Source organism: Hevea brasiliensis, chromosome 16, assembly GCF_030052815.1.
Source record: "Hevea brasiliensis isolate MT/VB/25A 57/8 chromosome 16, ASM3005281v1, whole genome shotgun sequence".
Lineage (NCBI taxonomy): Eukaryota > Viridiplantae > Streptophyta > Magnoliopsida > Malpighiales > Euphorbiaceae > Hevea > Hevea brasiliensis.
In genome coordinates this window covers 37,081,648-37,153,736 of record NC_079508.1, presented here as the reverse complement: position 1 = coordinate 37,153,736, position 72,089 = coordinate 37,081,648, and the positions used below count along the sequence as shown (strand labels likewise).

Below are 72,089 nucleotides of genomic sequence, written 5' to 3'. Positions count from 1 at the left end.
TCTTTTGAAGATGGTAGATTTAGGCAAAAATTTGTTAGGCACTCTAATTTTTTTTACTAATAAATATATTTAATCCACTTAACTTCTATAAAAACTGAAACTCATCGAAAAAAAAATTCTAAATAGAGTGCAATAATTTGTGATCTGTTTGAATTTTCTATAATTCATTGTAGGTAAATTGAAAGTTGAATAATGAAATAGATAAATAATTTTTTTTTTTAGATATCAAAACGTTACTTTTCATACTCCCAATCATTTTTTTTTAATAAATCTAATGGTGATATCTAGTCTTTCATCTATTAGTTTTTTTTTTTTTTTGGGCCTGATAGTTACCCTTTTGAATTTTTTTACTACCATCTTTCTTACCAACATTGAGATGTTGATCTATGTTTTTTTTTTCTTTTTTGGAATCATGTTGACATAGATTACTTGAACAGCTTGTTGGGTTTGGTTTGAAAATTAATGTGGAGTTTGTTTAAGAGCATAAGTCATGTATTTAGTTAATATAGAATGAGTATGTAATTAGATTGCTTTGTTCTGCTTTAAGAAATGATTTTATTTTCAGTGTTTTTTGTCTCCAATTTCAAAAATTTTTATTTAAATCATGTCAATATATGATTGCTTGAATAACTTTTTTATTTACTAGAAAGAAAAAAAATAATATTTTAATTATTTTATTTACAGGAAAAGTAGAAAATAAAAATGAGCTTTATTAGTAGCAACACTTCTTTCCTTCTAACTACATTTTTTCATTTTGAATTTCATTATTTTGAATTAATTTGCTATCAAATAATATTTTTTAGAATTAATTTAATTTAAATTAAGATTTGAAAGGTCCAATTAAAGAAAAAAAAGAATGAATAAATTAGAGGTCAAAAAAAGTAATTAATTAAAGAGAAAAAAGAATAATTAATTAGAAGAAAGAAAAAAAATTAATAATTTTTTTGTTATCTTGATAATAGGTAACAGGTTACCTAAAAATCTAATAAATGCTCTTTCATCAATAAGGAAAAAATTGTTAGACAATCACATTTTCAAGTGACCGTGGCTAGCATTTCTCTCATCAAATTTTACTCTAGCAAGAATGTCATGACCCAACCTATGGGCCGGACCGGCACTAGGACCTGGGCCAGCCTAAAGCCCCCGAGGCCCGTAGTAAGCCTAACTATTGTTCAACCCAACTCTAAGGCCCATTTGGGCCCAATTTCAAGAATTCAACCGGACAGAGTCCGGCCATAAAATGGACCTTTTAACGGGGAGTTTTTGACTCACCGGACCTGTAAACACAATATATAATCAATTGGGGAGCTCAGCTCACCCTCCACATACTCATAATAACATAAAGTCAAATGGGAGCTCAGCTCCCTCATCCAGTCCAACATACATGCATATAATAAGTTTACAGGTCCAACATGGCAAATTATATTACAGACTCAAATCAAATAAATATTTCTAACACATGCGGAAATTCTAGGAGTTAACAGAATTATACAAATATTACAGACATTAATAGACGACCTGCGAAGAAGAAAAGCAGGTTAGCCACAATAATAATCCTCCTGTAGCCTAGGAAAATAATGAACAGGAGTGAGCATTCGATTCAGAGAGTAAAATATCAATTTTAATCATAATCTCTATAGCTATCTAAAGCTAATGCACCCTGTAGAGTGAAATGCAACATCGTCATAAATTTCATACAAATCACATCAAAAAAGCAATTTGGAGCACTCACACACCCAACACTGTCAAACAATACATATATGGGAGCTGATCCCCTAAACAGCCCTCTAAATCCAACCTCTGCCAGCGAAGATCTCAAGCCGGACTTTCACTTAATAAACCAAATACGGGGTCCCAGCGAAGAACTCAAGCCGTGTCTACCCCGAAAGACCGGGTCCCAGCGAAGATCTCAAGCCATGTCTACCCGTCCTATCCATATCCAATACTATACCACACGCACGCCAACGCACGCACACTGCTCTAAATTATCACAACAATATCTATGGCACTTCAACATTTATGAATGCAATGTAAAACGTGCCTATTGTTTAACTACATAGATACATACATATAAGTGATGCATGGGCATGTTTGAACATATAATAATATCGAAATTACAATTAAAATTAATATTTTACTCACAGACTTAACCGTAGTCACTGTGGCGGCTAGGCGGAGGAGGAAGGCTGTCCTAGCTCACCTAACAATTTTTATTACAATTATTTAGTATATTTGACTCAATACAAGCTAAGATAAAGATCAAAGATGTCCTAAGTCGTGCCGAAAATCTGGCAGAGTCTCCCCTATACCTAGGACCTACCCAACCTGCAAAAGGGCTTAAAACGCACTTCTATATCCACAAACCATACACCTATAACTCAATCACATCACACAGCCCCTCCTAGGCCCATCCAAATAGTCATCAATCACAATACGTAAAATTACAGTTTAGTCCTCATAATTTAACTATTATGCAAAAAACTACCCAAATGAGTTCTAAAAATTCTAAAACTTTGCCCCGCGGTCCTTAGCATCATTACTAAGCTAATGCAAAAGGAATTATAATTTTCTGAGCTACCATGAATATTTTATGAATTTTTTATCCAATTCAAGCACTAGAAAATTACGAAAAAGTAAGGTTCGGGTTTACTTATGCAGATTTTGACTTCGGGGACGCGCTCGGGACGTCTAACAATGGTGGGGTAGCTAAAATCTCGATCCAATTCCAAGACTTTTTCGGTAGCCTGTCTGTCTGTTCGTTGAATATTTACAAACTCGGGCGACCGTTGAATTTTCGCGAATTAAAGGTACCTACACGAAGCCCATAACACGAGGGTTAGTACAAAATTTTTACGAAATTTTCTAAGCTCATTTAGTGCTCAGAAAAATACTATGAAGTTTCATGGGACCATTAAAAAACGGTATCATAAAATTTTGAAATTTATATTGCCGCGAAGCTCTCGACGAGTGGAGCGCTCTGGTACTCTCGATTTTCTCGTAGGGTTCACGGTTTGCGAGAAATCTAGCCCAAAAGTCGAAATGGGCTAAAACTTCCCGGACAAAAATTGGGCAAACCGCTCGATGGATTTTGGTGTTCTTAGTGTCTATGGGAAGCTTTCGAGGTGTAGATGAAGTTTGACATAAGACCCGATCCGATTGGTAGCCGGATCGGCCGAATTTTGGCCGGGAAGGTGAGGCATCGCGCGCGCACAGGCGAGGAGTTCGCGCGCATTTTGGAGCGCCGGTCGGCCGTGGGGAGGCACTGGGGTGGCGTGCCGGCGAGGTGGGTAAGGCTGGGTGGCAGCTGCGTGGCGTGGGGACGAGGGAGGAGAGAGAAAACAAGAGAGAGAGGGAGAGAGACGGGAACACACCGGGAAGGAAGGAAAAAGAAAAGAAAAGGCCGGTCCGATTCGATCGGTCTGATCTGGTCTGGTTTGATTCGGCCAGTCCGATTCAGGATAAAAAATTTTTATATTTTTACTCTGCCTTGGGGTCGAAAACGAGGCTCAAAATTTTAGAAAAAAATTCTAGAAAACTCAGAAAAATTCGTAGAGTCCAAATATATTTTTAGTTTTACTACGTGGTCTTTAAATTAATTTTTAAAAATCATTAAAGTTTTATATTTTCGAAAAATCGAACCCGATTTCTAAAATCCGAAAAATTTCAAATAATTTCCTAAAATTTAAATAAAATGAAATATTAATATTTACTCACAAAATAATAAATTTAAAAATTTGGGGTGTTATAAAGAAATACAAGGTGCAAGTTGTAATAAGACAATTTTCGTAACCTCATATTCCAACATTTATGCATATAATTTTATCGAAGATAGGATTGCCTTGAAATTCGAGGCAGATGGAGTAACTGTGGGATGGTTCTCTAGAAGGTTCTTATGAATGGTTATGCTGCATTGACTAATAACAATTTTCATTTGGTCCTCTTGTTCTTTTATATTATATGTGCATTTAAAAAAAATATAATTTATTTAGTTTAATTTAATTATTGGTCCCTTCAAATATTTTTTAAAATTTTTTAATAGGTATATTAATTTTAATTTTTTATTGATTGTTCCCTAAAATTTTTTAATAATCTTTCAAAAATATTTATAAAAAAATAAATAAGTGCAGTAAAGTTTTATTTTTTGTTAATTGACCTTTCAAATCTTTTATTGACCCAAATAATTTATAATTTATATATTATGATTTAAATTAAAATATTAAAATTATTTGGTTTTCATTAAATAAATACAAAAATTCAATAAAAAATTAATTACTCAAACTTTTAAATCTACAAATTAAAATTTGATTGGCAATTATTATTTGAAAATTAAATTTAGGCTAGCCTAATAATTTCCTACTACATAACCTAGGATTAGATGAGATTTTTTTTTAAAATATATATATATTTTTTTTTTTTATCTTCCTACTCATTTAGCTTTTTTTCCTTTTATTTTATTTAAATTAAAATTTTATTCTACTTACATATATAAAAGTAGATAAAATTAGTGGTCTTAACAATTAATATATTTACTTAATTTTTTTACAAATCTCTAATTTTTTGTCCCTTTAATTTTAATGATTATTTTTTTTTAAATCTTATGCAATTATAACATATAATCTATCTATTTGGTGTTTATATTTATTTTTTTTTACTTTTGAATTTATGAATTTTATGTAAGAATTTGTATAATATTTTAATATCAATTTTTTTTTATTTTTTGAATTATATAATTTATATAATAAATTTATACAATAATTAAAACTATAATATTGTAATATTCACATTAATTATAGAAATTTTTATAATAAATTTTTAATTGATAAAAAAAATTTATAGTTTAATTTTTGATGATATTTTTATTTTCTATAAATATGTATATATATAATAATTAGCATCTGCTTAGTTGTATTATACAACTTATTCTCATATAAATATTGGGCTTCTAACAATGGACATTTTAGTAATTCTGGCCAATATTTTACCATCTGAAAAATTCTTATGCATTTCCCGTCCAGTTTTAGGCAACTAAAAAATGAAATCCAACAGATCAATGGATGTTTCAAAAAAATAAATTATGAAGATGAATGATTATACTTGGGGAAGGCAATGGGTAGCTATCCGCGAAAATTATCCTATTTAAATCTGAAGCTGATTAATATATTCTAAACATATCCCAAAAATTCAATTAAAATTTATTTTCAAATACCTCAATTTGACCCAAATTCAATTATTATTACTTTTAAATCTATTTAATTTTATATATTTTAATTAATAATTTACATTAATTTAATATTTTTATAAAATATTTAAATTTTATTTATTTAAAATATAATATATAAAAATATATTTTTTATATTCAATTAATTTTTTTGATTCAACTAACAAAAAACTCCAACTGACACAAATTTTAAACTCGATCATATACTACCAAAATTCATCTTGTTAGGATTTAATGAATGAATACATGTAAATACCTTATCCATTGTCGTCCTTAAATTATATTTACAGAGAAGATAGAAGGAGAGAAGGAATTAGTGATTATGATTCTTTCACCGGAGGGAGTTATGGGTCCATTCTCTGTTTAGATGCCCAATGAGCATTGTAAATGTATTTAGTATGCAGTTTAAAAAAAAAAAGAGTTTTTAGGGATAATCAAGTAATTTTAATATAAACAGCCTTGATTAAATCATTTCTTGTATAATCTGGTCAATTTTAACTTAGATTTGTTTTAAGTTTAAAACCAATTCTCATAAAAAAATCAATATAAATAAATTCTTATTATTGATCAGACTCTTTGAATTGTCCACTTGAATGACCACAAAATTATAATTTTCCATCGAGTTCTTCAAATAAAATATCACCTCAATATTCATCACTAGAATTAGTCTGGATGATCCTTTTTCCTGTGTTTAAAAACTAATTAATCTTAAAATAAATAAATAAAGAGAATAAAATTTAAGACTTATTCATTCTCTATATTTTAAAAATAAACAAAAATTATGTTATTTTCAATATTTTAATTTTTTTTTTTTTTGTATAATAAAAAGTTTAGATGAGGAGAGACTCTTTATTTTAGTGTTAAGATATATCATCAATAGATCCCTTAGTAAAAAAAATAATTAATAAAGCTTAAAATTTTAACTTAATGGGAGCATTGATTATGTCTTATTAATTAATAAATTTTCATTGGCTTTAATAATTATTTATCAACTATTAATATTTAATTATTAAATATGTAACCGCGCGTCCATATATAGGGGCTGAGAGAAGGAGGGGCTAGTGGGCCATGATCCCAACTCTCTTGAAAAATTCTTATGTATATATCTACGTAATTTTAATTTTCTTTTAAATTTTAGTTATTGACCTAAATAAATTTTTTTTTTGCTTTATTATAATATAGCCGATGTGAATTATATGATTATTTTTAATTTTTCATCATATGTTCAATAAATTTTTATAAAATTGACATCTACAATTTTTTTTTTAATTTATTTATACTCCATTGTATTATTTTTTATTAAATAATTATTTTTTTTATTAAATAACATTGATTCCTTCAAAATATATAAACAATAAGTACAATTAGTTTTTAAAATTTTTATTTAATGGAGTCATATATTTCATCCTCTCTCTCCCTATAAAATTTTTAATATTTAAAATTTTAAAGAATTGTAAATAAAAAAATAATTTTAAAAAATAAATTTTAATAATCAAGACATTTTACGATTATTTTAAAATATTAAAATGATGATTACACATTAAGAGTTTTTTTTTTTTTTTTTGCTATCTAATAGAGTTTAAAGATAAAATATTTTCATGTATATCATAAATTTTTATATATCCGATACTACCCTCCTAGAATAAAGTCAAAAAGTCAAAGATATTTCCAGTGTGGATAGTCAAAGCAAGAAATATTTCCAATGTGGCAAACCTAAACAGAGACTCAACGAGCCAAACAAGAAATGACCGGATACACACACTCAAATTCAATATACATACTCACCAAATTTTCACATGCACTTTAATAACCAATACACACATACTGCCCCCAATTCCACTATCATATTTCATCAATAATTTTCATCAATTCACATACAAATTCAAGAGTTTACAAGCTGCCAACCATGGCAGTTTACTAAGGTATTCAATTCCCCTTTAAAACAGCTAAATTCAACACTAACATTAATATACACATACAATTAACTTGTTAATATTTCTAATCACTTCATTCAACGTCAATTCCCACTAATTTCATGTGAGAATAATTCAAACCTCTTTCATCACCATGACTGCCGAATTTATGGTGTACCAAAACTCAAGCATTTCCTCAAAATTTCTTAACCATTTAACTTGTCTCAAGCTTAACACAACTTTTACTTAAGGAAACTTAAAGAAACTAGCACTAACCTTTTTATGGAGCTTGATCAAACCTCAACTAATTCCCTTCAAATTACCATCAATCTCTTCCTTGTGATGTTGTGAACAACTTTAATGAAAGAATTTAGTGGAGAAGATGGCTTAAAGTGGATTGCATGGAGCTTGTAGGAGATTCGGCCATGGAGGATTTGGAAGCTCTAATTTCGGCCGGTTGATCCAAAGGTTGAAGATGAATATGCTGAAGTGTGTGGCTGTCCACTTAAGTGGAAATATCTCCCATTAATCCTCCACTAACGTTTAGTTAATTCATTTTATAGGTTAAAGTTTAATTATTTAATTTATATCCCATTTCTTTCATCATTTAAATTATGTACAACCATTTTAATTTTCATGACATTTTCAAAGTATACTATCACTCATTTTTAATGGACATTGAGGTCGAAATGCAACTCTAGGTGTCAAATGACCAAAATGCCCCTCTTCGGGTTGTATTCCCGATTTTGCGGTAACACCGATTTTTGTCGATTTCTTGATTTTTCATTTTTTTATACTAATTTATTAATTTTCTTTGACATTTTTAGTGTCAATTACGCTTCAATAAACTTTTAATTATTTCCCGAATTGACATTTCTAGTGTCAATTACGGTTTCTTGATTATCACTTGTGCAGAGTTTTCCCAACAACATTGACTGGCTTGGCACAAAACCGAACCGAACCGCTTCAATTCAGTAATTCGGTTCGGTTTTGCATTATAAAAATTTTAGTTATTTCAGTTCGATTCAGTTTCGAAGAGAAAAAAATCGGTTAAACCGAATCGAATACTTTTATTAATTTTTTATTTGATTTATTTTTATGGGGAATTTAAGAATTATATGTAATTTTATATATATAAATTATTTAATTTCATTGATTAATAATTATTAGATTTAAATCAAGGTCAAAATCAGATCAAATAACGTAAAAATCAAATCTAAATTAAAAAATAATAAAAAATCAAAACTAATAAGTTTGAATCAAATCAAACCGAAATAGAGTGATTCGATTCGATTTTTCATTTATTTCGGTTTGATTCAGTTTTTGAAATTTTTTATTTGATTTTTATAATTTAATTCAATTCGGTTCGATTTAAATAGAATGCTCACCCCCTAGCTAGAATAGGTTCAGATTGATATTGGCTATATTAATTAGAAACAGTGTCAAATCATTGGATTACAATATGTTGTGGTGACAATAAAAATACGTTCACAAGATAAATATCAACTTCTTTTTTTTGTTCTAGATTGCTGATACATTTCATTAGGAGTCCTGCACTAACAATTTTGAAATTGAAGTGTTCTCAAAATTGAAGTCGCGATCAGCTTTAGCCACATAAAACTCTAGGAACTTCACGATATTGGTAGCTCCAAAAACTCAGCTTAACACAAGAGGCAATGGCGGCGAAGCACACTAGCACTAGCAGCAGTTTTGGGAGCTATAAAAGCTGAAAAAAAAAACAAAGAAATTTAATCTCCTCAGGTAGGAGAGCTGGAGAAGACGATTCAGACGAGAATGAAGAGGCAAGATTTAAAAATCGACAATGAGGGGAAAAAAGCCTTAGCCTCACCTTGAATCGAGGAGAAGAAGAGAAGAGCAGGAAACAACGTCGATCAGACACAATAGAGGAGGAGCAGGCAAGACCAGTCGACTTCGAGCTAGGAGCTAGATGGAATAGGGCATGAGGCGCTGGATGCATGAGAAAGATAAGAAAAAAACATATAGCAGATGCAGATGGTGGGCTGGGCTTAGGCAGCAGATCGTTTAATATGGGCTATCCGGACGAATAAAGACAAGCGCATATAATTAATAACATAAATAGTATAATTAATTTTAAATACTTACCAACGCAGTCTTTTATTATCACCGATTGCTCCAAGCTCAAGATCCTCTGCTTTTCAATTCTTGCTTTACGCCTGTCGTGATCGCCAATACATCAACACAAGACTAAAAACTTCTTCTCCCTTCTTTCTTTGCATACAGTGTTTGATTCTTAATCGCACGCAAGATATGATCTCCAAGAAATCATCGATGATGCAAAATTGCATTTTATTTGTTTGTCCTTTGTGGATTTCTAGGTTTTCTTTTAGATTTCCTTTTATTTTGGTTGCCTTTCTTTGGAGGATAGGCTAATGGAAATCAAGATTCTTGCTTTTATCTAGTTATGGTTTTGTTCTTTGATTGCGGCAACTGATGGATTTTCATATAATGGATTCGACTGATATGTTGTCTTGATATGCTTTATCTGGCTCCGGTTAAGGTTTTAGCATTCATCGTTTCCGTGGTGTTAAAGAAAACAGATTGGGCAGAGAATGTGGATATCGTTTGATATATCAGTTATATGGTATCGTCTGTTCATCCTACTATTGTGTTTTGTCTTTCTAGCATGGATGCGAAGATTGCGACCATTCATTCACGACTTGGAGGAGGACCTACGCGCAACAATGTTGTTTGTCGGAAAGTGTAATAGGAACCCCTGTAGGTTCATGCACAGAGAATTGCCACCTCCTAATGTTTATCGAAGAACATCTGAGCAACCCAATCTTTTACCAAAGGAACAATCGATTAGGAGCCCTAGCCATGGCCTCAAAAATTCATTGGCATTGAGTGATGGATCTGAAGTAAAAACTGCTCAGAATAGCACCAATCATGTTATTAAGGATCCACCTAGGAAACGCCCCAATCCTGGGAATTCTTTGGCTTCAAATAGTGGAGGTGGTGGGTCTGAATATGAATGCACTCTTGAGAGCTCCAGTTCTGGCACTAAGGCAATGAATTTTGAGAAGATAAAACCATCCTCTAATTCATCAGTTCTGGTTGTTGAAGGCAATGCTTCTGAAGATAAAACTGTTAGAGTCCTCAAAAGAGGCATGTGAGAACTGGATGTCAGACAAATGTGATAAAGGAGATGGGTGTCAGTTCTTGCATTCATGGTTTTATGGGGATTGGTTTTCGACATTGGCAAAGCTCAAGGGGCACATACAGTGATCATCTTGTTGAATTTTCCTTTGACTTTCTAGTAATCCATTCATGTTTTATATAATCTGTGTTTTCTTTTGCATGCAAACAATATTATGCGCAGGAGTTATTCTGTAAACTTATGGATAAATGTTTGATTTTCATTGGTGACTTTTTGTATGATAGGCTGTCTCTGGGATTGCTCTTCCATCAAGATCTGACAAGCTTTTCTCGGGTAGTAGTGATGGAACAGTACATGTTTGCTATCAACAAGAGTGATAAATCTTAGTGTCAAAATTGGGGCTTTAATCAGTAAAGGCCCCTGGATATTTGTAGGCTTGCTAAATATTGTTAACGTTAGTTTACATTTGACTTGTAGAGCTTCATCTAACTTGGTTAGTTTCTGCTCATGTGGTTATGGCCATTTTGTGTGTGGGCATGGAACATTGAGACAGCTGCTGAATTTAATCTCGATGGGCCAGTTGGGCAAGTTAATGCTATAGCTGTAGTTGATGTTGTTGATATGCTTTTTGCGGGGGCACAGGTAATTGCATCTATAATTTTTTAAGTTGTTGACATGTTTACTGGTGGATACAATAAGCTTCTAATTATTGATGCTCGATTTTGTAGAAATTTTGAGATGATGCATTAGGTTTTTGCCACATTATTACTGTTTATTGTTCTTAAATGTGAGGGTGAGGTACTGATGTAGCACAAGCTTCTTGTGTGCCCATTCCTATTTTTGGAAGCTGCTCTCCCATTGATGGCATCATGTTCAATTCTTATGCCGTGAATCTTTCTTTTTTTTTTTTTTTCCATATCATATTTATGGTGATGATAAAAAAAAAATTCACGTAGAAGAAAGATTCACAGCATAACAATTGAACACAATGCCATCAATGGGAGAGCAGCTTCCCAAATCATAGGTATGAGCACACAAAAAACTTACGCTACATCAGTACCTCACCCTTAAATTTAAGAACAATAAACAATAATAATGTGGCAAAAGCCTAATGCATCATCTCAAAATTTCCACAAAATCGGGCATCAATAATTAGAAGCTTATTATATCCACTGGTAAACAAGTCAACAACTTAAAAAATTATAGATGCAATTACCTGTGCCCTCGCAAAAAGCATATCAATAACATCAGCTATAGGTATAACATTAACTTGCCCAACTGGCCCATCGAGATTAAATTCAGCAGCTGTCTCAATGTTCTATTCCTGAAAGATCACACACAAAATGGCCATAAGCTCATAAGCAGAAACTAACCAAGCTAGATGAAGCACTACAAGTCAGATGTAAACTAACCTTAACAATATTTGGCAAGCCTACAAATATCCAGGGGCCTTCACTGATTAAAGTCCTCATTTTGACATCAAGATTTATCACGCTTGTTGATTGACCAGTATTGTAGTCCCAAACATGTACTGCTCCATCACTACTACCCGAGAAAAGCTTGTCGGATTTTGATGGAAGAGCAATCCCAGAGACAGCCTATCATACAAAAAGTCATCAATGAAAATCAAACATTTATCCATAAGTTTACACAATAACTCCTCGTGCGCATAAAATTGTTTGCATGCAAAAGAAAACACAGATTATATAAAACATGAATGGATTACTAGAAAAATTCAACAAAATGATCACCTGTATGTGCCCCTTGAGCTTTGCAAATGTCGAAAACCAATCCCCATAAAACCATGAATGCAAGAACTGGCATCCATCTCCTTTATCACATTTGTCTGACATTCAGTTATTACAAAAGAGGTGGCAATTCTCTGTGCATGAACCTACAGGGGTTCCTATTACACTTTCCCACCATCCAGTATCCACAAACAACATTGTTGTGCGCAGGTCCTCCTCCAATGTACTTATTATTTATATATTTTGAAGGAATCAATGTTATTTAATAAAAAAATAATTATTTAATAAAAAAATAATATAATGGATTATAAATAAATTTAAAAAAATTGTAGATGTCTATTTTATAAAAATTTATTAAACATATGAAGAAAAATTAAAAATAATCATATAATTCACATTGGCTATATTATAATAAAGAAAAAAAAATTATTTAGGTCAATAATTATAATTTAAAAGAAAATTAAAATTATGTAGATATATACATAAGAATTTTTCAAGAGAGTTGGGGTCATGTCTCACTAGCCCCTCCTTCTCTCTGCCCCTGTATATGAACGCGCAGTTGCATAGTTAATAATTAAATATTAATAGTTGATAAATAATTATTTAAGCCAATGAAAATTTATTAATTAATAAGACATAATCAATGCTCCCATTAAGTTGAAAGTTTAAGCTTAATTAATTATATTTTTTACTAAGTGAGCTATTGATGATATATCTTAACCCTAAAATAAAGAGTCTCTCTTCATCAAAACTTTTTATTATGCAAAAAATAAAAATAAAAATGTTGAAAATAACTTAATTTTTGTTTATTTTTAAAATGTAGAGAATGAATAAATCTTAAATTTTATTCTCTTCATTTATTTATTTTAAGATTAATTATTTTTATAATTAGTTTTTAAACACAGGACAAAAGATCCTCTAGACTAATGCTAGTGATGAATATTGAGGTGCTATTTTACTTGAAGAACTCAATGGAAAATGATAAGAATTTATTTGTATTAGTTTTTTTATGGGATTAATTTTAAACTTAAAACAAATCTAAGTTAAAATTGGTCAGATTTACAAGAAATGATTTAATCAAGGCTGTTTATATTAAAATTACTTGATTATCCCTAAAAACTTTTTTTTTTTTTAAATTGCATACTAAATGCATTTACAATTTAGGCATATGAATAAAGAATGGACCCATAGCTCCCTCCAATAAAAGAATCATAATTTCTAATTCCTTCTCTTCTTCTATCTTCTCTTCTCTGTAAATATAATTTAAGGATGATAATAGGTAAGGTATTTACATATATTCATTCATTAAATTCTAACAAAATGAGTTTTAATAGTATATGATTGAGTTTAAAATTCGTGTCAGTCGGAGTTTTCTATTAGTTGAATCTAAAAAATTAATTAAATATAAAAAATATATTTTTATATATTATATTTTAAATAAATAGAATTTAAATATTTTATAAAAATATTAAATTAATATAAATTATTAATTAAAATATATAAAATTAAATAGATTCAAAAGTAATACTAATTGAGTTTGGGGTAAATTGGGGTATTTAAAAATAAATTTTAATCAGATTTTTGGGACATGTTCAGAATATATTAATCATGCTCAGATTTAAATAGGATAATTTTCGCGGATAGCTACCCGTTGCCTTCCCCAAGTATAATCTTTCTTCTTCATAATTTATTTTTTTGAAACATCCATTGATCTGTTGGATTTCATTTTTTAGTTGCCTAAAATTTGACGGGAAATGCATAGGAATTTATTAGGTTAGCCTAAATTTAATTTTCAAATAATAATTGCAAAACAAATTTTAATTTGTAGATTTAAAAGTTTGAGTAATTAATTTTTTCTTGATTTTTTGTATTTATTTAATGAAAACCAAATAACTTTAATATTTTAATTTATATCATAATATATAAATTATAAATTATTTGGGTCAATAAAAGATTTGAAAGGTCAATTAACAAAAAATAAAAATTTACTGCACTTATTTATTTTTTTATAAATATTTTTGAAAGACTATTAAAAATTTTAGAGATCAATTAATTAAAAATTAAAATTAATATACCTATTAAAAAAATTTTAAAAATATTTGAAGGGACAAATAATTAAATTAAACTAATTAAATTGTTTTTTTTAATACACATACAATATAAAAGAACAAAAGGACCAAATGAAAATTGTTATTAGTCAATGCAGCATAACCATTCATAAGAACCTTCTAGAGAACCATCCAATAGTTACTCCATCTGCCTCAAATTTCAAGGCAATCCTATTTTTGATAAAATTATATGTACAAAATACATTCAACAATTAAAAAAAGTTAAAAATAAATGTTGGAATATGAGGTTACGAAAATTGCCTTATTACAGCTTACACCTTGTTTTTCTTGCTAGAGCAAAATTTGATAAGAGGAATGCTAGCCACAGTCACTTGAAAATGTGATTGTCTAATCTGTGTTAATAAATAACAAGTTACTTAAAATTTATTAAATACTCTTTCAACTAATAAGAAAGAAGTTGTTGGACAGTCACTGCCAACTCAGGGTGGTGGCGAATCTTCTAATGATAGGCATTAGGGCCTGAAAAAGGCTGTTCATTCGTAAAACCTGATGATTAACTCTTTACCCAACCACCCACTGCTGCAAGAAACAAAAATAAAAGGCTAACAGTAACAAATGTCTTCAATTTTCATTGTTTTTTACATGTCTAAAGTCCTATTCAGCTACTTTTCTCGTCAATTTCTTATGGGATTTATTACTCTGTCAAAGGCTTTCTTGAAAAACAGTATTTACGCAACATATCTGTCAAAGGCTTTCTTGAAAAACAAGTTCCGCAAAGAATCCAATCATCAAAATAGCAAATAGAAACAGCAAAATGGCTGCACTGGGATCACAATAATGTGATTGCCACAATATATTCTATGTACGTTATACAATTGGTTATAGATATTGTTAGAGGCAATATCAATCATTTCTGTTATGCAGTGTGGTACAATTACGGCTACCATTTCCTACTCTAAAAATAGGTCAAAGTCAATTGATCCCAGTAAGACTTTACAGCATCACCTTCAAAATCCCTTCTAATAATTCACTTTCCTGAAGACTTTAATTACCATTTTGGGGCTACTTTAAGGCACCTTATCACTGCGAACTCCATTTTGCGTGAGGGAGTTTGAGCGTTAGATGCAGGATCCTCGTCCTCCTCGGAATGTTTCTCTGATTCCTCTTTCTTCTCAGCATCATCTGTCTTTAAATCCTCAACAGAAGCCTGTTGGGTATTAACAGCGTCATGACCATCTGCAGTGGGTTCTTCTTTACCTGTTGTTTCAGGAACCCCCTCAGATGGAGGAAGAGCAGCATACTCTGCTTTCTCATTCTCAACACCTGGCTCTTCAACGCTCGCCTTTGCGTGTTCCTCTGACTTCGCTCCTTCAAAACCGTTTTCGCTAGCTAATTACCAACAAAAACTTATTATTAGACCAATTTTCAAGCACTAAAGTACAAACCCTTAATTTTCTCTTTGGTCTCTGCTTGTATATTCAGACATCAAATATTCCTTCTTGGATTGTACAATATCATCTGAACTAATCCAAGAAGGAATATTTGATGTCTGAATATACAAGCAGAGACCAAAGAGAAAATTAAGGGATTAAGTAGGGAATCTATAAATAGTAATAAAAGAAGCAAGAATATTTAAATATTATGTTATCAATAGGACTCGGTGATTTACGGCAATAAAGTAGTTGTCCACAGCAAGGCCATAACCAGCAAATAGAATAGAGAGTCAAGGAGAGTGACAGCATGTATTCTACACTTCTTGTTTTAATAACAAGCCTTTGAATGAAAGAAATATGGTAAGCATATATAAATTTCTAGTTAGCATACTTAATTAGTTTGGTGAGTGTTATTAGTACAAATGCATGCACACCATGATGCTAAGAGGAGCAGCAAAAACAGACAGAGAAGATGACGCAGATCCGTCCAACATCTTCCATCTTCTCGTACCCATGTGAGAATATGATCAATGCATATGTTAAAAAGTTGAATGGGATAACTCACGTACAAGGTGGTAGAGAGAGAGAGAGAGAGAGAGAGAGAGAGAGAGAGAGAGAGTCAACTTACAATGGAGCCAAATATACGAGGAAGGACAACATATTTCCTGAAAACGTGAAACACAAATGAAATAACTATTGGAGACATTAATTAGAGAAAATTTTGGTTAAGGCATTGACTAGAAGGTACCCAGAAGGCCAAAGAAAAGAACAAGGCGAGGATCATGTAGTGCCATTATGAAAATGTAAGCGTGAAGCTCTTTGGTATATATCTTATTACCATAAATGAAGATTTGAAAATTAAGTTTTTCTCTTTGAATGCCACTACATTTTTTGATCTCATTTTTCTAACCAAAACCTATTAAACCCAGTCTTCACTTCTCAATTCACGACTTCGATTTCAAAGAATATGGAACTGAAGTCATTGGTTTGGTTGTGTATGTATCTTTAAACCTGACCAACTTGATCCATGTACAGCCTCCCTTCATGCATTTTGTCACTATTTTTTCTGTTTTCTTTTTTTTGTGCACTTTTTTGCAAAATTTCAGTGGCTTTACTTTTTTATTGAGAAAAATAACAACAAAAGAACTCTGTGGTTATATTCCTTTTTCAAGTAGGTTTGAAATTTAAGTTTGTGACAAACAAGTACCTCGTGGTTACTTCTTGTTAGCAAGACGAGGATTTTACAATAATGCCGTTAAGAAACGCTGATGCGAAAAAATAAAAGAATATTAAATATGCATTTTAATATTAAAAAAAGGAGCATTTATTAACTTATCATATTTACTAACTTATCCTAAATTTGGTAAGCATAGTCTTGCTTTCACAATCTTAACTCCAAAGGATCAAAAGGCTCTTCATAGTCAGTATCTTGGCCTTCACTTACCTAAAGGCTCTTTGTAATAAGGTTTTAGGAAAGGATTTAAAGGCTCTCAATGCAAGTGATTTATATAACTTCACAAATCACATTCTAGCTGTTGAATTAATCAGGCACTGTTCAAGATTTTAAGTTCGAAGACATCCACAACAACCATGCTGCTATCGACAGCGATAGCTTGAAGTCTAATGCATATGCTCCTGCAGAATATTACAGCCATGATTCTTCAAGGCAGGATCTAAATCTCAAGGATAGATATGCAATCCAGGTTTTTATTGACTATGATGATGTACAGAATCTTCTCAATGTGAATATTTTGCTCAATTCCAAGTTATCCAGATTGCCAATCATGTCATTTCATATTGATATCTCACCAGCACCTTGGACTGGAGCTTTAAGATAAACGCTACGGATGTAATTTTTTATTATTAAAATATTTCATTTTTTAAATAAAACAATTTGGTAGTAACAATTTGGTAGCCATTGCCTTGCTTTCACAATCTCTACTTCAAAGTATCTAAAGGCTCTCTATGTGTAGTATCTTGGCCTTCATTACCTAAGAGCTCCTTGCAATCTATGTTTAGGAAAGAATCCAAAGGCTTTCAATGGAAATGATTCTTCATAAAACACCTTTTAGCTGTTGAATTCGACATTGTTCAAGATTTTAAGTTCAAAGACATCAATAACAAACATGTTGGTATTGAGCTTGAAGTTTAATGCATACGCTCCTACGTAAGGGTGGCCATAGTTCGGTTCGGAATTGAAATTTAATAGGAATCAAACTGGTCAAACTCGAACCAAAAGCAGTCAAAATCATAACTATCATTAAACCGAACCGAAATAATCTCCACATAGTTTGGTTTGGTTCAAGAAATTATGGAATCGTGAACTGACAATTTTGAATTGAATCAAACCAACAATTCCATTTGAAGAAACCAAGCTGGCAGCAGCCAGGCCTAGTGCCTAGGCAAAGAGGCAGGCCCCAGACCCAACATGCCAAGCAAGCCTTAGCTCTCTTGCTGCAAATGACCATTGTTGGTTTTTCTTTCACCATCCATTGGTTGCTTCAAAATGGCATTATTAGAATTCCCATTTTTTTTCATTTGAGGCTCACTTCTTGCTGGTTCTTTTGAGTTGGTTTCAGGCACGATGTCATTTTTTTTGTTCTTGTAGATGAAGTACAATATCATCTGAACTAATCCAAGAAGGAATATTTGATGTCTGAATATACAAGCAGACACCAAAGAGAAAATTAAGGGTTTGTATTTTAGTGCTTGAAAATTGGTCTAATAATAAGTTTTTGTTGGTAATTAGCTAGCGAAAACGGTTTTGAAGGAGCGAAGTCAGAGGAACACGCAAAGGAGAGCGTTGAAGAACCAGTTGTTGAGGATGAGAAAGCAGAGTCCGCTGCTCTTCGTCCATCTGAGGGGGTTCCTGAAACAACAGGTAAAGAAGAACCCGCTGCAGATGGTCATGACGCTGTTAATACCCAACGGGCTTCTGTTGAGGATTTGAATACAGATGATGCTGAGAAGAAAGAGGAATCGGAGAAACATTCTGAGGAGGACGAGGATCCTGCGTCTGACACTCAAACTACCTCACGCAAAATGGAGGTTCCCAATGATAAGGTGCGCTAAAATAGCCCCAAAATGGTAACTAAAGTCCTCAGGAAAGTGAATTATTAGAAGGGATTTTGAAGGTGATGCTGTAAAGTCTTACTGGGATTAATTGACTTTGAACTATTTTTAGAGTAGGAAATGGTAGCCGTAATTGTACCACAGTGCATAACAGAAATGATTGATATTGCCGCTAACAAAATATATAACCAATTGTATAACGTATACAGAATATATTGTGGCAATCACATTATGGTGATCCCAGTGCATCCATTTTGCTGTTTCTATTTGCTATTTTGATGATTGGATTCTTTACGGAACTTGTTTTTCAAGAAAGCTTTTGACAAATATGTTGCGTAAATACTGTTTTGCGGGTTGGGGTTCTTATTGGAAAGGGTGGAGAAACTATTCGTTACCTGCAGTATAATTCTGGGGCAAAAATTCAAATCACAAGGGATGCTGATGCTAATCCTCAATCCACAACAAGGCCAGTAGAAATAATAGGGACTTTAAGTAATATAAAGAAGGCTGAGAAGCTCATTAATGCTGTCATAGCAGAGGTAGCTGAATTAATTTTATTTCCTAAGTACAACTTCCTTGTGTTTTTTCCCAGTTTTCTTTTTCTTTTCTTTAACATGCTATGAGTTGATTTGGAGATTGTGGTACTGATTTTCTATCATTCCCTAACATAAGCATGATTATTGCAGGCTGATGCTGGTGGTTCCCCCTCCCCTGTAGCTAGGGGCCTACCTAGTGCACAGACCAGTGGAGTGGGAGAACAACTTGAGATGCAAGTTCCAAATGAGAAGGTTGTTGGTTACATTTATAGCTGACGATGCATGGTTATTACAGTAAATACTTATTTGATATTTTTTAAACATACTTACGTAATCAGTCCTTGTACCAGGTTGGTCTGATCATAAGCAGAGGTGGGGACGCCATTAAAGCTCTCCGAGCCAAATCGGGAGCGCGCATTCAGGTAGTTGATGTCATTGGCCTTGCATTGAAATTTGTTTTCGTATAGACTAGGCCTTGATTGTAGTCATTAACATTGTTTAGAAAGTGTTCATCTTAGGATATAACTAACAAGCCTATTTTCATTTAGTTGATACCTCAACATCTTCCAGAAGGGGATGGTGCCAAAGAAAGGACAGTGAGAGTGACTGGTGATAGAAAGCAAATTGAGATGGCTAGAGAAATGATAAAGGATGTTACGAATCAGGTTTGTTATTTACGTTTCTTAGTTTCCGCACAATTCAGGCCTAGTTCCTCTCAGTTGTAATTGCATCTATTTGATAGCTATATTGGTTAATATTTGAGTAGTTTCTAATTGTATTCTTCAATTAATTTTTATGTTGACAAATTTTGTTGAATGGTTATCGCTATCAGTTTTAATCCATTGTGAGACACTCTGGTCATGTGAAATTAAGAATTGAAGAATACAAAATGTGATATTATATATTTGCTAGTGATTGAGTGGTGAATTTTGATGTTCCATATATGATTTTCTTTAATTCCTTGGTCAATGCATGTGTAGGATCTCATGAGCTGTACTCATGCGCCATTAGTGTTTCAAGTTGGCAACATGTTATGAATGTGTGCTTTGCTTTCAGCACCTTGTTATTCATGGTTTTACTTTGATTAGTGGCATCTCATTGAATATACTTTTGTTAAAAAGGGTGGATTTGGCATAAAAATGATCAGCTTAGTGGTGCTTGCTTAACAATGATGTTAGGTATATAATTTATGCGGTGAATGCAGAAAGCAACTCTTTTTTTAAATATTTAATATGATTGGCATCATCTTTAAGAGCAAATTGAAGGGGAAATGCAAATATGTAGAAATTCCTTTAGGATGTAAGACATTTTACATACTTCTGTTTCTGAAGTAGGATTCTAGCAACTGCCTATTGTGATTCCAATTAATGTTTTCTGTGCAAATCTTGTTTGACTGGATCAATGAGATGATGGTCTATATCTCTGGCTTTGCCAAGCTACATGCAGTTGTAGATCATGATTTGTTTTTTTTGCATGTGTAGCACCTTTTTCTCTATTTGAAGGAAGGTTGTGTCATAGTTTTTTGTGGGAATGAGAGCTATTTACTTGATACGTGGGAAGTTGTGGTATTGATGAATGATTCATTCCAAGGTCACTTGAATGCTCTTAGGAAGATCATATATGCAATCCAAGAGGTCGGTTGCCACGATTTATTTATGATGAAGGTGCCGATTTCGAATTGGTTGACTTTAAAAATGCAGATTTGGCTTTTGCCTTTCCCATGGGGCCAGCATTGCTTTCTCGGTGTAGGAATAGACAACCACCATTCACTTTCATCCACTGAAGAGGGATATCAGGCATTAAATCTCGCAATTGCTGGATGTTAATAGTTGGTAAGATTGCTTTGAGACTTGAAAGTTAAAAATCATTCAGTGAGACTGTATTGTATTAACCTTAGTGCTCTTTAGTGCCCCTTCTATGAATGAGACATTTGTTGGAAGAAGTATAATTCGCGGTGAAGTCATTGTGTATGAAGTCATTTTCAGATTGATACATATATTAGTTCATATCTATTGCTGTGCTGAACATATGAAGAATGTGGTACATCTTCTATGACATGTATTGGGCTGCTGCAAAGTTGCAATAAAGGCTCAATTACCGAGTTAAGATTTTGTTGCCCTTGTAACGTGCTAGTTTTCCTAGATGGAGTAACATGATGTGTTGATGAGTTAGCATGAACGAATGATTTAGGACGGTCATTTGATTATTATGAAGATCTTGACTCTTGAAGCATTGGTGTCCTATTAACTCTGATAAATTTTCAACTTCAAAGGCTCCTCCTGAAATTCTAAATGTTTCTCTTTTATGGATTTTCAGTTTTGAGTTTACCTTTTATGCAATTATGTGTTGGTCATTGTGGCAGTGCAGAATTGAACTTGAGATTATAATGTTTGCAACAGTTTTGCAGTTCAACATGATTGTTTCTGCAGTTCATTTTGCCCCATTCTTTTGGTTTGTAAGTTTCTGCAAATTTCATGTATTAAATTGCAGTCTGAATGTAGACATGTGGATTGACTTCCTGATGAACTCTGGGTATGGTAACATATGTAGGCTTCTCTTTAAAGTTCCATTATCTCTGTATGTTTTTTCCAGTCCCATTTTGCTTGACCTGCATCCTTCTTTTTTTGGCCCTTTAGTTCTTTAAAGTTTAATTTTTTATGATATATATATATATATATATATATATATATATATATATATATATATATATATATATATATATATATATATATATATATATATAATGTATTATAATTAGCATCTGCTTAGTTGTATTATACAAATTATTCTCATATATTTCTTTAAATTTTCGTTCTTCTAACAATGGACATTTTGGTAGTTCTGGCCAATATCTTACCATCTGAAAAATTCTTATGCATTTCCTGTCCAATTTTAGGGAACTAAAAAATGAAATCCAACAGATCAATGGATGTTTCAAAAAAATAAATTATGAAGATGAAGGATTATACTTGGGGAAGGTAACGGGTAGCTATTCACGAAAATTATCCTATTTAAATATGAATCTGAACCCGATTAATATATTCTGAAGATGTCCCAAAAATCTGATTAAAATTTATTTTTAAATATCTCAATTTACCCCAAACTCAATTATTATTACTTTTGAATCTATTTAATTTTATATATTTTAATTAATAATTTACATTAATTTAATATTTTTATAAAATATTTAAATTCTATTTATTTAAAATATAATATATAAAAATATATTTTTTATACTTAATTAATTTTTTAGATTCAACTAATAGAAAACTCCAACTGACAGGAATTTTAAACTCGATCGTATACTACCCCAACTCATCTTGTTAGAATTTAATGAATGAATATATGTAAATACCTTACCCGTTATCATCATTAAATTATATTTACAGAGAAGATAGAAGAAGAGAAGGAATTAGGAATTATGATTCTTTCACCGAAGGGAGTTATGGGTCCATTCTTTGTTCATATGCCTAAATTGTAAATGAATTTAGTATGCAATTAAAAAAAAAAGAGTTTTTAGGGATAATCATGTAATTTTAATATAAACAGCCTTGATTAAATCATTTCTTGTAAAATCTGGTCAATTTTAACTTAGATTTGTTTTAAGTTTAAAATTAATCCCATAAAAAAACTAATACAAATAAATTCTTATTATTGATCAGACTCTTTGAATTGTTCACTTGCATGACCACAAATTTATCATTTTCCATCGAGTTCTTTAAGTAAAATAGCACCTCAATATTAATCACTAGCATTAGTTTGGAGATCCTTTTTCCTGTGTTTAAAAATTAATTATAAAAATAATTAATCTTAAAATAAATAAATAAAGAGAATAAAATTTAAGATTTATTCATTCTCTACATTTTAAAAATAAACAAAAATTAAGTTATTTTCAATATTTTAATTTTTATTTTTTGTATAATAAAAAGTTTAGAGGAGGAGACACTCATTATTTTAGGGTTAAGATATATCATCAATAGATCGCTTAGTAAAAAAAATAATTAATAAAGCTTAAACTTTCAACTTAATGGGAGCATTGATTATGTCTTATTAATTAACAAATTTTCATTGGCTTTAATAATTATTTATCAACTATTAATAATTAATTATTAACTATGCAACTGGGCGTCCATATATAGGGGCAGAGAGGAGGAGCTAGTGGGCCATGGCCCCAACTCTCTTGAAAAATTCTTATGTATATATCTTCATAATTTTAATTTTCTTTTAAATTTTAATTATTGACCTAAATAATTTTTTTTGCTTTATTATAATATAGCCAATGTGAATTATATGATTATTTTTAATTTTTCATCATATGTTTAATAAATTTTTATAAAATTGACATCTACAATTTTTTTTTAATTTATTTATACTCCATTATATTATTTTTTTATTAAATAATTATTTTTTTATTAAATAACATTGCTTCCTTCAAAATATATAAATAATAAGTAAATTGGAGGAGGACCTGCGCACAATAATGTTGTTTGTCATTACTGGATGATGGGAAAGTGTAATAGGAACCCCTGTAGGTTCATGCACAAAGAATTGCCACCTCTTTTGTAATAACTGGATGTCAGACAAATGTGATAAAGGAGATGGGTGCCAGTTCTTGCATTCATGGTTTTATGGGGATTGGTTTTCGACATTAGCAAAGCTCAAGGGGCACATACAGTTGATCATTTTTTTGAATTTTTCTTTGACTTTCTAGTAATCCATTCATGTTTTATATAATCTTTGTTTTCTTTTGCATGCAAACAATTTTATGCGCACGAGGAGTTATTGTGTAAACTTATGGATAAATGTTTGATTTTCATTGGTGACTTTTTGTATGATAGGCTGTCTCTGGGATTGCTCTTCCATCAGGATCTGACAAGCTTTTCTCGAGTAGTAGTGATGGAACAGTACATGTTTGGGACTACAATACTGGTCAATCAATAAGAGCGATAAATCTTAGTGTCAAAATTGGGACTTTAATCAGTGAAGGCCCCTGGATATTTGTAGGCTTGCCAAATATTGTTAAGGCTAGTTTACATCTGACTTGTAGTGCTTCATCTAACTTGGTTAGTTTCTGCTTAAGAGCTTATGGCCATTTTGTGTGTGATCTTTCAGGCATAGAACATTGAGACAGCTGTTGAATTTAATCTCGATGGGCCAGTTGGGCAAGTTTATGCTATAGCTATAGCTGATGTTGTTGATATGCTTTTTGCGAGGGCACAGGCAATTGCATCTATAATTTTTTAAGTTGTTGACTTGTTTACCAGTGGATACAATAAGCTTCTAATTATTGATGCCCGATTTTGTGAAAATTTTGAGATGATGCATTAGGTTTTTGTCACATTATTATTGTTTATTGTTCTTAAATTTAAGGGTGAGGTACTGATGTAGCCAAGTTTTTTGTGTGCTCATACCTATGATTTTGGGAAGCTGCTCTCCCATTGATGGCATTGTGTTCAATTGTTATGCTGTAATCTTTCTTTTACGTGATTTTTTTTTTATCATCACCATAAATATGATCTGGAGAAAAAAAAAAAAAGAAGAATTCAAATCCTTTTCCTTTTTGTGTTTGCATGATGGTGCCATTTTGGCTTGGAAAGGGAGTACTAAGAACCCAAATCCTTTTGAACTGGCCTCATCTATGAAAGGTCACACCAGTGCTGTTATATGCTTAACTGTTGGAAGAAATAGGCTATACTCTAGTTCTGTGGACAATACTATAAGGTTAATGCTTATAACCTTAATGTTTTATCCTTTGTATGTGATTTTGTATAGAAGATAGCTCTGATACAGCCCTACACTTTGCAAAACATGTGACTCAATACTCTCAGTCAATTGGATTAAGCAATACATTGTAATTATGTGAATTTTTGAAGCCAACAAGCATATCATTTGTAACGTATCTGATAAGAGTGTATTGTTTTCGCCCTATTAACTCACTGAAGTTGTTCTGAGGCACTATACCCTTATATAATTGGCTTATTTTAAATTAAATTTTTATATCATTAATGCATCTGAGTGATATTTGGAAGAAATTTTATTTCTTTTTGGATTAATTCTTCATGTTTTCTTCCATATCCGATTTCTAAATACATAAGAGTTGAATTTTTTTCTTCATCAGTTTTCCTTTTGTCCCTTCATGTGCATAGGAAGGATATATTTGGTTGTTTGATTCTACTCTCACCCTCCAAATTTTGTTTTTGTTATTTTTCTTTTAGGAGTGGGACCCTGACACTTTATAGTGTGTTCATACATTGAGTGGTCATAATGATGCTGTAACGTCTCTTATTTGTTGGGATCAGTGTCTACTATCTTGTTCATTAGACAAGACAATAAAAGCATGGGCTTTTACTGAAGAGGGTAGCTTGGATGTGATTTATACACATAATGAGGAACATGTAAGTTATTTGTCTCCAACTTCCAAGTTTATACTCTTATGCATTTTAAGTAGACTTTTATTTTTTCTTAGATCTTAGGGTTAGATTTCTTTGAACATTAGTTATTGTGGTATGATTGACCAAGTTTATTTCGGCCTATGGAATGTAGTTCCTAATTTTTATTTAAGCTCTCTTGGTGGATGTAATTTCCGTATACTATCTTTTATTTTTTAAAAAATTGTACTCAGTTTTAAAAATTTGAGTAAAATCAATCCTATTCTCTTTGAGCTACAAAGATTTTGTTTGTTAATTGTCTTAGGCTGTAATATATGAAGTGGCAGCATTTGTTAAAAATGGAATTGTTATTTGTTTATCGATCTTTGTTATTTGATTTCTTATACTCCATTTCACAGTTATTTTATTTTATTCTTTGATTTAAATTGTCAAAGTGATGGTGGAATGAAATAATTTCCGTTGTAAAATTAATATTTCATTGTAATAGGGCATTAATGTTTCTTTGTGGGATGCATGATGCAGAAGCAAAACCAATTTTGTTTTGCTCTTGCAGTAACAATACTGTTTACCTGCATGAACTGCCAACGTAAGTACACACTAAAAGACTTATAGCAATCAACTTGCGGCGAATTGATTTTTTTTTTTATTTTTGGCACTGCCCTACAAAAATAATCCTATTTCATTGTTTAGATTCATTGAGAGGGGTAGGATTTTTTCGAAAAGCGAAGTGAGAACAATTCAGACGGGTCCTGGAGGTCTCTTTTTCACTAGTGATGGAACTGGAACGCTGGACGTTTGGAAGTTGACAGAATCACATGGAAGAGTTATGGAAATAGCATGATATCTCTGTAACTACATGTCTTGCAAAATTTGGTCATCCTATTTGAGTTCTGTTGACTTTTTTTTTTTGTACAAATTATAGAACTACGTGGACCTGATCCTTCATTTTGTAATGGAGGTATGTCCGCAGCCTTCAGGTGCGGTCCAAATTATGTAATAACTCTATTTTATTTGTTTTAAATGTTTGTGGGCTGTCTTTCAATTCACATTTGCATTTCATTTAACTTTTGGATTTTTGTCTTTTGGGCAATGTTGTGTATTAACGAATTGATGTTATTATACTTAAGAATTCATCTTAAGACCCCATATTCTTTATTTATAGTTCAAAAGAAAATATTTATAGTTCAAAGCTTCTACCTGTCTATACGTATGTACAGTAAACTAAAACAAAATAATTATCCAGAAGAAGCTGGTAAAGTGAAAGAGAGGATAATACTGAAGAAGGGCGGTTACTGCTGAAATTAGCAAAAAGGATCTAAAGTATTTAAAAAAATTAAGAGGTGAGCACAACTACTCAGTCAGTAGATAAATAAATAACAAAGGGGAACAAATAAGGTTTTGGTACTTAATAGTACCAATTTCTATATATTTGAATAGGTCAGCAGAATAAATATCATTTAATCTAAATCATGTAGCTGAACTAAAATAAAATTCATGCTGTAATAATATTGCTAAAATAAACATATCGAAATCGTAGTATCTGCAATATCCTCATACACTCGCAAAATGCTTTATGTATATAACACTGGCATCTTAAGCACAATAATAAACTCTGGCAGCTTGTGAGCAATGTTGGTACCTTGGGCTTTATAATGACATAAAAATAACCCAAGAGCAAAAAAAATAGTGATCATACACATGTACAGAGCTACATCCAAAGGGCGACCACCTAATATGTGCTCCAAAGGCTATGTGTATATCAAGCGCTATTCTACAGACAATATAAATATAAGCTGACCTAAAAATAAATCACTCGTCATCAAGGTGCTATCTATTCAGTGCGTATATTGAGTATATTCAGCCATTTATTCAGCTGTAAATTGTAAATTTCATTTTATTTAATAATAAATATAAAATTATCATTCTCTGTTTTCATTTTCATAATTAGAAATAACATAAATAATTTACAGCTCCTATTGTAGAGCTGATAGAAAATACAACTAATAGGTACTGTTTCAGCTATCAACTATCTTTTTAATGGGTTTACCAAACACATTGATTCAGTTATTTGGATGTTTATAAGCTGTCAGCTACATTCAACAGATGAACTAAATACCTCTTTAAAATAAATTGAATTTAAAAATATTTGAAAAAAAGCATTACTATTTTTAAAATAAAAGAATGAAAGATTTTTGAAAAAAATTGTAAAAAACAACAGAAAAGCTTGTAAAAAAAAAGAAAAAGCCAGGAAAATGTCAGGGTTACCTATTATTGAAACGATAATCCTAGTTTTTTTGTTGGAAAAAAAATAAGAGAAACAAGTAAAGAAATAAAAAAGCAAAAAAAAAAAACCTATGAAAAAGGCCAATGAACTCTAATGTAAATAAGCAGGCAATGAACTCTAATGTAAATAAGCACATATGGTAAAAGAGATCTTTTACTTTTCTTAAGAACAATAAAAAGTCACATTCTTTTAGTATATAGTAATAATTTGTTAGTCATGCCCTTGCTTTCACAATCTCAACTTCAAAGGTACTAAAGGCTCTCCATTTTAGCATGTTAGGCCTTCACTTACCTAAGGGCTGTTTGCAATCGGTGTTTAGGAAAGGATCTAAAGGCTCTCGATGGAAGTGATTAATTACGTAACTTCATAAATCACCTTTTAGCTATTGAATTCAACACTGTTCAAGATTTCAAGTTGAAAGACATCAACAACAACCATGTTGGTATTGAGCTTGAAGTCTAATGCATATGCTCCTGCATTAGGATTAGTACGGAACTAGAATCAAATCGGAATCAGACTTGTCAAAACTCGAACCAAAAGCAGTCAAAATCAGAACCATCATCAAACCGAACGGAAATCATCCTCCATAGTTTAGTTCAACTTCAAGAAATCATGAAATCGTGAACCATCGATTCTAAACTTAATCAAACCAGCAATTCAATTTGAAGAAACTAGGCTTGCTAGTAGCTAGACCCAACACCCCGCCAAAGAGCCAGGCACTAGGCCCAGAACGCTAGCAATCCCTTGCTCTCTAAAAGCAAATTATAGTTAGGTCAATTAAAGTTAAAAAAAAAATATTCTATCTTTTTTTACTTTACTATAATACATTTAAAAAATAATAATAGTAAAATTACATTTTGTCCTTGGTAACAAAAAAAAAAGTTTTTAGGGATAATTTTGAAATTAAAAAATTTACAATAACTCTATAAATACCCCCACCCAGCCTTATTTTGTGCACAAAAATGTAAAATTCTCTTAAATCCTCTATGCAATTATTCTCAAAACTTTCTTTAGTTCCCAGTTACAATTACAATAGCTCTACAAAATACTCCAATCCACTAATTTTTTTTAGCTAAAATTAATTTTATCTCTTTTTAGTTCTATAACTTTCTTTTAATTATGTCCTACACATTTCTTATTAGTTTTTCGTGAAAACAAAAATAATTTCATTTTTCTATTGACACCGTCCGAAATTGCCTTCCAAATCACCCTAAACTGCACTCCAAATCACCTTAAACCATCAAACCGTTTCAAACTAAGGCTCAAACTGGAACCAACAGTTAATTTCTAATTTGTTTTTAACAAAATTTTGGTTCATAAATTTAAATTTTATTTAATTAATTGATATTTTTTTATTATTAAAATTAGACTCAAGATTTATTAATTGATGTAAAATAATAATAATGTCTTCTCTGATAATATACACATTAATTTGTTTTTCTTTTCATTTTTTTTCTTCTAGATAAGATAGAAACCCATCTGGTCGAGATAGCATTGCCGAGTTTTTGAGGTTTGTTCAAACCCATTTCAATATAACAAGATTCAACTTCCAAGAAACTCTCTCCTTTCTTAAAGTTATGTGGCTATGAGGCCATATAGAGCAACAAATTCATAGACTACAGCTTCTCAACTTTTGAGGTTAATAAAATGCCTTGAATCACAGAGCCTAGCAGTAGAACCAACATAAACCAAGAACCCAAATAATTGTAACAAAGTCTCACTATTACTAGCCGAAACAATCCCAATAGCTTGGTGCCATATGCTGCAAAAGAAGTATTGCCACAAACCACAAAAACAAAATAATTACACTTAAAGCTAAGATCTTTAAGGACTGCCTCCTGCATAAAATATGCTGCAATGACTCTATTTCAAGAAACTTTATTGCCACAAAGAAACTGCCCCCGTCACTTAGTAAGTCAGCATCTTTCTGCACTCCTCAATTTTAGTTTCGAAAGTGTTATTTTTCTTTTTTTGGGTTTAATGTCATACACTTTGTATGCCGTTTTATATGTTTGATACCGACCCTTTTTTTTTCTTGGAGTTAACTCCAAATTCCAGTGGCAATGATAACCCTCCCTACATAGTTGCCACTATAGCATTTTTAAAATGTTTGATAAAAATGTGAAGCCTGACTGGTAAAAATAACGGTCAGTTTGCAACTAGATTCTCAAGATGGCATAGTTGTGGGTGTGTTTAGGTGTGACAATCCGTTATTATCTAAGCTTAGCTTCAGATTTGGAAAATAGGGACACCATTCCCACCTTTGTAATTATGCAATAAAATAAAATTATGTGAGTTGGCTTCTAGAGTCTAAGGTTGATTGACAGAAAATTGAGTCTGATTTCAATTGAAACACTAATTTATTAACGGAGTTTAAATTTAAGGACTAAATTATTGTCAAAAACAAATTAAGGATTGATATGTGGATTTTTCTATACCTTATGGGCTTAATTGTAATTCATCCTATATTTTAATTAAAGTTCTAATCATAATAAACAGCAAAATTTTTTTACTTTTGCAATTTATTCATAGCGTTTCAATTTTGGCACAAAAATACAAATCTTCAAATATTGAAAAAAATTTATCTAAATGAAAAAAAAAATCTCTCTTCCTCTCTCTCCCTTAGTATATAGAAAATCTTGCTATAATTTCTGAGATGTTTTCTCTACATATCAAGGATGAAGTTGCTATATAAAAAAAAAAAAAAAAAAGAACCCTCCCAATTTTTATTATAAGTATAGTGTTAACTTTTTGTTTATTTTGTCCTTTAGAGATAATCAATAGTGAATGATATGAATGTAATCATTTAACAGTTAAAAATAATTAAAATGAGATAAAATTTTGAATTAAATATTGCAATAAAAAACTCAAAAGTTTTGATATATATAAGTGAGATTGATTGTGTAATACTCTATATATTTTTTCTTACGTGTAAAATTAGTTATGTAATACTATAATTAGCATTATTTTTTAATTATAATAGCATAGACTATTTCCAATTTATCATCAATTAAGAAATTGTATTTTATAAAATCACATTATTAAAGTGTTTATCTATAAAAAAGATAAAAATGTATTTTAAATTTAGTTTATAATTTACTTAGATTTTATTTGAATTACATACAACTCAACTCAACTCAACTAAGCCTTTATCCCAAAAATTTGGGGTCGGCTATATAGATTCGCTTTTTCCACTCTGAACGATTTTGGGTTAAATCCTCAGAAATGTTTAATGCTTCTAAGTCATGTTGTACTACTCTCCTCCAAGTTAATTTAGGTCTACCCCTTTTTTTCTTTCTATCCTCTAACCTAATGTGCTCTACTTGTCTAACTGGAGCCTCCGTATGTCTACGCTTCACTTGACCAAACCACCTCAATCTCCCTTCTCTCAACTTATCTTCAATTGGCACCACTCCTACCTTTTCTCTAATACTCTCATTACGGACTTTATCTAGTCTAGTATGGCCACTCATCCACCTTAACATTCTCATCTCTGCAACTCTTATCTTAGATGCATATGACTCTTTCAGTGCCCAACACTCACTACCATATAACATAGTCGGTCGTATGGCTGTACAGTAAAATTTTCCTTTCAACTTATTGGGAATCTTACGATCACATAAAACTCTCGTGGCACGTCTCCACTTCAACCATCGGACTTTAATCCTATGACTAACATCCTCCTCACATCCCCCATCTACTTGAAGGACTGAACCTAGATATTTAAAGTGATTACTTTGGGATAGTACCACTCCATTCAAACTAACTCCTTCCCTATCACCCGTTTGGCCTTCACTGACCTTGCAATGCATGTATTCTGTCTTCGTTCTACTTAATTTAAAATCGTTTGACTCTAGAGTGCTTCTCCAAAGTTCTAGCTTCCTATTGACTCCTTCTCGTGTCTCATCTATCAGAACAATATCATCCGCAAACATCATGCACCAAGGAATACTCTCTTGTATATGTTTCAGTTCATCTAAAACTAATGTAAAAAGGTAAGGGCTTATGGTGATCCTTGGTGTAATCCAATTGAGATCGGAAAATCACTTGTGTCCCCTCCCACTGTGCGCACAATAGTAGTTGCTCCTTCATACATATCTTTCAATACTTGTATGTACCTAATAGATACCCTCTTTTGTTCTAACACATTCCATAAGACCTCTCTTGGAACACTATCATAAGCCTTCTCCAAATCAATAAAAACCATGTGTAGATCTTTCTTCACATCTCTATATTTCTCCATCAAGCTTCTAATGAGAAAGATCGCTTCCATAGTTGAGCAATGGGCATGAAACCAAATTGATTGAGAGAGATAGAAGTATCATGACGTAGTCGATGCTCCACAACTCTCTCCCACAACTTCATAGTATGGCTCATGAGTTTAATTCCCCTATAGTTTGAGCAACTCTGTATGTCTCCCTTATTTTTAAAAATAGGTACTAAAATACTCTTCCTCCATTCATCAGGCATTTTCTTTGAGTTTAGAATCTTATTAAATAATTTAGTTAACCATGCCACTCCCATATCTCCCAAATACTTCCACACTTCAATTGGTATTTCATCGGGTCCACAGGCTTTTGATGCATGCATTTTAGATCATCATTTAGGAGTAATTTTTGCACATAATTTACCCTTATTCATAGCTATTATTTTAGATATTAGTATATATTTAGTCAATTTTGCAATTTTCACATTTCTTAGTTTAATTTTTGGAATTTATTTGCTTTGTAGGTTAAATCTGGAGAAATTTGATGAATTTTGATCAGAGTAGCCATTTGGAGGAGATTAAAGTCGAATTGCAAAAAATTTTGAAGTTGAGTTAAAAATGGCCGAGAGCGACACAACCTGCAGCACAACCGAATTAGCTTATGTCGCAGGTTGTGTCGATCGTCAGATATTCACGCCGAGAGCGACACAACCCGCGACACAACTGACTCGGCTTATGTCGTTTTTACTGGAAAATTTTTGACGTGGCATTTCCGTTACTCGACCTTTTACCTCACTTTCTCTGGATCCTTCCCCCTTTTACCCATTCTAGAACAGTCCCCTTGCCTATATAAAGTGCCCTTTATCACTTTCTTTCCATAGAGAGCAAGGAAGGCATTTTTAGAAAGATAGAAAGAGGGAAAGGGAGGAGCATCTTCTGCATCTTCTTCCAGCAGCAGCAAGGATCACGTTTCTGCACTTTTCTGCAGAGATCCTGCTGCAAATCTGCTGGGTTTTTCTACCCCTTTAAGCTTACATTTCCATTATTTCTTCATTTCTTCATTTGGGTTTATTTTTAAACAATAATTTGTGAGTAGTTGATTGAGATTCTAGAGATGGGTTTGTAAATATTGATTTGTTTTGTGGTTTTGAACTGATTTAGCCATTTAAATGAAGATTGTTATATTTTGATTTATTGCTTGTGTGCTTATTTCCTTGCTTGATGAATGGGCCCTCACTAAGTTAAGTTTTAATCCTTAATAGATGGACTGAAAAGTGAATATTGGGGATGGATAATCTTGCAATAAACTTTATTTTCTTGGTGTTAGAAATAAGCTAAGAAGATTAAGGGGAACTTTCCAAAAATCAATTAGAGCATTAATTGGGTTTTTGTTAGGTTTGAAATACCGTGAAAACTGGGTTTGATTTAATGAAAACCAATTTTGAGATGCTTGAAAAAGGTTTCAAAAATTTAAGAATTGATTTCCCTCAAAATTGCAATTCTCATGTGTTTGGCTAAATTAGAGAAAAATCACATGCAAACAATATTGAAAATCCAATCTCTAGAATCAATTTATTTTTCATTGAAGTTAGATATAAATTCTCCAAACCTCATAAATAGCAATTTCAATTTAAATCCAATATCTAGAATTACTTTATTTTTTTAGATTTAATTCTTCTTAATTTCATAAATAGAAATTTCAAATTAATTTTTGGTAATCTAGTCTAATTAATTTTAGTTAATTGTTTGATTTAGCATTAATTCCCTAAATACCAATTTTAATTCCAAATTTCATTTTACATCTTTAATTTTTGTCTTAATTTTAATTTTTAGATTTTATTTTTAATATCTTTTAATTTTTGTCATTCTAATTTGCTTATACTTTTATTTCCAATTTAAGCACAATTCCCTGTGGGATCGATATCATTTTAAAACTATACTACTGTGACCCGTGCACTTGCGGACACACCGTATCAAGTTTTTAGCGCCGTTGCCGGGGAATTGTTTGTTTTTAAGTTGGATTTTAATTGTTTTAAGCTAATTAGAATTTTTATTTTATTTTATTTTCACTATTGTTCCTTGTGTTTTTCAGGTACTTTTCTTGTTTATGAGACGATCGAAAAGCACAAGTGATACTGAATTGTTGTTCAACCCAGAAATTGAAAAATTCTGTCGAGCCAACAAAAAGGAGTACAAGAGAAGAAAAGAAGCAGAAAAAGAAGAACAACAAATATTTGAGCAAGAGGAGACAATAGAAAATATGGAGAATCAAAATAGAGCTATTGGTGGAGACAATGGAGGAAACGAGCAAAACGGGCAAAATGCTGTGGTTAATCAAAATGATCCTCAAAGAAGATACATGTTAGACTATGCTTTTCCTAGATGTACTGATGTGAGAGATAACAGACCTATTATTGGAGCTAATCAATTTGAATTAAAAACTGGTCTTATTCAAATGGTTCAGAATTCACAATTTGGAGGTAGCCCACTTGAAAATCCTCATTCTCATTTGAAGAAATTTTTGATGATATGTGGTACACAAAGACAACCTGGAGTTTCTGATGAAGTTATTCGGCTCACCTTATTTCCATTTTCTCTTCGGGATTCAGCATTGGAGTGGTATGACTCACTCCCACAAGCTATTATAGCTACTTGGGAGCAGCTATCTCAAGCTTTTCTATCTCAATTTTTCCCACCTGGGAAAACTACTCATTTGAGGAATTTGATGGTAGCTTTTAAACCAAGAGATGATGAAACTTTGTATGAATCCTGGATGAGATTTAAGGAGCTTGAAAGGCAATGTCCTCATCATGAAATACCCAAATGGATGATTGTTCAGAATTTCTACACTGCAGTTACTCCACCATAAGAAACACAATTGATTCACAAGGTGAGGAGATTTCATGAGAATGACAAGTGAAGAATGCTATGATCTATTAGAGAAGATTGCTCATAATACCCATTTGTGGGGAAATCCTAGAGCACTTGAGCCAAAGAAAGCTGGGATCTATGAACTTGACTCAGTTAACTACATGAATGCAAGATTTGATCAGTTGACTCAGCTTCTTAGTGATTTTTGCACAAAGGCAACAACCTCAACTCCTACAACTATGCAACAAGTTGCCTTCACAAATGGAACTCAAAGTTGTGGAGTTGATTATTCTTCTTATGGTGATGATTATTTGCAAGAGCAAGCTGCTTATGCAGGAAGTTATCAACAAAAACCTATGGGAAATTCTTATTCTAATATGAACAACTCAACATGGAGACCACAAGCAACTTTTGCTCAACAAGGCCAAAGCTCAAATTATCCTCATAACCAGCAGTTTATGCAGCAGAACAAGCCTCAATTTCATCCCACAAGACAACCACCACCTGGATATCAAGCAAGAGCACAACAATCCCTTCCACCTCATGAACCGAAGCCATCCTTGGAAAGCATGATGGAGAAATTTTTTGCTGAACAAAGCAAAATGAATGGCAAATTGGAGGAAGAAATGCAACACATGAGACAAACCATGGATCAATTACAAGTCCACAACCGCATGTTGGAGACTCAATTGGCGCAACAAGCAAGCTCATCAGGAAGCAATTCCTATGGGAAACTACCTAGCCAACCACAAAACCCTCATGAGCAATGTAAGGTTGTAACCTTGAGAAGTGGTAAAAAAGTTGGTCAAGAGAGTGAAAACAAGAGAGAAGAAAAAGAGAGCACAAAAGAAGAAAATTTAGTTGAGAGCAAGAAAAATGAAAAAGAAGAAGAAAGCAAAAGTGAGCAAGATGAGGGAGAGAAACCATACATCCCACCTGAACCTTACAAACCCACCCTTCCCTACCCTCAAAGATTCATCAAGCATAAACTAGACAAACAATTTGGCAAGTTCCTTGAAGTGCTAAAGAAATTGTATATCAATGTGCCATTCACTGAGGCACTATCCCAAATGCCAAGTTATGCCAAGTTTTTGAAGGAGATTCTTTCCAACAAGAGAAGGCTAGAAGATTATGACACCATCAACTTGGGAGAGCAATGCAGTGCTATAATCCAGAAGAAGTTACCTCCCAAACTCAAAGATCCGGGTGTGTTTTCCATTCCTTGTCATATTGGTGATAATTGTGTGGCAAATGCTTTATGTGACCTTGGAGCTAGCGTCAGCCTAATGCCTCTTTCAATATATGAGAAGTTGAATATGGGAGAATTGAAGCCCACAAACATGTATCTTTCATTAGCTGACCGTTCAATTAAGTATCCTAAGGCATTCTTGAAAATGTGCCTATCAAGGTTGGGAAATTCTACATTCCGGTGGATTTTGTCATTTTAGATATGGAAGAATACACAAAAGTTCCTATCTTATTGGGAAGACCCTTTTTGGCAACAGCTGGTGCATTAATTGATGTGAAGGGTGAGCAATTGACACTTAGAGTGGGAGATGATCAAATGATATTCAACATCAATCCAGCCATGAAAAGAAAACATGAAGAAGTTGAGTCTTGTTTGCGGGTAGACATTATTGATGAGATTGTTCAAGAGCATTTCAGACAAAGTTATCCACAAGACCCACTTGAAAATTGCTTAGTCCATGATGGGAGCATTGATGATGATAATCACAACATGGCTATTTTTGCGCAATACTTGGAAAGCTCTCCACCACATCCTGAAGCCACAATTTTTCAACTTGAAGGAGTACAAAATCTGGAGATCAAACCACCATCATTAAAGGTAGAGGATGCCAAAAAGGTAGATCTTAAACCTCTTCCTTCCAACCTCAGGTATGCTTTTCTTGGACCCAATGAAACATATCCTGTTATAATTAATGCATGTTTGACTAATATTGAGATTGACAAATTGTTGAGAGTTTTGAGAGAATATAGAAGAGTTTTGGGTTATGCAATTGATGATATAAAGGGAATTAGTCCAACAGTTTGTATGCATAGGATTTTCCTAGAGCCAAATAGTAAACCTTCCATTGAACACCAAAGAAGATTGAATCCTACAATGAAGGATGTTGTGAAAAAGGAAATCCTAAAATTACTAGCTGCTGGAATTATTTACCCCATTTCGAAAGGAGTGGGTTAGTCCTGTGCATGTTGTACCAAAAAGGTGGGGTGACAGTTGTTAAAAATGAGAATAATGAATTGATACCCACTAGAATCATTACAGTTGGAGAATGTGCATAGACTATAGGAAGTTGAACAATGCCACAAGAAAAGACCATTTTCCCTTCCTTTTATGGATCAAATGTTAGAGAGATTAGCCAAGCATTCATTCTTTTGTTACTTAGATGGATATTCGGTTTCTTTCAAATTCCAATACATCCCGATGACCAAGAAAAACTACCTTTACTGTCCCTATGGCACCTTTGCCTATCGAAGGATGCCATTCGGATTGTGTAATGCGCCCGCACATTTCAAAGGTGCATGATGGCCATTTTTTCTGATTTTATTGAAGAAATTATGGAGGTCTTCATGGATGACTTTTCAAGATATGGCACTAATTTTGATTCATGCTTGACTAATTTGTCTAAAATTTTGCAGAGATGTCTTGATAATGATCCGTGTTGAATTGGGAGAAATGCCACTTTATGGTCCAAGAGGGAATCGTTTTAGGGCATTTAATCTCAAATAGGGGAATTGAAGTGGATAGAGCTAAAATAGAAATTATTGAAAAAATGCCCCCTCCAACCACTGTCAAAGGAGTGCGGAGTTTCCTTGGACATGCCGGGTTTTACCGGCGATTTATTCAGGATTTTTCTAAACTCGCTAAACCCTTAACAAATCTTTTGAATCATGATGTTAAATTTGATTTTAATCAAGATTGTATGGTTGCTTTTTGCAGGTTAAAGACGGCATTAACAACAGCTCCTATCATGCAACCCCCGGATTGGACTTTGCCATTCGAAATCATGTGTGATGCAAGCGAGTTTGCTGTTGGAGTTGTCCTTGGCCAGCGAAAAGATAGAAAACCTTATGCCATTTACTATGCAAGCCGAACCCTTGATGAAGCCCAAGTCAATTACGCTACAACTGAAAAGGAGTTCCTTGCGGTAGTATTTGCACTCAATAAATTTCGTTCTTATTTGGTCAACTCAAAGGTAATTGTTTTCACTGATCATGCAGCAATAAAGTATTTAATGAGCAAGAAAGAAGCTAAATCTAGGTTGATTAGATGGATATTGTTACTTCAAGAATTTGATTTGGAAATAAGAGATAAAAAGGGTGTTGAGAATGTGGTGGCTGATCACCTTTCTAGGATGAAAACTGAAAATAAAGATGATGAAATTGTGCCAATTGATGAGTTTTTCATGAATGAGAAGTTGTATGTGTTGAATTCTGCACTTCCATGGTTTGCTGATATTGTGAATTTCTTATCTTGTGGTGTCTTGCCACCTGATTTGTCTTGGCAGCAAAAGAAAAGATTCTTGCATGATGTTAAATTTTATTCTTGGGAAGAACCTCTTTTGTTTAGAAGATGTAATGATGGAATAATTAGGAGATGTATACCAGAGGAAGAAATAAATGATGTTATTTACCATTGTCATTCCTCTGAATATGGTGGTCATTTTAGTGTTTCAAAAACTGTTGAAAAGGTCTTGACATCAGGTTTCTATTGGCCTAATATGTTTAAACATGTGAGAGACTTTGTAAGTAGGTGTGATAGGTGTCAAAGAGTAGGCAACATTTCCAAGAGAGATGAGATGCCCCAACAGTCCATATTAGAAGTTGAATTATTTGATGTATGGGGAATTGATTTCATGGGGCCATTTCCATCTTCTTATGGGAATAAATATATCTTGGTAGGGGTAGACTATGTATCTAAATGGGTAGAAGCTATTGCTACACCTACCAATGATGCAAAAGTTGTGGTGAAATTTCTGAAAAAATTTGTTTTGACCAGGTTTGGTGCCCCACGTGCCATAATTAGTGATGGTGGTAGCCATTTTTGCAACCACCAATTTGAAAAATTGATGAGAAAATATGGGGTAAAACATAGGATTGCCACACCATATCACCCTCAAACAAATGGCCAAGTAGAAATCACAAATAGAGAAATCAAGCAAATCTTGGAGAAAATCACAATAAGTCCGTAAAAGATTGGTCCCTTAAATTAGATGACACTCTTTGGGCATATAGAACAGCATTTAAAACCCCCATAGGAACTACACCTTATAGGTTAGTTTTTGGGAAATCATGCCATTTGCCCGTAGAATTAGAACACAAAGCTTATTGGGCCATTAGAGCAATCAATTTTGATTTACAAGCTGCTGGACACAGAAGATTTTTGCAACTTGATGAATTAGAAGAATTGAGACTTGATGCTTATGAAAATGCTAGGATCTATAAAGAAAGAACAAAAAAATGGCATGACAAGCATATCAAGAAAAAGGACTTTAAAGAAGGAGATTTGGTTCTCTTATTCAATTCAAGGTTGAAATTTTTTCCAGGAAAATTAAAATGAAGGTGGTCCGGTCCATTTAAAATTATGAAAGTTTTACCTCATGGTGCTGTGGAAATTTTTGGTGAAAAATCTGGTAATTTCAAGGTAAATGGACAAAGGTTGAGGCATTATTCAGTTGGTGAGCCAATTGAGAAGATAGCAACTTGCTATCTCTCTCATTCTCCATAAAATCTTGAGTGAGTATGGTCAAGCTAAAGACCTAAACTTAGCATTTTTGGGCATAACTCATAATTTTTCATTGATTCTTTATTTCTTTCATATATATATTTGTTTTAAGTTTTTCTATACTCCTTATTCAGAGTTTAACATTGTTCTAATTTCCTTGTGCAGATGGGATGCAATGCATTGCAAGCAAATGAGCATAAAAAAAAAAAAAAAAAAAAAAAAACATTTCATGTCTTTAATTTCGTTGCTTAATTAATTAGTATTTTGAACTTATTTAGTTAATATTTTGTTTGTGTTGTTTTTCTTGAACTGTTTACTTATTCAGTTTTTTTTTTAGTTCCTTATAAAATACATTTTTCTTTTATATCTTTAGTACATTGCTCACTCGCTTTAAAATTTACACTTGATAATTATATTATCTGCGCTTAACTTCCCTATTCCAAATTTTTGAGATTAATCGATTTAATGGATTCCATTGCACTGTTTCTTTTGCAATGAGTGCAGCAGCTGTCCAAATTTTACCTAATTAAATTGGCTGCACTTCAATGAGGTAACACTTCTTATCTCAGCTTGTGTCACTTTCAACACAAGTTGTGCTATCGCTTATGCAACAGGGTAATAATTTCTCTATGCACATATAGCCAAATTATCCCATTCCTTGCACATTTTTAACATTGAGGACAATGTTCATTCTGAGTATGGGGGAGAGGGTAAATTTTTTGCAAAAATTATTTTTCCTTGCAAAAATTATTTTTCTTTTTCATTTGCATATAGCGACACACTCATTACTTCATACTTGTACATATTCACGTATATACACTGCATATAGCTTCATATACTTAGTTATGCATATTTAGTTGCATATAGGTTGACTTGACATTTATACACTCATGCATTTTATTCATTCATTCACAATTTTTGGATTTTTAAACCAGTCTTTGAATTCCATAAGCCACTTATTCAAGCAATCCAACTTGCCTTTAGATGGTTAGTGGAATGAAAGTTCCAGCTGGGTACAAAGTCTTAAGCATTATTCTTTCTCTTACTTAATAGCTGAAAATTAATACATTCATCTAGGTATGCAGATTCTGATTAGTTATTTTGAGTTTTGAGTGTCTGGATAAGCCTTTAAGAAAGAAAATGGTCATTGTCGTCTCACCATTCCTAGAACAAGCATCTTAGATCTTTCAAAGCGAAATTTTTAACTTGCATTTGATAAGAATATGATTTAGGCATTTCTTCATATTTTAAACCTCGCATTTAGCCTTAACCTACCTTAATTTCATTTTAACCCTTGCAAACCCCCTTGAACCTTAATTCCCTAATTTCTTTGGAACGCAAATCATTTACCTAGCCATAAAACCTAAACACTACCACCTATCTATGAGAATAATATTTTAGCAATTAAGTGCATAAAATAAACAATAAATAAAAAAAAAAAGAAAAAAAATTTCGGAGGATTGAAACATCTTGAAAAGTGCTAGAGTAATTGTGAAAAGTTGAAAAGGTCACCAAAATATCCCAAAGGTAATTTTGGGTGTGACATGAAATAGGGACACATACAAAATCAAAATAAAATAAAATAAATAAGCATCAAAAGTAGTCCCTTTGTATAATCATTGTGATAAGCACTTGAGATTCATTGTGAATTTCTTTCCTCTTGACTTCATAAAAAAATTAAAAAAAAAAATAAAAAAAAAAAGAGAGAGAAAAAAAGATGCACTTTGAGTTTCATGATTAATATTATTCTCATATTTTGTTTACCTTATTCCCTTTCTTTGTTAACCACAATCTTACCTTATTAGACCCCATTACAACCCTTAAAAAGACCTAATTATTCTTTGAAAAATGCTTGTTACATTAGTAGAGTTAGATCTTTTATGCTTGCATATGGGTTTGGCAATATAATCTTCCATACATTACTCACCATCTATTTGAGACACATTGGCTATCTATTTCATTTAGGTTTGTTTTGGCACAATTGACTCTTGTAGCTGGTTGGTATTTGTTGCTTGGGTTGATTGGTTAATTCTTAGCTATTCTGTAATTGTTGAGAGTGCTTGCTTCATTCTTTGTGCTTTTGCTGGTGGGAACTTGGAATGTTGGTGGCTAGAGGTAAGTTGGTGGTTTGGATTTGTGATTTTTGTGTTTTCAAAGACTGATTCTATTCCCTTCCAAATGAGTTTCAATGAAATTTTGCTTGAGGACAAGCAAGAGTTTGAGTATGGGGGAATTTGATGCATGCATTTTAGATCATCATTTAGGAGTAATTTTTGCACATAATTTACCCTTATTCATAGCTATTATTTTAGATATTAGTATATATTTAGTCAATTTTGCAATTTTCACATTTCTTAGTTTAATTTTTGGAATTTATTTGCTTTGTAGGTTAAATCTGGAGAAATTTGATGAATTTTGATCAGAGTAGCCATTTGGAGGAGATTAAAGTCGAATTGCAAAAATTTTTAAGTTTAGTTAAAATGGCCGAGAGCGACACAACTCGCAAAGACAACCGAATTAGCTTATGTCGCAGTTGTGTCGATCGTCGATATTCACGCCGAGAGCGACACAACTCGCGACACAACCGACTCGGCTTATGTCGTTTCTTGGAAAATTTTTGACGTGGCATTTCCGTTACTCCACCTTTTTACCTCACTTTCTGGATCCTTCCCCCTTTTACCCATTCTAGAACAGTCCCCTTGCCTATATAAAGTGCCCTTTATCACTTTCTTTCCATAGAGAGCAAGGAAGGCATTTTTAGAAAGATAGAAAGAGGGAAAGGGAGGAGCATCTTCTGCATCTTCTTCCAAAGAAAGAGAAGGATCACGTTTACGCACTTTTCTGCAGAGATCCCGCTGCAAATCTACTGGTTTTTCTACCCTTTAAGCTTACATTTCCATTATTTCTTCATTTCTTCATTTGGGTTTATTTTTAAACAATGATTTGTGAGTAGTTGATTGAGATTCTAGAGATGGGTTTGTAAATATTGATTTGTTTTGTGGTTTTGAACTGATTTAGCCATTTAAATGAAGATTGTTATATTTTGATTTATTGCTTGTGTGCTTATTTCCTTGCTTGATGAATGGGCCCTCATTAAGTTAAGTTTTAATCCTTAATAGATGGACTGAAAAGTGAATATTGGGGATGGATAATCTTGCAATAAACTTTATTTTCTTGGTGTTAGAAATAAGCTAAGAAGATTAAGGGGAACTTTCCAAAAATCAATTAGAGCATTAATTGGTTTTTGTTAGGTTTGAAATACCGTGAAAACTGGGTTTGATTTAATGAAAACCAATTTTGAGATGCTTGAAAAAGGTTTCAAAAATTTAAGAATTGATTTCCCTCAAAATTGCAATTCTCATGTGTTTGGCTAAATTAGAGAAAAATCACATGCAAACAATATTGAAAATCCAATCTCTAGAATCAATTTATTTTTCATTGAAGTTAGATATAAATTCTCCAAACCTCATAAATAGCAATTTCAATTTAAATCCAATATCTAGAATTACTTTATTTTTTTAGATTTAATTCTTCTTAATTTCATAAATAGAAATTTCAAATTAATTTTTGGTAATCTAGTCTAATTAATTTTAGTTAATTGTTTGATTTAGCATTAATTCCTTAAATACCAATTTTAATTCCAAATTTCATTTTACATCTTTAATTTTTGTCTTAATTTTAATTTTTAGATTTTATTTTTAATATCTTTTAATTTTTGTCATTCTAATTTGCTTATACTTTTATTTCCAATTTAAGCACAATTCCCTGTGGGATCGATATCATTTTAAAACTATACTACTGTGACCCGTGCACTTGCAGACACACCGTATCAGCTTTACCCACTTTCATTCTCTTAAGTGCTTCCTTTACTTCTAAAGATCGAATCCTTCTGGTATAATTTACATTCTTTTCTATTGTTCTATAATCTATATTCACGCTATTACCATTTTGACTATTATTAAAGAGATCATTAAAATAATTTCTCCATCTTTCTTTAATGTCCTCATCTTTTACCAACACTTTTCCTTCTTTATCCTTAATGCACCTAACTTGATTGAGATCTTGACATTTCCTTTCTCTACTCCTTGCTAATCTATAAATATCTTTCTCCCCTTCTTTAGTTCCAAGTTTCTTATATAACTTTTCAAAGGCCTGTGCTCTTGCTTGACTAACTGCCTTTTTTGCCTCTTTCTTTGCTATCTTGTACTGTTCATATGCCTCATTATTATCACATTTAGGTAATTTCTTATACCATTTCCTTTTTCTCTTCACTGCCTTTTGTACTTCCTCATTCCACCACCATCTCTCTTTTGAGGGTGGTCCATGTCCTTTAGACTCTCCAAGTACTTTTCTAGCTACTTCTCTAATCTTTGATGCCATCTGTATCCACATATCATTGGCCTCCATATCTAGCTTCCATACTTCGGACTCGAGAAGCTCATTTTTGAACTTCACTTGCTTTACTCCTTTGAACTCTCACCACTTTGTTCGAGCTACACTATTTCTTCTAACCTTACTTGAATTGTTCCTAAACTTGACATCCAAGACCACCAACCTATGTTGACTTGTTAAAGCCTCTCTTGGAATGACCTTGCAATCCTTGCATAGAGCTCTATTTGTCTTCCTGGTTAAGAGGAAGTCGATTTGGCTTCTATGTTGCCCACTTTTGAAAGTCACTAAATGTGACTCTCTTTTTATAAAGTAGGTATTTGCTAGTATTAGGTCGTATGCCATAGCAAAATCCAGGATGCTTTTTCCCTCCTCATTTCGACTGCCAAAACCAAAACCTCCATGAACATTCTCATAACTTTGCCTATCACTTCCTACATGTCCATTCAAATCTCCACCAATGAAAACATTCTCTTCATTCGGTATGCTTTGCATTAAATCATCCATATCTTCCCAAAACCTTTGTTTACTCTCACTGTCTAGTCCTATTTGTGGGGCATAAGCACTAACTATATTTATTGTTTCTCCTTCTAGTACTAGCTTTACTAGTATAATTCTATCTCCTACTCTTTTCACAGCTACTACTGCGTCTTTCAATGTTCTGTCTATGATTATACCCACTCCGTTCTTATTTCTCTCCTTCCAGAAACCACAGTTTGTACCTGAATTACCCACTTCCTTACTTTTCTCTCCTACCCATTTAGTCTCTGAATGCAAGCAATATTCACCCTTCTCCTTTCCAAGGTATCCACAAGTTCCATCAATTTTCCTGTAAGTGATCCAACATTCCAAGTACCAACCCTGATCCTCCTCCTATCCTGCTCCTTCCTAATTGGTCTCCTTCTATGATATCTTCTATTGTTTTCTATATCTATCTTGTGTTCTGTTCCACTATTTGTTCTATTATCTGTCCTATGGACTAACTTCTTTACCCACACCCGTCCATGATGTGGGAACCCTTGCTCACTTAACACCACACCCGGGCGCCGGCATGGCGCGTCGCTTTCGGTGAACGCCCTACACCCTTGCATATTTATCACTACACCCGGGCTCCGATGTAGCGCGTCGTTAGTAGAGGACGCCCCAACGTTTATATCATTTGAATCCATATCATAGGGTGTGACGAAATTTTTACGCTGGTTGTCACCTACCGCAACCCTCCTCCTTTATCCGGGCTTGGGACCGGCTAAGCGCAAACTACTTAGGCGGAGTTATTTTATTTGAATTACATAAAAAATTTAAATAATATCACATTTTTATGTAAATATTGAATAAGCTTAATTACACAAAAAAAAAAGAAAAAAAAATAAGCGGTGGAACCCATGTCCTTTTCTATCTATATATCCTTTAAAAAATAAAATAAAAAATAAAAAATTAAAAAAAAAAGCCTCTCTATCTATATATTCTTTTCTAGTAGTTTCTCCGCTGCTCATTCAAGCTGCTTATTCAAACTGCCTATATTTCCTAGTGTTTTAATTAATCCTTCTGCAATTACTGCTGCTACTATAACCCATGTCGAAGCAAAGAGATCTCTTCACCACATTGCTGTTGCCATTTCCGCCATCCTAGTATCTTTATCTTTACTGCTAGATTGTGGAAGAATGCACCAATGAACCACCATTTACCATGGATGCTAGCAACGTCTCTACTTCCTTTCATGCCAAATTCATCCACAGTGGTAGTGAGAACAGAGGCAAACAGAATTGCAAAAAATGAATGGTGCTAAAAGAGAGTTACTTCGTAAGAGCACATTGAAGATTTAATTAGGGCCAGCACTATGATGCAAACAAAAAGAAAAATGATGCACAGAGTTGCATATTTTGTTCCAATTAATAAGTAGATTATCTTGACATAAATTTCGTTGATAATGTTACAAAGGTTGAACTTACGATAAATTTTAACAATTGTCTCTGAACTTATCTGGTTGTAATATTACAGTCCCTCAACTTAAAAATGTAACATAAAATCCCATCAACTTTCAAATTTTGCACAGTAAAATCCCTCTAATTTTCAGTTACTAGTTTTTCAATTAGACGCTGACCTGGACAGTTCCAGCATTGAGCTTAGTCAGTATTTCTCTTTTCTCTCTCAAACCATATTTAAATTGAATCATTTTTCTCTCTATAGACAGAATAATTTTTCATACGTAAAGAGAATAATTTTACACTTTGCATAAGAGAGGAGAAAGAAATATTAACTAAGCGCTATGCGAGAGCTATTCACATCAATTTCTAACTAAAAAATCAATAAGTGAAAGTCAGAAGGATTTTACTGTGTAAAATTTGAAAGTTTAGAGAGTTTTATATTACATTTTAAAATTAAAAGACTATATTGTTACAACTATATAAGTTTAAAGACAGTGGTTGAAATTTGTCCCTAAATCTTAGGATGGTTGTATTTAGAGATTGTTCATATATCAATTCATTTATATTTCTAATACAAGAGAGGAAAGAGTTGATAAAAGAGGCGTACAGGAACAGGCACTTTAATGTAGGATGGTTGCTATAAATTCATCAATCAATTTGTGAAATTTGAGAAAAATGGAATTGATTGCAGGAAAATTGAAGGATTGCTTGTGCATTAAAATGCAAATTTTTACTTGAAAAATAAATGTTGCTTATTGCAAAAATTGTACAGATTGCATTGAAATGCAAGTTGTTAAAGAAACTGTAAACTAATCACTTAACTGAAAAGGAGCTGATTGCTTGAAATTGAAAATCTGTACAAGAAAAGTAAATTATCACTGTCCATATTCATGGGCCTAAAATTAACTTTCTACCTCGCCACCACTTGTGGTTTATACCAGCACTTTTACCATAAAACTTAATTAAAATAATGAATAACACACACCCACACAAGGGACATTTTCGACCATTTACAGCATAAAGCCTTAGTTATCATATATCCAGAACAAGACAATTTGGCACTAAGATAATACCAGACCATGTCAATAAATTACATATATATATATATATATATATATATATATATATATATATATATATATATATATATATATATATATATATATATATATATTATGGTTTAGAATTTCATTGGTTTCTACTAGGAAAATCCAACATTTGGCCGCAATTTGTCTCCATTTGTTCCCCGTCAACACTTTATTTTCCATCCCCATCAATTTGTTCTCCGGCTAAAGTTTCATTCATATCCTCATTTTGCTCCTCATTCCCAGTTTCTTCTCTATCCTTATCCATCCCTGCTTCAGACGTCAGATCAGCTGGAGGCAGCGGAAATACATTTCTAACCAAGTCCAGTAGTTCTTCTACCTGGTCTCCCAAACGCATTTCAGAGTGCTCTATCATCTGTCAAAAATAAGAAGCTAAAATCACCAATGCATCTTTGGAAGTACACATTTCCTTGAATCAGAAAAGTGGATGAGGCGAGAGAGGGGGGTGTAAGGAATATTAGCTATCGAACGGAAAGCAACGACAAAGTGTTCCTGCTTGTTATTTGTTAACCTAGGTCATTAAAAATTAAAGAAACTAAAGTGATAACAAGGATAAATTACTTCTGGGAACAACATTCTTATTTTTGCCACAACCACCACAAGGATTATCTCATATCAATATAATTAGGATTTCCGCCAACTAGAAGCCAAAGGAAATCAAATTGAACACACATATCTTGGAAGAAAGGCCCTAGTAGTTGATATTGGAAAATATAGCTGTGACATGCTAGCATATAATGTGGTCTAATGAAGTAGGAAGTAGAGTGCAATACCAAAAGAAGTATCAAATATTATTCACATATGCAAAGAAGCTGTTTTAATGAAATCATGAGAGCTAGTACAGTTTTATAACTGAAATTTTAACAAATTCAACAGCCAAAAATCCTATTTACTTGCTCTCTTGCAAAGGGTATTGGGAATACACTATTTCTTTAATTTTGATGTGCAATAAGGTTGTCATTTCTGGACTCCTAATTCTTAAAAGATCCAGTTTAATCCTCTGCATATTACATAAAACACGTAACTAAGCAGAAGAAACATTCTATAACATTAATTAGCACCACTTAGATAGTAACTACACTGTCACCTTATCCTAGGAATTCAACAATGGCACGGACTTGTGGAAAAGATTACAAGAACACCTTAATTTGGAAAGTTTATTCCATCACCATTCTTAAATTCCTCAATATTCTAAAATATCCAAATTGGCATTTCCCCTAACCAACCTCCATTTCAACTATATCTGAGCCTAGTGTGGATCCAGACCTCATAGCTAGATTAGGTTCAGATTGACATTGGCTATAAATTAGCAAAAGTGTCAAATCATTGGATTACAGTATGTTGTGGTGACAATAAAAATACGTTCATACTCCCAAGATAAACATCAAGTTCATTTTTTTATTCTAGATTGCTGAAACATTTCATTAGGAGTCCTGCACTAACAATTTTCAAACCGAAGTGTTCTTAATTTATTCCATGCCCTCGCCATATGACTCGTCTAAACTACTTTTCAGCTTTTTAATAAATTTAATTAAAAGCATTACAACATAGTACTTCTTTTCAGTAAAATGCGAAACTGATTGCAAAACAATTTTATAAGGGCTAGGATTAGTTATCACTGCCCACATTCATGAGCCAAAAATTAAATTTCTACCTTACCAATTTCCATAATTTGATGGTGTTAAGAGACCACTTGTGGTTTATACCAGTACTTTTACCATAAAACGTAATTAAAATAATGAATAACACACACACACACACACACACACACACACACACACACACACACACACACACACAGAGACAAGGGAACTGATATCCCTGCTTACAAAATGTTTGCCACCATTTTCAGCTTAAAGCCTTAGTTATTTCTAGCTCCAACCTTAAACCAAAGCACGTCATTTTGATGAAAAAATGGACAGCCGAAGCATCAATCTTTTTGTGGCGTGCATCCTATTCAGATTCAATAGAACTGAGGGCAGACCTATCATATCTCCAGAACAAGACAATTTGGCACTAAGATAATACCAGACCATGTCAATAAATTATTTTCAAAGGGCTAACCCAAGAACAATGGAAGATGAATCACATAACAACCGATTCCCAAAATAAACAATTTTTCTATTTTTAAATGGAAAAAGCAATTAATGCAAGATGCATGACACAACACTCTACCATTTACTAATTCTTATTATATTGATTTTACCATTTAAAAATTTCTCAGCCAAATTTAACAGCAGATTTCTATTCCTTTTCTGTCCAAATGATTAAGAAACAAATTTATTTCAACGCATCCCTTCACAACTTACATAAAGCAAATACCAAAATTAAAGCTATCCTGATAATTGAGAAGTAAAAGAACATTCACAAATTGAGAAAAATAGCATAAAATTTGTCACTCCTAAGCCAAGATTTCTACAAGGACACAATCAAAGGAAAGAAAGAAAGAAAGATAGAATGAATGAATTAATAAAAGAGAAAGATGAATTAATAATGCAATTACCGGGTCAATTTCAACTAATTCACGAGGTGCAATGTTGATGATATTGAGGATCTCAGCTTTTGCAAGTTTGTATGTCTTACACTTCTTCATAAATTCATAGATTTGCTCTCTCGTTTGCCTGGAAGCAGGAGTCTCCACCAAATAATCATAAACCTACAACAAAAACAACAAATGCAATTAACACCCATTAGAGTTTTAGACTTCTTTTATCCATTCAAATCTTATATACTCAATTTTTTCACTAAAAAATGTAAACACCTTATATTCTGATGATGCTACGGGAGCAATAACCCTTGAGGAATCCTTTGAAGCACCTCTTGCCTTCAGGAAGTCGAGAACTTCAAAATTGGTAAGTGCACCAGTATTGGGTGTTTTTCTGCATTATTACCTGAAAATTGTAATTCACTCATCCAAGAAAGAATGGAGAGAAAAAAAGAAAATGAATAATAAAAAAAAAAGCCAATAATGTAGTAAGGAAAGCACTTACATCTTCATTGGACTATGATTCTTCAATTTCCTTCAAAATGAGACCAACAAGAAAAACCAGCAGATATTGTAGCCGAATCTTAGGGTTAGATACACCCAAGTACACTTGGATTTGAATTTGTATTTGGACTTGAGATCAGAGCAACAGAACGAGAAAGAGAGGAGAAGTAGTGCACTAGCTGTGCAATCGGGGTAGTTCTCAGTATAAAAATTGACAAGAAACCAATCTTAAGTGAATTTTATCACTAATTCCATTAACCCACAAAGGATTCATTTGAGTAAGCGAATTAATTTGAACAAATCAAGTGCTTAAATTAAAAAGAAAATTGAGAAATTTCTGCTTCAGAATAAGAAGCTAAAAACCCCACTGTAATAAAACTGAAGTTGCTTCTCGAATTAGTCACATAAAACTGTAGGAACTTCACGATATTTCTAGCTCCAAAAATTCTATCAGCTTAACATAAGAGGCAATGGCGGCGAAGCACACCAACACAAGCAGCCGTTTTGGGAGCTATAAAAGCTGAAAAATAAAAAGAAATTTAATACGCTCAGGTAGGAGAGCTGGAGAAGACGATTCAGACGAGAATGAAGAGGCAAGATTTAAAAATCTACAATGAGGGGGAAAAAAGCCATAGCCTCACCTTGAATCGACAAGAAGAAGAGGAGAGCAGGAAACAACGTCTGTCGGACACAATAAAGGAGGCGCAGGCAAGACCAGTCGGCGTCGGCGTCTAGAGTACGAGCTAGATGGTCGGATGGGTGAGAGTGAGATTCGGTATCGGGCATGAGGCGCTGGACGGATGAGAAAGATGAGAAGAAAACATAGAGCAGATGCAGAACCTTTCTTCAAATGTGAGCTGGGCTTCGGCAGGCAGACTGGGCTTTGTGGAGGAATGAAGACAAGGGTATATAAGTAATTACATAAATAGATTAATTAATTTAAAGATACCTATATTATCCGGAAAGCATATCAATTCACTGTTTCCCAATTCTTACTTTCTCCCGTCATGATCGCCAATACTTCAACAGGAGGCTTCAAAAACATTATCTCCCTTCTTTCTTTGCATACAGGTTTGATTCTTAACTGCACACAAGCTACGATCTCCAAGGAATCAGCCGCGATGATGCTCAAATCCATTTTATTTATTTGTCCTTGGTGGATTTTTAGGGTTTTCTTTTTAGATTTCTTTTTATTTTCAATTCCCTTTACTGGAGGACCGACGATTGGAAATCCAGATTCTCGCTTATATCTAGTTATGGTTTTGTTCTTTGAAGCGGCAACTGATGGTTTTTCATATAATGGAATCGAATAAAAAAAATATGCTTTCTCTGGCTCCCGTTAGGGTTTAAGTATTCATCGTTTACGTGGTGTCAGAGGAAACAGATTGGGCAGAGAATATGGATATTGATTGATATATCAGTTGTATGGTATCGTCTGTTCATCCTACTATTGTGTTTTGTCTTTCTAGCATGAATGCGAAGATTGCGACCATTCATTCACGACTTGGAAGAGAACCTGCGCGCAACAATGCTATTGGTCGTTACTGGATGATGGGAAAGTGTAATAGAAACCCTGTAGTTTCATGCACAGAGAATCGCCACCTCCTAATTTTTACCGAAGAACATCCGAGCAACGCAAAACTGCTCTAGCTACGGCCTCAAAAATTCATTGGCATTGAGTGATGGATCTGAAGTTAAAAGTGTTCAGAATAGCGCCAATCATTTTATTAAGGATACACCTAGGAAACGCCCCAATCCTAGGAATTCTTTGGCTTCAAACAGTAGAGGTGGTGGTTCTGAATATAAATGCACTCGTGAGAGTAGGACTGTGCAGAATTCGGTTCAAATTAAAAAATCAAATTGAATTGAGTCAATTCGGTTTAATCAATTCAGTTTTAAAATTTAATCGATTCGGTTCTGTTTTACATTATAAAAATTTCGATTATTTCGGTTCTGTTCGGTTCTGAAGAGAAAAAAATCGATTAAATCAAACTGAATTGAATAATAATTTATATAGTCAAATCAAACTAAATCGAATCAAATTGATTTTTGAATTAATTTATTTTTATGAAAAATTTATGAATTATATTTAATTTTATATATATTAATTGTTTAATTTCATTGATTAATGGTTATTAGGTTCAAATCAAAGTTAAAATTATACTAAATAACTTAAAAATCAAGTCTAAATTAAAAAATAATGAAAAATCAAACTGATCTGTTTAAACCGAACCGAACCGAAATAGAGCGGTTCGATTCGATTTTTTATCTATTTCGGTTCGGTTCGATTTCTAAAATTTACGATTCGATTTTTATAATTTAATTCGGTTCGGTTCGGTTTGAACCGAATGCTCACTCCTACGTGAGAGCTCCAGTTCTAGCACTGAGGCAATGAATATAGAGTTGATAAAACCATCCTCTAATTCATCAGTTATTGTTGTTGAAGGCAATGCTTCTGAAGATAAAATTGTTGAGAGCTCGAAAAAGGCATGCGAGAACTGGATGTCAGCAAATGTGTTAAAGGAGATGGGTGCCAGTTCTTGCATTCATGGTTTTATGGGGATTGGTTTTCGACATTGACAAAGCTGGAGGGACACAGATAGGTGATCATTTTGTTGAATTTTTCTTTGACTTTCCAGTAATTCATTCATGTTTTATACAATCTGTGTTTTCTTTAATATAATTATTATCATGTTTTATAAGTTAATGTGTGAACTTATGAATAATTGTTTGAATTTCATTGTTGATTTTTTGTATGCTAGGCTGTCTCTGGGATTGCACTTCCTTCAAGATGGGACAAGCTTTTCTCGGGTAGCAATGATCGAACAGTGCATGTTTGGGATTGCGATACTGGTCAATCAATAATAGTGATAAATCTTGTTGACAAAATTTGGGCTTTAATCAGTGAAGGACCCTAGATATTTGTAAGTTTGCCAAATAGCGTTAAGGTTAGATTTCATCTGACTTGCAATGCTTCATCTAGCTTGGTTAGTTTCTGCTTATGAGCTTAGGGCCATTTTGTACGTGATTTTGCAGGCATGAAACATTGAGACAGCTGCTGAAGTTAATCTTGATGGGCCAGTTGGGCAAGTTTATGCTATGGCTATAGCTTATGTTGTTGATATGCTTTTTGTAGGGGCACAGGTAATTCCATCTATAATTTTTTTAAGTTGTTAACATGTTTGCTAGTAGATACAATAAACTTCTAATTATTGATGTGTGATTTTGTGTAAATTTTGGAGCTGATGCATTAGGTTTTTGCCACATTATTATTATTTATTGTTCTTAAATTTAAGGGTGAGGCACTAATGTAGCGCAAGTTTTAAGTGTGCCCATACCTATGGTTTTTGGAAGCTACTCTCCCATTGATGGCGATGTATTCAATTGTTATGCGGTGAATCTTTCTTCTGCATGATTTTCTTTATCATCACCATGAATATGATTTGAAAAAAAGAAGAATTCAAATCCTTTTTCTTTTTCGTGTTTGCAGGATGGTGCCATTTTGGCTTGGAAAGAGAGTACTGAGAACCCAAAGCCTTTTGAACTGGTCTCATCTTTGAAGGGTCACACCACTGCTGTTATATGCTTAACTATTGAAAAAAATAGGCTATGCTCTGGTTCTATGGACAATACTATAAGGGTAATGCTTGTAACCTTACTATTTTATTCTTTGTGTTGTGATTTTGCATAGAAGATAGCTCTGATACTGCCCTACACTTTGCTAAACATGTGACGCAACACTCTTAATCAATCGGATTAGTGCAATACATTGTAATACTTTTGAAGCCCACATGCATATCATTTGTATTATTTCTGAAGAGTATATTTTTATATCAATAGTGCATTTGAGTTATATGTGGAAGAAATTTTATTTCTTGTAAGATTAATTCTTCATGTTTTCTTCTATATTTGACTTCTAAATTTTATTTTTACATCAATAGTGCATCCGAGTTGAATTTTTCTTTTTTCTTTTTTTCATCATTTTTCCTTGCATCACTTCATGTGCATGAGAAGGATATATTTGTTTATTTGATTCCACTCTCACTGTTCAAATTTTGATTTTGTTATTTTTCTTTCAGGTGTGGCACTTAAACACTTTACAGTTTATTCATACACTGAGTGGTCATAACGATGCTGTGACATCTCTTATTTGCTGGGATCAGCCTCTACTAACTTGTTCATTACAAGACAATAAAAGCGTGAGCAGCTGCTGAAGTGGGCAACTTGGAGGTGATCTATACACATAATGAGGAACATACAAGTTATTTATCTCCAACCTCCAAGTGTACATTCTTGAGCATTTTTAAGTAGACTTTTTTTTTTTCCCTTAGATCTCAGGATTGGATTTTTTTGAACATTAGTTGTTGTGGCATGATTGATCAATTTTATTTGATACCTTATGGATGGTCCTATGGAATGTAGTCCCAAATTTTTATTTCTGCTCTCTTGATGGATGTAATTTTTGTGTTCTATTCTTTATTTTTTTTTAAATTGTACTAGTTTTAAATATTTGAGTCAAATCAATCTTCATCTCTAAGCTAAAAAGATTTTGTTTGTTAATTGGTTTGGCTCTAATATATGAAGTGGAAGCATTTATTAAAATGCAGTTGTCATTTGTTTATGGATCTTTGTTATTTGATTTCTCACACCCCATTTCATTGTTATTTTATTTATTATTTAATTAAAATTGTCAAAATAATGGTGGAATGAAATAATTTTCATTATAAAATTAATGTTTCTTTGTAATAGGGTGTTATTGCTCTTTGTGAGATGCATAATGCAAAAACAAATCCAATTTTGTTTTGCTCTTGCAATGACAATACTATTTACATGTACAACCTATCATTGTAAGTGCATACTAAATGACTTACAACAATCAACTTGCGGTGAACTTATCTTTTCAATTTTGGCACTGCCTTACAAAAATAATCTTTTTTTCATTGTTTAGATTTAAAAAGAGGGGCAGGATTTTTTCAAAAAGCAAAGTGAGAACAATTCAAACGGGTCTTGGAGGTCTTTTTCTCACAGGTGATGCAATAGGAATGTTAGCTGTTTTGAAGTTGGCAGAATCACGCGGAAGACTTATGGAAGTAGCATAATATGCCTGTATATTGTGACACCCCTTACCCGTCTACAGTGTAGCCGAGCAAGATATGCCACACAGTGTGCCAAAGCACCAATTCACATTTTCATTACAATTTACCCTTTTTAATTCACTTATTCACAATTTTTTATTAATCTAAATTTCTCGCAAATTTTATAGAAAATCCGGCAGAGAGCCGGCTGTAAATTAGAAAAACAGTTCTTCTGAAACTGTTAAAAACACTTCCAATATAATCATAGTTTCAATCTCAGTCAACCACCAACATATTTTCAACAATTTCTCAAATCACTTCAGTATCTCAAAATTCAATTCATTTTATATCACACTCAATTCAATGAGAAATACTCACATTTATTACTGAACATAGTTCATAGATAATTACATCAAAAACATAATTACATGAGTTTATAATATACATTATAAATGTTTACAAAATATAAAATACCAAAATACCAAAATTCCAAAAGTGGCCTAATGTCCTACCAAATGCACTGCAAACGTGAGGTGACTCTGAACTCTGTGTGTAGATCTGAAAGCTCACCCAGTATGAGGTCTACTGGACTCCCTAGCTATGTCTCCAGTACCTATGCGTGGCAAAAGCGACGCGCTAAGCAATTCTGCTTAGTGGTGACAATATAAAATAAAATAATTAAAATAACATAAATATGTAGAATGTATGTTTACATTTTAGGTAGACTTAATTTCTGGCATTTATTGCAGTATTATTCGATTAAAATTTTTGTAAGATTCATTATCATTGCCCGAGTAACTCATACTAGTCGACTGGACTGGATAAACTGGTAAACTGGCACTGGGTACTAAGTACCTCGGACCATCACACCATCGGTCACATTGTGTCTCCCGGTGTGCAACAGAACAGCTAATAAACTGTAATAATCATCAAGGATAAAATTCAAGTATAATGACTCAATTAACATAGCCAAAGGCTATGGCACGTGAGGTCATAAAACACAGAATGGCATGAAGCCATATGCAGTACTGCTAACAGAACCCTATTGGCATGCCAACCTATCCAAACCAATCTTGCTAAGTGTACTAGGGCATGTTACACTTTTAAATTGTACAATTCTAGAAATTTAAGTTTAGGTGTTACTATTCATTTCATTAGTCAACTAAAATATTGACTTTTGCATAGGCAATAGGTACATTGGTTCTAATGCTCCCAACATACCACATTTTGCATTCTAAAATTGTTGGTATTGGTTGCTAATACAATTTCTAAGCTTAATGTTAATTGTTCAAAATTTTCAGATTTTAAGCTTTGTGTTTACTGTTCCATTAGTCATTTTTGCAGTGGGAATTTGGCAAAGTGGTCAACATGAAAGTTGTTCCTTATTTTGTCTAGTTACATTTCTTTTTTTAAATCACTTCATTTGGAGTTTTGTGGCTAAAATTATGGCCTAAACACCATAACTGGCCGGATTGCCAACTTCCCAGATTTTCTGGACTGAACAAATCTACAGTGTTTGAGGCAGTGACTGCAGGTCACCTTTTGAACATGTTATGGTCAAAATTTGGGTTAGGTTTCTTCATGAAAGTTGTAGATATATGTCTCATCTATTTGCTGGTAAAATTTCAGGTCAATTGGACCTTTCTACACTGAGTTATGACCAAATGAATAAATATTATTCATTTAGTCATTTTGCCTAGGCAGAATGCAGGTCACCCAGATTAGGGCAAACTTTAGGTTAACTTGGTTTGGTTTTCTAGGCATGGTTTCTTCACCAAAGTTGTGCCATTATGTGTTTAGTTTCATGTCCAATTGGCCTTGCACTAATTGAACCTCTACAACTCTAGTTATTGCTGCCAAACCTACTGGACTCATGCCCAGTCTTGCAGGTCACCAAGGGTAGCCACACTAACCTTAATTCCCACTACACAAACCACTTCATTTCTTGTTTACACATAACCAAATGGTCACTAATTGGCCATTAAAACTTAATTTCACCATTACATGATCAAAGTCTCCATTTCATACCCAAACCCTAACCCTAACATCTCAAATCATGCATTTAACTTGCATTTCACCATTTCACTCAAGAGACTAATGTTAAGGCAGCCATACTCCCATTTCTAGTTCCATGAAATCCTCAAAGCCTTACCACATCCAAGGCTGCCAAAAATGTGAGATGGGCATACACATGTTATTTGTTAAATTTCTTTGTAATTTTGCACTCAATCATACTCCTTCAACATGAATTTAAAAAGAAAAACAAGTTTAAGTCACTAACCTTTAATGGAGCTAATCTCAAACTTGTAAGAACTCTTCTTTAACACTTCTTTTTGCTCCCAAAAGATTCACCAGGATGAAAGAGCAAGCTTTTGTGTTAACACCTAGGGTTTTTGTTGGAAGAAAACTAGAGAAAGCAAGCTTTTGGTGAGCTTGGCTATGGAGGAGTGAGGGAGAGCTTTGGAACATTTTTTGAAGAAGGGAGAGGCTGCTGGTTTGTTCCAGATTTCTGCCTTCTTTTTTCTATTCTTAATGTATTATAATTGTCTTGCTTTAATTTGATTGGCCATAGCATTTTTAATTACCTCATGCTTACATAAGCATGAAGTAATAAATCCCATAATTTTCATTTTCTTTTCTTTCATTGCCTATTCATTTTTAAATAATTTTTCATCAATATTTGTTCATATTTTATGTCATATAATTCACTTACATAAATGGACAAGTTGATCAAAAATCATCTCTGAAGACGAAATGACCAAAATGCCCTACGTTTGGCTTAACGAGCCAAAATTGTGTGTACCGATTGATTAAATTTTCCTTGTGTTTTCTTAACATTTTATTGTCATTGAAACCCCAATAATCCTTCGCTGAGGTCTCAAAAATTATTTTATGAAGTTTTTCCCGGGTCTCAGGTTGCTAACGGCCTTCACCGTCACTTCCCTTTCGAGTTACTCATCCCTAGGGTTTCGGCTCGTTTAACCTTAGTGTATTTCTTTCTTATAAATTTTTCCTTGATTTTTATGAGCATTATTTGGTTTCTTTATAACTCCCCACTTTAGTCTAATTATAATTTCAAATATTCTAGCTGCCCAGACCGACATTGGTCGCCAGAACAGTATACTATATGGACTAGCTAAAGTGAGGATGTTACAACTCTTCCCCTCTAATAAAAATTTCATCTTCGAAATTTACCTAATGCAAACAGTTGAGGGAACTGTTGCCTCATCGTCTCTTCACTTTCCCAAGTTGCCTCCTCGGTATTATGGTGCCTCCAGAGTACCTTCACCAGTGGAATTTGTTTATTTCTCAGTTCCTTCACTTTCCGAGCCAAGATCCGTATATGTTCTTCTGCATATGTCAAGTCCGGTTGGATTTCAATCTCTTCCATGGAGATGACATGTGAAGGGTTTGAGCGATATCTTCTTAGCATAGAAACATGGAATACATTATGGATCTTATCCAGTTCTGGTGGTAAAGCTAGCCGATAGGCTACTAGTCCCACACGTTCAATGACTTCATATGGGCCAATGAACCTAGGGTTTAACTTACCCTTTCTTCCAAATCGCAGTACCTTTTTCCACGGTGAGACTTTGAGAAACACTTTTGTCGCCAACTGCATACTCTATCTCTTTTCTCTTCAAGTCGGCATAAGATTTCTGTCTATCTGAGGCAACCTTCAAATTAGCTTTGATTATTTTTACTTTCTCCTCAGTCTGTTTCACCAGGTCTGGTCCTACCAACTTATCTTCGCCCAATTCAGTCCAATATATGGGGGTTCTACACTTCCTCCCATATAGTGCTTCATACGGGGCCATTTGAATACTAGCTTGGTAGCTATTATTATATGCAAATTCTGCCAGTGGGAGATATCTATCCCAACTCCCCTCAAACTCAATGACACAACTCCTCAGCATATTCTCCAGGATCTATCACATAATTCACATTGTTATTATCATTTCATCAATTTGTAAACTGTGAAAATTCAATTAGGTTCTAGGTTTACCTGGATTACTCGTTCTGACTGTCCATCCGTCTGAGGATGAAAAGCCGTGCTAAAATGGAGATGTGTGCCTAAGGCTTCTTGCAACTTTTTCCAAAATCTCGATGTAAACCTGGGGTCTTGGTCAGATATGATGGAAAGTGAGATTTCATACAGTCTAACTATCTCACTGATATACAATTCTGCTAGCTTCTCCAGTGAGTAGTCAATCCTAACTGGCAGAAAATGTGCTGACTTCATTAATTTATCCACTATCACCCATACTACATCATGCTTCTTCTGGGTGAGAGGTAAACCACTAACAAAATCCATAGTGATCCGGTCCCATTTCCATTCAGGTTTGCTTATAGGCTATAGCAATCCTAATGGAACTTGATGTTCTGCTTTAACTTGCTAACATGTCAAACACTTGTCACATAGTCAGCTATATCCCTCTTCATACCAGGCCACCAATAATGAGGCTTCAAATCATTATACATTTTTGTCCTTCCCGGGTGCATAACATAAACACTAGTGTGTGCTTCTTTTAGAACACTAGTCTTCAGTTCCCCATCATCTGATACACACACTCTTCCTCTATAGTACAGACACCAATCTGCTTTCACCTCATAATCAGTTTCTTTTCCCTCTGGAATTTTACCCACAATGGCCATTAATTTTTCATCTGCCTTCTGCCCATCTTGTATCTGCTGTAGCAGGTTTAGCGTCACTTGTAACTCAGCCAAAATAACTCCATCTTGAGCTAAGGACAGATGAGCATTTAGTGATCTTAAAGCTGTGATGGACTTCCTACTTAAAGCATCAGCAACTACATTTGCCTTCCCAGGATTATAATCTATCACATAATCATAGTCCTTTAGGAACTCAATCCATTGCCTCTGTCTAAGATTGAGCTCCTTCTCGGTTGGCAAATATTTTAGAATTTTGTGGTCTGTATATATGTAGCATTTTTCACCATATAAATAATGCCTCCATATCTTCAGTGCGAAGATAATTGCTGCTAACTCCAGGTCATGAGTAGGGTAGTTCTGTTCACGTGGCCTTAACTGTCTGGAAGCATAGGTGACCACTTTTCCCTCTTGCATCAATACACATCCTAACCCATTATGCGAGGCATCACTATAGACTACAAAGTCTTTTCCCGACACTGGCTGTGTTAACACTGGTGCTTCTGTCAACATAGCCTTTAGCCTCTCAAAACTGGCTTGGCAATTGTCGTTCCAGCCAAATTTCACATTCTTGTGCAACAACTTGGTCATTGGAGCAGCTATAAGAGAAAACCCCTTCACAAATCTTCTGTAATACCCAGCTAGCCCCAAGAAACTTCTGACCTCAGTTGTATTTCTGGGAGGCTTCCATTCCATCACTGCTTCTATCTTTTGGGATCCACTCTAATCCTCACCGATACTATGTGTCCAAGGAAAGAGATTTCACTCATCCAGAAGTCACACTTGGACAACTTAGCATACAACTTCTTTTCTCGCAGGGTTTGCAGAACAATCCTCAAATGTTCATCATGTTCTTCCCTGGTCTTGGAATACACTAGAATATCATCAATAAAGACTACTACAAACTGATCTAAATATGGATAAAAGATACGATTCATAAGGTCCATAAATGCTGCTGGTGCATTTGTTAACCCAAACGGCATCACCAGAAATTCATAATGCCCATACCGGGTTCTGAATGCAGTTTTTGACACATCTGCATCCTTTACCCTTAACTGATGATCAATTTTTGAAAATACACCGGCTCCCTTTAACTGATCAAACAGATCGTCAATTCTGGGCAATGGATATTTATTCTTCACAGTTACCTTGTTCAACTGTCGGTAATCAATACATAATCTCAAGGTTCCATCCTTCTTCTTCACAAATAGCACCGGAGCTCCCCATGGTGACACACTGGGGCGTATGAACCCCTTATCGAGTAACTCCTGCAACTGAATTTTCAACTCCCTCAATTCAGTGGGTGCCATCCTATAAGAGGCAATAGAAATTGGTGCTGTACCCGGTATTACTTCAATAGCAAATTCGACTTCTCTTTCTGGTGGTAAACCAAGCAATTCTTCAGGAAATACATCTGGGAAGTCTCTTACTGTGGGTATATCACACAGGTTTGGCTTAGCCTGCCTAGTATCAACCACGTGTGCTAGGTAAGCTTCACAGCCTTTTCTCATCAATCTTCTTGCAACTGTGGCTGAGATAACATTGACAGAAATCATCCTTTCACCCACAATAGTAATCTCATTACCCTCAGAAGTTTTCAGAGAAATCCTCTTCAATTTGCAATCAACTATTGCCTGATGACGTGACAACCAGTCCATTCCCAAAATCACGTCAAACTCATGAAAGGGTAATTCTATTAGGTCTGCCGAGAATTCATACCCTTGAATCCTCAACGGGCAACCTTTATACACCTTATTCACTACCACACTATGGCCTAGTGGATTTGTGATCAGAATGTCTTGATCACTCTCCTTTACTGGAACTCCCCTCTCTACGGGTAGTTTGATGCAGATGTATGAATGAGTGGATCCTGGATCCACCAATTCATGCACAGAAGTGTTGTAGAGAGAAAATGTAACCCTGATGACGTCCGGGCCATCTTGCTCCTGAGCTCTAATGGCGTAGGCTCTGGCAGATACTCTGGCCTCTCAGCTGACTCAGATGTAGGCCTCAGTGATGGACCAGCTGCCTCAGATTTATCGGGCTTTCTACCCCTTTGTGGTGCAGGAGCAGGTCTATCTGCTTGTGTTGGAGCAGCTGTAGTAGTCCTCTTCGGACAATTTTTGATCTGATGTTCTGTAGATTCACACCGTAAGCATGCACCAGTCACTCGCCAACAGTCCCCCTTGTGCCACTTCTGGCAGTATGGATAGGCAGAAGATGCTGGGGCTGGTCCCCTAAACACCGTCCCTGGAGAGCTGCCCATTGATGGTGAGGACTGGCCTCTCCTAGGTGTGAACTGTGGTCTGGGCCCCTTGGGACTGACCCTAACCTTGTGGTTGTCCTGAACTCTGAGCAAGAGGACCTTTACTCTTCTTACTAGGAGCAGAAAATGAACTGGACTGACTTGGACCCCTCTTCTGCTGTCTTTCCCTTCTAGTTTGCTCATTTATTCGGACTCTTTCTACTTTCGATGCAGCATCTACTAATTTGACAAAATCTGTAATCTCCAATGCTGTTATCATGACTTTGATATTGTCATTGAGCCCTTCTTCGAACCTTCTACACCTCTCTGCCTCTGTAGGGACTATCTCCCTCCCATACCGGCTCAGTCTGACGAATTCTCGCTCACACTCTACCACTGATAGTTGCCTCTGTCTCAGACTGATAAACTCTCTTCTTCTCTCTTCTAAATACACCTTATTGATATACTTCTTCCTGAACTCTGTTAGGAAGTAATCCCAAGTGATTTGAGTCGGTTGCACCTCACTGGTTATTGTGTCCCACCACTGGTATGCATCATCCTGAAATAGGGACACAGCACCCTCCAGGTTCTGCTTGGGGGTGCAATGAAGCTGTTTCAGCACTCTAATTGTTCTATCCAACCAGCTTTCCACTGTCATGGGATCATCCTCCTTCTTTCCGAAGAAATCCACAGCCCCATATTTTCGCAGTTTCTCCAAATGGGACTTCTGTGGTGCTGGTGGAGGTTGTGGTTGTGGTGGTGGTATTGCCCCCATCATTTGCCGGTAGAATTCGGTCATTTGCTGGAATAGTGCAAACTGAGGTTGGGCAGGTGCCTCAGCTACTGGTGGAGCAGATTCTCCTCTGTCTCCAGATTCAGCCCTTGGTGGAGCACGACTCTCCACCTCTTCATCAACTGCTCTTTGAGAAGCAGGATCCATATCCTAATCAAAATAAGAAAACAAACAGATCTGCATCAGTGTCACCTCAACACTTACAAATGTAATGCAATGGTATGCACTCTATCTAGGCCCAGAAACGCCTAAACCGATGCTCTGATACTACTAAATGTGACACCCCTTACCCGTCTACAATGTAGCCGAGCAAGATATGCCACACAGTTTGCCGGAGCACCAATTCACATTTTCATTACAATTTACCCTTTTTAATTCATTTATTCATAATTTTTTATTAATCTGAATTTTTTGCAAATTTTATAGAAAATCCGGCAGAGTGTCGGCTGTAAATTGAAAAAACAGTTCTTCTGAATATGTTAAAAATACTTCCAATATAATCATAGTTTCAATCGCAGTCAACCACTAACATATTTTCAACAATTTCTTAAATCACTTCAGTATCTCAAAATTCAATTCATTTCATATCACACTCAATTCAATGAGAAATACTCACATTTATTACTGAACATAGTTCATAGATAATTACATCAAAAACATAATTATATGAGTTTATAATATACATTACAAATGTTTACAAAATATAAAATTCCAAAAGTGGCCTAATGTCCTACCAAATGCACTGCAAATGTGAGGTGACTCTGAACTCTGTGTGCAGATCTGAAAGCTCACCCAGTATGAGGTCTGCTGGACTCCCCAGCTATGTCTCCAGTACCTTCGCGTGGCAAAAGCGACGCGCTAAGCAATTCTGCTTAGTGGTGACAATATAAAATAAAATAATTAAAATAACATAAATATGTAGAATGTATGTTTACATTTTAGATAGACTTAATTTCTGGCATTTATTGCAGTATTATTCGATTAAAATTTTTGTAAGATTCATTATCATTGCCCGAGTAACCCATACTAGTCGACTGGACTGGATAAACGGGTAAACTGGCACTGGGTATTAAGTACCTCGGACCATCATACCATCAGTCACATTGTGTCTCCCGGTGTGCAACAGAACAGCTAATAAGTTGTAATAATCATCATGGATAAAATTCAAGTATAATGACTCAATTAACATAGCCAAAGGCTATTTTATCACAGAATGGCACGTGAGGTCATAAAACACAGAATGGCATGAAGCCATATGCAGTACTGCTAACAGAACTCTATTGGCATGTCAACCTATCCAAACCAATCTTGCTAGGTGTACTAGGGCATGTTACACTTTTAAATTGTACAATTCTAGAAATTTAAGTTTAGGTGTTATTATTCATTTCATTAGTAAACTAAAATGTTGACTTTTGAATAGGCAATAGGTATATTGGTTCTAATACTCCCAACATACCACATTTTGCATTCTAAAATTATTGGTATTGGTTGCTAATACCATTTCTAAGCTTAATGTTAATTGTTCAAAATTTTCAGATTTCAAGCTTTGTGTTTACTGTTCCATTAGTCATTTTTGCAGTGGGAATTTGGCAAAGTGGTCAACATGAAAGTTGTTCCTTATTTTGTCTAGTTACATTTCTTTTTTTGAATCACTCCATTTGGAGTTTTGTGGCTCAAATTATGGCCTAAACACCATAACTGGCCGGATTGCCAACTTCCCAGATTTTCTGGACTGACCAAATCTATAGTGTTTGAGGCAGTGATTGCAGGTCACCTTTTGAACATGTTATGGTCAAATTTTGGGTTAGGTTTCTTCATGAAAGTTGTAGATATATGTCTCATCTATTTTCTGGTAAAATTTCAGGTCAATTGGACCTTTCTACACTGAGTTATGACTAAATGAATAAATATTATTCATTTAGTCATTTTGCCTAGGCAGAATGCAGGTCACCCGGATTAGGGCAATCTTTAGGTTAACTTAGTTTGGTTTTCTGGGCATGGTTTCTTCACCAAAGTTATGCCATTATGTGTCTAGTTTCATGTCCAATTGGCCTTGCACCAATTGAACCTCTACAACTCCAGTTATTGCTACTCAAACCTACTGGACTCATGCCCAGTCCTGCAGGTCACCAAGGGCAGCCACACTAACCTCAATTCCCACTACACAAACCACTTCATTTCTTGTTTACACATAACCAAATGGTCACTAATTGGCCATTAAAACTTAATTTCACCATTAAATTATTAAAGTCTCCATTTCATATCCAAACCCTAACCCTAACATCTCAAATCATGCATTTAACTTGCATTTCACCATTTCACTCAAGAGACTAATGTTAAGGCAACCATACTCCCATTTCTAGTTCCATGAAATCCTCAAAGCCTTACCACATCCAAGGCTGCCAAAAATGTGGGATGGTCATACACATGTTATTTGTTAAATTTCTTTGTAATTTTGCACTAAATCATACTCCTTCAACATGAATTTAAAGAGAAAAACAAGTTTAAGTTACTAACCTTTAATGGAGCTAATCTCAAACTTGTAAGAACTCTTCTTTAACACTTCTTTTTGCTCCCAAAAGATTCACTAAGATGAAAGAGCAAGCTTTTGTGTTAACACCTAGGGTTTTTGTTGGAAGAAAACTAGAGAAAGCAAGCTTTTGGTGAGCTTGGCTATGGAGGAGTGAGGGAGAGCTTTGGGACGTTTTTTGAAGAAGGGAGAGGCTGCTGGTTTGTTCCAGATTTCTGCCCTCTTTTTTCTATTCTTAATGCATTATAATTGTCTTGCTTTAATTTGATTGGCCATAGCATTTTTAATTACCTCATGCTTACATAAGCATGAAGTAATAAATCCCATAATTTTCATTTTCTTTTCTTTCATTGCCTATTCATTTTTAAATAATTTTTCATCAATATTTGTTCATATTTTATGTCATATAATTCACTTACATAAATGGACAAGTTGATCAAAAATCATCTCTGAAGACGAAATGACCAAAATACCCTCCGTTTGGCTTAACGAGCCAAAATTGTGTGTACCGATTGATTAAATTTTCCTTGTGTTTTCTTAACATTTTATTGTCATTGAAACCCCAATAATCCTTCCCTGAGGTCTCAAAAATTATTTCATGAAGTTTTCCCCGGGTCTCGGATTGCTAACGGCCTTCATCGTCACTTCACTTTCGGGTTACTCATCCCTGGGGTTTTGACTCGTTTAACCTTAATGTATTTCTTTCCTATAAAATTTTTCTTGATTTTTATGAGCATTATTTGGTTTCTTTATAACTCCCCACTTTAGTCTAATTATAATTTGAAACATTCTAGCTGCCCGGACTGACATTGGTCGTCGAAACAGTAGACTACATGACTAGCTAAAGTGAGGATGTTACCTATATCTTGCAAAATTTCGTCATCCTATTATAGTTCTGTTGATTTTTTTTTTTTTTAGAAATTGTAGAACTATGTGAACCTGATCCTCTATTTTATATTGGAGATATATAAACAGCTTTCGAGTGTAGTCCAAATTATAAATAAATCTATTTTATTTGTTTTAAATGTTTTTGGTTTCTCTTTCAATTCACATTTGCATTTCATTTGGCTTTTGGATTTTTGTCTTTTGAGTGATGTTGTGCACTAATGAATTGATTTTATCATATGTAAGAAATTATCTTAAGATCCCATATTCTTAATTGTTATCATAAGTAAGAATTCATCTCAGAACCCCATATTCTTAATTCTATTATTTATCCTTTCTTTTTTAATGAAGCCGATTTTGTTTTCATTTTTTTCTTGTTGTATATTCCCAATATCTTTTTTTCATTATGATTGAAAAGGATCTTACATTTTCAATACAGGATTATTTTGTATGTTAAATTGTGCAGTATATCCTTAGTTACATTCAGATGTATGGCTTTTTATTGTTTGGTAATTAGATTGATTCTATTAAATCAAAATATTATCACAGTACTCCTTTTTGTTATTGCTCTTTTCTTATACAGAAATATCATTTTACTCTTCTCAATTTATTTGGGAAAACGACACTTAAAATATCATTGCAACAGAGAAATTGATCTCAAAAAGTCGAATTTGATATATTTTTTTTTTGGTTAATAGCATTAATTTTTTTTTTTTGAATTAACTTGATTGATCTAATCTTTAAAGATATCCGATAATAGTTATTAATTAAAATTTATGGCAAAATTATGACTATAAGATTTTTGGGGTCGTAAGTTTTATTTTCACTAATATTAAATTTGTTACATTATTTTTTCTAATAAATTTGCATTATTTATTCATTAGGAATGATTTGGTGTATGAAAAAAATTAAAATAAAAAAATAAAATTAAAACAAACATATAATAGAAACAAAATAATACTAATAAAAATTAGTATTGTAAAAAGTCAATAATAGTATTGGGCTTTGAGACAGAAAAATAGTGTGGTACTGTTATTGGAACAATGGCTCTTTTGGTTTTAATGTTATAGTATAAATTAAAAAAAAATTATTTAAAAATATTTTAATAAAAATAATAACAATTAGTATAAATTTAATAAAAAATTAAAAATGAAAATTAAAAGAAAGAAAAAAATTAAGAAAAAAAGCAAAAAAGCTAGGCTTACTATTTAATAATAATAATAATTAGCATAAATATAATAATTAAATAGTTAAATAAGTTAAACAAAATATTAAATTAGTATAAAAAATAAGAAAAGAATAATTTAAATGGTTATATAAATTATAGTTGAGTGATTGAAGATTTAAAATAAATTGAAATTAAAAATATTTTAAAAAATAAAAAAGCAATTGATTTTTTGTAATAAAAGAATAAATGATTTTTTAAAAAAAAATTATAAAAAACTAAAGAAAAACTTGCAAGAAAAAAATAAGAAGAAGTCAGAAAAAATGTCAAGGTATCTATTATTGAAAAAATAAGCCTAAGTATGTTTGTAGAGAAAATATAATAATAAAAGAAAGAAGTAAAGAAATAAAAAAGAAAAAAAAAAGCAAGGAAGGAAAAGGGCAAAAACAGAAACCAAATACTAAGCCCAAATAGCCAATGAACTCTGAAGTAAATAAGCAGAAAGAGTAAAAGTGACATTTCATTATTCTTAAGAAGAGTAAAAAGTTGTCATCTTTTAGTATATAGTAGTAATTTGGTAGTTATGACCTTGCTTTCACAATCTCAATTTCAATAGATTTGAAGGCTCTCCATATTTAGTATCTTGGCCTTCATTTACCTAAGCGTTCTTTGCAATTTGAGTTTAGGAAAGGATCCAAAGGCTCTCAATGCAAGTGATTAATTAGTTAACCTCAAAAATCACCTTTTAGTTATTGAACTTGACATTGTTCAATATTTCGGATTCAAAGACATCAATAACAACCATGTTGGAATTGACCGCAATAGCTTGAAGTCTAATGCGTACGCTCCGATGTAAGAGTGACTTGGTTTGGTTCGAAACTAGAATCGAATTGGAATTAGATTGGTCAAACCGGACTGAAAGCGGTCAAAATCACCTTTTAGCTGTTGAATTCGACATTTTTCAAGATTTCGAGTTCAAAGACATCAACGACAACCATGTTGTTTTTGACCGCAATAGCTTGACGTCTAATGCATATACTCCTCTGTAAGAGTGGCTCAGTTCAGAACTAGAACCGAACTAGAGTCAGAACTAGACTGATCAAATCTAGACCGAAAGTGGTAAATTCAAAAACATCATTAAATCGAATCGAAATCGTGCCCCATGGTTTGATTCAAGTTCAAGAAATTATGGAATCGTGAATTGTCATTCTGAACTAAATCGAATTTGCAATTCAATTTGAAGAAACCAGGCTTGCCAATAGCCAGGCCTAATGTCCAACCAAGAAGCTAGGCACAAGGCCTAACATGCTAAGCAAGCCCTAGCTCTCTTGCAACAAATGACATTCGTTGGGTCATTTAAAGTTTTTTAAAAAAGAAATTATTGTCATTTTCTTACCGTTACTATAATACATTTTAAAAAAATTGTAGTAAAATTACTTTTTGTCCCTAATAACGGCCAAAAAAACAACTTTTAGGCATAATTTTGGACTTAAAAAATTTACAATAACTCTATAATACCTCGATCCATCCTTATTTCATTCATACAAATATCAAATTCTCTAAAATTCTCTACATAGTTATTCTCAAAATTCTCTTTAATTCCTCGTTAAATTACTATAACTTTATAAAATACTCCAACCCACCACTTTTTTTAACTAAAATTAATTTTATTTTTTTTCATTTATATGACTTTTTCTTTAATTAAGTCTTACACATTTCTTATTAATTTTTTTTCAAAACACAAATAATTTTATTTTCTTCTTTTCTTATTTTATTTTATTTGAAAGATTTTTTTTTATATTAATTTTTCCTTTTTTTTTTTTATTCAAACCCCTCCAAAGTGTCCTAAATTGCCCTCTAAATCACCCCAAAATATCAAACCATTTTAATCTAGACTTAAAGCGAAACCGACAGTTCTCGAACCATCTCCCAATAATTTCTTTGAACTTGAATCGACGGTTCTTGAGCTATAGTTATCCTATTCCTACATCTAACTCCCATTAGTCATATAATCATAAATGACAAGAAAAACATATCTTCGCCGACACAAACCAGCAATTGAACCAGATTTTCAGTGACGAAAGTTTTCCAATACTTATGATTTCTAATACGTGTTCGCGCAGACCTTGTTTAGATTCATTTGAAATTTGCTTGACTAATGAAACCATTGGTTGCTGCTTGAGTTCTTGATAACAGTATCGATAAGGACCAGTATCCAACTCCCAATCTTCTATTGTATCAATGTTCTTAATTTTTCTAATCACATGGAAGATAGCAAAGGATATTGTGATAATTGCAAGAAAATTTGATGAAATTGCGAACCTCATTGTTAACTCATATGCCTCCTTTTTTGATCATCCAGAAGCGAAGGCAGAGAAGAAAGATTCAAAGCTCGAGCTTGCCCATTCATCTTAAAGCTCCAGTCCAATATATCAGTGAGATAAGAAATGACATGATTGGCAATTTGGGTTTCTTGAAAGTGGGCAAAATAGTCATATTGAGAAGATTTTATGCAGAACCATAATCAGTCCAAACCCAGATTGCATATTTACTCTTGAGATTTTAGATCTTGTCTTGAACAATCGTCTATTTAACATAGCAAAATTTAGATGTTACTTTCTAATTTGTTTTTAACAAAATTTTGATTCATAAATTCAAAATTTATTTAATAAATTGATTTTTTTTTTATTAAAATTAGACTAAGTTTGTTAATTAATGTAAAATAATAATAATAATGTCTCCCTGATGATATATATATTAATTTGTTTTTCCTTCCATTTTTATTCCTCTGCATAAGATAGAAATCCATCTGGTGGAGACTCCATTGCTGAGATTTTGAGGTCTGTTCAAACCCATTTCAATCTAACAAGATTCAGCTTTCAGGACGCTCCCTCCTCTCTTAAAGTTATGTGGCTACGTGGCCGTATAGAGCAACACATTCATAGAGTGGAGCTTCTCTGCTTCTGAGGCTAATAAAATCCCTTGAATCACAGAGCCCAGCAGTGGAACCAACACAAACCGGTCCTCTGGATAAATATGCTGCAATGGCACTATTCCAAGAGACTTTATTGCCACAAAGAAGCTTCTGCCACCGTCACACTGTAAGTTAGCACCTTTCTGCTCTTCTCAATTTTAGTTTTGGAAGTGTTATTGTTATTTATTTATTTATTTATTTTGGGTTTAATGTCATACAATTGGTATGCCATTCTAGAAGTTTGATTCCAAAATCCAAATTTTCTATCCATAGACCACCCATTTTTTTTTTTTGGAGTTAATTCCAAACTCCACAGACAAATTATTTTCTTTGAAATAAACGGAGCCTTAATTGTAATTTATTCTATATTTAAATTAAATCATTCTATATGTTATTTATTTCAATTTGCAAGTATGGACAAAGACCCTGCATTGAAATGAACGATCTTTTTGACACATCTCTTAGGTATTGTCTATTTGTCTGTCTTTAATTCTTGCCTTTTTGTGTATGGTTGATTTTTCTGCACTCAATGATCCTCTCATTGTGCTAATCAAGCAGACACACGCTTGTTTGATAAATCCATTATAAGTTTTGATTTTCTTGCTTTGATTAAACCCTTTCCAATCCTTCTCTCCTAGCCTTGATAAAACAGAGTTTGTTTTCAACTTGCCAAAAAACGCAAAATCAGTGAAGAGAAGGGGACATACTATTGTCTCTTGCCTATTTCTTATGGTAATAAAAGCTCTTGATGCAAAATTTTGGTTGCCTCTCTTCTGATTCAGACCCAAAGAAGACAATTTTGGAGGTTGCAAAGCCTAATTTCGTTCTTCAAAGCTCCATTGACGTGCCTTCTAAACTCAATCAGTAAAAGTTTGTAACCCATTTATCTTGTTTAAGCTTATTTGATCTCCCTCTATTAGATATATTTATTTATTTTGGAGAAAGGAGATCACATTTCTTAAAAATCGTATACTGTATTATCTGTTGCTCAAATGTCCTCTTCCTTCGCACCTTTTTGGTCAATTTCATATATTAGTTCCTTTTGATTTTCTTAATTTTGGTTGTTCTACAAATCGTAGTTTGCAGTGTTATTGATTTTCCATGTGTATGCAAAATTTCCCTCCCTTTAATACCGTTGACCTAGTTGCGATAAAACCAGAGAATTCTAATCTGTGAATTTTGCAATCAGTTTTCTATCATCTTGAAATTCTTTCTCTGCTACCGTGATTGGAGTCATTGATGGAGGTGAAAGGTTGAGACATCACTCTGGTTGCCATGACTATGCTAGTGAATTTCATGTTTGTTTTTAAAATTCTTCATTTCTTCTTGTATGAAAATGTGAAAATATATGTACATTACATGAACATATGTGGTTTAACTTCCATTTTACAACCATTGAAATGACCTGTTAAATAGATTTTTATTGATTGTACCAATTTCGAAAATCGCATAGTGTTTGTGAAATATAGCAGCTTAATCACCATCATACCTTTGTTTGTGTGGGTAGCCTACCAGATTTTTGTTCATGATCTATTAGGATTGAAAACTTATATAGTTTGGGTCTGTCTTTATCTCTCTTTCACTGACATCACTAATACACACATTATAATGATGGTTATACTTAAAGATGATAATATTTTTTCTATTATGGTAATGCAGCATAATTTTTCTTTAATAAAGTGTTGGAAATTTAAATTTACAGCATTTTGCAATTTT

The 72,089-nt window shown here is 33.3% G+C and overlaps 4 protein-coding genes, 1 long non-coding RNA gene, 1 other non-coding gene and 2 pseudogenes across 10 annotated transcripts in view; 5 read left to right on the top strand and 3 right to left on the bottom strand.

Moving 5' to 3' along the window:
* The first annotated feature begins 9,800 nt into the window (after positions 1 to 9,800).
* LOC131174604 (zinc finger CCCH domain-containing protein 63-like) lies at positions 9,801 to 11,161 on the top strand. The gene is made up of 4 exons (XM_058138359.1): positions 9,801 to 10,259; positions 10,555 to 10,626; positions 10,769 to 10,912; positions 11,081 to 11,161. Exons 1-4 carry the CDS (start codon positions 9,801 to 9,803, stop codon positions 11,159 to 11,161), a joined length of 756 nt encoding a protein of 251 aa, XP_057994342.1.
* Positions 11,162 to 11,287: 126 nt separating this feature from the next.
* LOC131174432 (zinc finger CCCH domain-containing protein 62-like) lies at positions 11,288 to 12,183 on the bottom strand. The gene is made up of 2 exons (XM_058137721.1): positions 12,022 to 12,183; positions 11,288 to 11,868 (listed from the first exon to the last, which is right to left on the bottom strand). Exons 1-2 carry the CDS (start codon positions 12,121 to 12,123, stop codon positions 11,626 to 11,628), a joined length of 345 nt encoding a protein of 114 aa, XP_057993704.1. The 5' UTR covers positions 12,124 to 12,183; the 3' UTR covers positions 11,288 to 11,625.
* Positions 12,184 to 17,939: 5,756 nt separating this feature from the next.
* Positions 17,940 to 21,231, top strand: LOC131174431 (uncharacterized). Of its 4 annotated transcripts, none has more exons than XM_058137719.1 (6): positions 17,940 to 18,583; positions 18,967 to 19,131; positions 19,279 to 19,380; positions 19,479 to 19,553; positions 19,677 to 19,793; positions 20,829 to 21,231. In XM_058137719.1, the coding sequence occupies exons 1-6, from the start codon at positions 18,563 to 18,565 to the stop codon at positions 20,952 to 20,954; spliced, it is 606 nt and encodes a 201-aa protein (XP_057993702.1). In that variant the 5' UTR covers positions 17,940 to 18,562; the 3' UTR covers positions 20,955 to 21,231. The 4 variants fall into 4 exon arrangements, with proteins under 4 accessions (XP_057993702.1, XP_057993700.1, XP_057993703.1 ...); XM_058137717.1 differs by having other exon boundaries at positions 17,948 to 18,583; positions 20,610 to 21,231; XM_058137720.1 differs by having other exon boundaries at positions 17,952 to 18,583; positions 19,479 to 19,550.
* A 13,487-nt stretch (positions 21,232 to 34,718) lies between these two features.
* LOC131175151 (small nucleolar RNA R71) lies at positions 34,719 to 34,825 on the bottom strand. Its single transcript, XR_009145313.1, has one exon. It is a non-coding gene; the product is annotated as a small nucleolar RNA R71 (small nucleolar RNA).
* An 11,932-nt stretch (positions 34,826 to 46,757) lies between these two features.
* On the bottom strand, positions 46,758 to 50,903 carry LOC131168702 (uncharacterized). 2 transcript variants are annotated; one of them, XR_009144767.1, is made up of 6 exons: positions 50,677 to 50,903; positions 50,037 to 50,555; positions 49,808 to 49,925; positions 49,550 to 49,702; positions 47,115 to 47,401; positions 46,758 to 47,052 (listed from the first exon to the last, which is right to left on the bottom strand). XR_009144767.1 is itself a non-coding variant. In XM_058137883.1 (5 exons), the coding sequence occupies exons 2-5, from the start codon at positions 50,042 to 50,044 to the stop codon at positions 47,198 to 47,200; spliced, it is 483 nt and encodes a 160-aa protein (XP_057993866.1). In that variant the 5' UTR covers positions 50,045 to 50,555; positions 50,677 to 50,903; the 3' UTR covers positions 47,021 to 47,197. The 2 variants fall into 2 exon arrangements, 1 of the variants encoding a protein (XP_057993866.1); XM_058137883.1 differs by having other exon boundaries at positions 47,021 to 47,401.
* An 85-nt stretch (positions 50,904 to 50,988) lies between these two features.
* Positions 50,989 to 55,134, top strand: LOC110669917 (zinc finger CCCH domain-containing protein 48-like; annotated as a pseudogene).
* A 14,246-nt stretch (positions 55,135 to 69,380) lies between these two features.
* The window catches only part of LOC110655261 (uncharacterized), a 12,986-nt pseudogene continuing 10,277 nt past the window's right edge, over positions 69,381 to 72,089 (top strand).
* The window catches only part of LOC131174430 (uncharacterized), a 23,279-nt gene continuing 21,705 nt past the window's right edge, over positions 70,516 to 72,089 (top strand). The window contains exon 1 of the long non-coding RNA XR_009144735.1: positions 70,516 to 71,243. This is a non-coding gene — a long non-coding RNA (uncharacterized LOC131174430). The remainder of the gene's footprint in view (positions 71,244 to 72,089) is intronic.

Excerpts from the sequence above, each read along its gene's own strand:
- LOC131168702 (XM_058137883.1), bottom strand. Across the intron at positions 49,703-49,807 it reads TAGCATCATCAGAATATAAG|GTTTATGATTATTTGGTGGA; the intron begins GTGTTTACATTT and ends TTTTTGTTGTAG. Across the intron at positions 47,402-49,549 it reads AATTAGTTGAAATTGACCCG|ATGATAGAGCACTCTGAAAT; the intron begins GTAATTGCATTA and ends TATTTTTGACAG.
- LOC131174604 (XM_058138359.1), top strand. The coding sequence starts at position 9,801 with ATGCGAAGATTGCGACCATTCATTCACGACTTGGAGGAGGACCTACGC. Across the intron at positions 10,260-10,554 it reads ATGCTTCTGAAGATAAAACT|GCTGTCTCTGGGATTGCTCT; the intron begins GTTAGAGTCCTC and ends TTTGTATGATAG. Across the intron at positions 10,913-11,080 it reads TGCTTTTTGCGGGGGCACAG|CACAAGCTTCTTGTGTGCCC; the intron begins GTAATTGCATCT and ends GTACTGATGTAG.
- LOC131174432 (XM_058137721.1), bottom strand. The coding sequence starts at position 12,123 with ATGTCAGACAAATGTGATAAAGGAGATGGATGCCAGTTCTTGCATTCA. Across the intron at positions 11,869-12,021 it reads AGCTCAAGGGGCACATACAG|GCTGTCTCTGGGATTGCTCT; the intron begins GTGATCATTTTG and ends TTTGTATGATAG.
- LOC131174431 (XM_058137717.1), top strand. The coding sequence starts at position 18,563 with ATGGAGGTTCCCAATGATAAG. Across the intron at positions 18,584-18,966 it reads TGGAGGTTCCCAATGATAAG|GGTGGAGAAACTATTCGTTA; the intron begins GTGCGCTAAAAT and ends CTTATTGGAAAG. Across the intron at positions 19,794-20,609 it reads TAAAGGATGTTACGAATCAG|CACCTTTTTCTCTATTTGAA; the intron begins GTTTGTTATTTA and ends TTGCATGTGTAG.